General features: G+C 35.8%; 2 protein-coding genes and 1 non-coding gene across 3 annotated transcripts; all 3 read left to right on the top strand.

Moving 5' to 3' along the window:
- The first annotated feature begins 21,721 nt into the window (after positions 1-21,721).
- On the top strand, positions 21,722-22,720 carry LOC136228666 (fasciclin-like arabinogalactan protein 6). The gene has a single exon (XM_066017110.1). It carries the CDS (start codon positions 21,799-21,801, stop codon positions 22,546-22,548), a length of 750 nt encoding a protein of 249 aa, XP_065873182.1. The 5' UTR covers positions 21,722-21,798; the 3' UTR covers positions 22,549-22,720.
- A 14,450-nt stretch (positions 22,721-37,170) lies between these two features.
- Positions 37,171-37,277, top strand: LOC136231635 (small nucleolar RNA R71). The gene has a single exon (XR_010690004.1). It is a non-coding gene; the product is annotated as a small nucleolar RNA R71 (small nucleolar RNA).
- A 22,679-nt stretch (positions 37,278-59,956) lies between these two features.
- LOC136230593 (prohibitin-1, mitochondrial) lies at positions 59,957-64,649 on the top strand. The gene is made up of 6 exons (XM_066019717.1): positions 59,957-60,083; positions 61,097-61,284; positions 62,370-62,486; positions 63,383-63,553; positions 63,826-64,038; positions 64,236-64,649. Exons 2-6 carry the CDS (start codon positions 61,108-61,110, stop codon positions 64,431-64,433), a joined length of 876 nt encoding a protein of 291 aa, XP_065875789.1. The 5' UTR covers positions 59,957-60,083; positions 61,097-61,107; the 3' UTR covers positions 64,434-64,649.
- Positions 64,650-72,089: the final 7,440 nt, after the last annotated feature.

The following is a 72,089-nucleotide window of genomic DNA, read 5'->3' as shown; positions in this document are numbered from 1 at the left end:
CAAATAGATAATTTCAATTACATTATATCTAAATAAGCCAATTAATATTTTCTACCTTAAAAAGTAAATAGATAATTTTAAGCAAGTTTAGGAGTCAATAAATCACCTTAAACAAGTTCAGGAGGCTGAAAATGAATTAAGCCAATTAATATCTTTCTAATTTAGTAACAAATAAGTTGGATTGTTGTTAAATTCAATATCGCTCAATTGCTTGATTGCTAAGTTGGAATTGCTAAATTGCTAAATATATATAAAAAAAACTAAAATACAAATTGCTCAATCCATGGAAAACATGGAACACCAAACAAAATACAGCAAAAAGTATAAATTGCTCAATCAAAAATACAAAAAGAACCAAAATCTAAAAATCAACGAAATAGAAATTACAGCAAAACATCAAAAAGAACAAAAATAGCCATATTTCATGAAATAGCTGCTAACAACAAAATATCAAAAACAACGAATTAAGTTAACAAGCAGGGAAAGTATTAATTGAGAATTCATTATAAGCAATTAAGTTAATAATAATAATAAAAAGTATTGAATAGAAAAAAAAGAAAAAGAAAAAAGGAATTCATAAGAAAATAAGCATAGCAACGAACACCAACCAGGACGAGTCGAGTGAGAGAGATCTAAAAAGAAGCAGACTTCAACATCTGGTTTCGATTCGAATTGGCTGATTCGAAAAGTGAGAGAGAAGAAGCTTACTAGGTTTGGGGAATTCGAAATCGAGGGGAAGGAGTTAGGGATTTGGTTTGGTGTGAGAGAGGGAGATCGAGAAAGGAATAGAACCTGATGTGTGCGTTGTTGGTTCAATTGGGGTAAGCTAGGGATTTAATTTTTATTTATTATTTTTTTTTGTACAAAACGATGTCGCTCCACTTAAGTGGAACGACATCGTTTTATACACACAAAAATGAAAGAAAAAATTAAAAACCCTAACATTTACCTTCTCCTTCCCTGCGTTCGTTGAAGCTCTCAGCATCCAACAATGGAGTCTTTGTAAAGGGGCAAATCTAAAATTGAAAAGATATATTACCTGAGTTTTTTTTTGCTTCTCAGATCTCAGTGGGGGCAAGTTCCCCCATTGCCCCCACTGTAGATCCGTCCCTGGTGACACAATAATTAGCATCGGTTTAAATATAAATCGAGGCTAATAAACCAGAAATTGGCATCGATTCAGGTAGAACCGACCCTAATTACTGAGGTTAATGGTGTCGGTTCATTGAAAACCGATGCCAATGACTCTTTAAAGTTGGTTAATTAAAAAACCGACTCTAAAGATTCATATATCAACTGTACCTATTGTTCTCCCCCTTTCTCTTTCTCTCCTTTACGCAACCTAATATTAGCAGCTCTCCTCCTTTCTCTAGTTTGCGTCGTTTGAGTTTGAGTTACTTTCTACTCATAAGCAGCTCGGTTTGAAGTTTCATCGGTGTTGACTGGGGTTTGTTCGTGTTTTGGTTGTGGTAGAAGCAACATAAAAGAGGTAAGTGAATGAGTTTGATTTGTTATTCTTCTGAGCTTTATTGTTATATAGGTTCGTGTTCTATCTTCTGGGTTTCCTTTATGATTTCGTTTTCTGTGTTCTTTCTTATGGGTTTTGTTTATTATATGATTTTGTTGGTGTTCATGGTCCGTCTTCTGGTTTCGTCCATGTTCGTATTCGTTCTTCTAGTTTCGTTTATCATATGGGTTTAGTGAAGCCATTATCTTAGATTTCCTCAATGTGCAGCTGACATAAGAGTAAATTAGGATCTTCTGATTTGTAAATACTTTGATGCAATTTTCTGTTTGAATTGATTTTACATCTTCTTTCTGTCGCACATTGTTCAGGAGATACTAGAGCCTTTTCCTCTGCCAGATGAGGCGCTCTGTGAAGGTCGTTGCTGGCTGGGCTCATTGTGCATCAGTAACAGGTGACTGTTTTATTCCCATTTATTTCTGCTTTCAATTTTGAGAGTAAGTTTTCTGAAGGAAAATGAAGAAAAATCAGCATTGAGTCTTTTTTTTACCTTTGTGTGTTAATGAAATTTTCCATTTATTGATTTTATGGTACTGTGGCTAAATTATTGTTGGATGTGACTTTTTTTTGTTAGGAGTAGTTACAAAATTTGGAGATATCTTTTCCAGAAATGTCGAACATTGTTGATATATAGGAAAGTAGTTACATTTTTTTTTTGCAACTGGCTGATTAATTGTTTACATTTTACTAAAGTTCAAATGGCTAACTGGACATTTTATGCAAGTTGAAGGGGCTATCGAAACACTTTGAAAGTTAATGGGACCAATAAAGCTTTTTGGCCAATCAAACATATATATACATGAGTTATCAGGTGAATAAAATTGAACCTATTTCAGAAACTTTTCGGATATATAGTTTAGTTTTCTATCAACTTAATATCAATGTTATCAGGCTCAGATCGGACCGGTCGGTTCGACCAGTCAAACCGAAATCGGCCTGACATCCGGTCCTTACCCCTCCGATATGTTGAACTCTCAACAAACCGAAAAGATTCGGGTTTGAACCGGGACCCGACAGTTCGGCCGAGAACCGGTGTAACCCCGGGTCTGTAAAAATAGACTTTAAATTAGTAGTCTCTAAAGTTCAATGGAAGTCACTAAACAAGACTATGGGCCTCAATGATGTAACCTAGCCTAAGTAAGGATAATGGTTGGCTGAAGCTTCATATTTATAGCAAGCTTTTCTGTTTCCAATCTTGTTTGTAAACGATGTGGGAATTGTACTCTCAAAGAAAAAAAATAAAAAACTCTCCTCTCTTCCGCCTCTTCTACCTTCCAAAATTTCAACCTTCATTATTTCTTTCTTTTACTTTTTTTAGTATTATTTTTTTTTTCTTTGGCTATTTTTTTTAAGTTCTTTGGCTACTTAAATCTCTTAGTTATTTTTTATTATTATTAAATCTTTTAAATTTTCACATACAAATAATAATGTAGTTCATTAAATTAAATTTATCAGCAAATATATAAGACACCGAGGAACCTCAATTTGGCCGTTGTAAACTTTATTTATCCGTTATATATTTAAACCTCAAGTTTACAAAAAATAAAAAACCAAAAGTTGTTTATAATTTGTTTTGGATGTATATAATTTATAAAAATAAACTTAAATTAATTATATATATTTTTAATATATATAAATATTATTTATTTATTTACTACGTCATCCGGTTCGACCAATCCGAGTCATCCGACCCGACCAAGTGACTGATAGGGGCATTTTGTCCCTATCTTTTAGTGTGAATTACGGTCTAATTGTGGGCTAAATAAGTGAGTTTAATTATAAAAATAATGTGTTTTTAATAAAACAACAAAATAAAAATAAATTTTATGCTTTTGATCAATTTCTTTTGTTTTCAGTTAATTTCGGAAAAATAAGCGTCAAGCTAACTCGGCTGTCGAGAATTGTATTTCGTAGGTACAAGCAAATGAGTAAAATCCACCGACACACACGGGGCGTACAGGAGCAATTTGTCAATCTAAGTTTCAGAAGCTCAGGTACGCGGGGGCGTGTTCCAAGCCACGCGAGGCGCCAAAATCATGATTCAAGCAATTAAACTTCAGAGGCTCAACCACGCAGGGCGTACTCCAACCTACGCGGGGCGTGGCTATGACAAACAGTCTGAATCTGATCCACACGTAGACAATTATCAACGGAATGGGCACACACGCGGGGCGTCTGCCTGGCCACGCGGGGCGTGGTTCAAATAACAAGACGGAATCTGATCCACATGCCAGAAATTATCAACGGAATGGGAAAATACGCGGGGCGTCTGCCTGTCCACGCTGGGCGTGTTCATGACATCAGGCCTGAATCTAATCCTCATGCAGGAAATTGTCAACGGAATGGGCATACACACGGGGCGCTTGCCTATCCACGCGGGGCGTGTCCTGGGAAAAATGCAGAAATAATGTAACTTGTGTATTTACGATTCTACCCCCAAGATTGATGTATAAGTAAGAGTGATTAGCACTCATTTCAGTATTCAATTTTCCATGTATTAGAGTCCTTCACACCTTGAGAGCTTGATAATCCTCCCATTACTCCGTCGAAGTTCCGTTCCATCCGCATTCACCAAGCTCAAGAGTTCCACCTCCAAGTCCTAAGAGACGACTTTGAGTCCGGTTAGCTAGTCTTAAGGGCTGATTCTTCTTCCCTTTCTACTTGTTAATTAGCTTGTACTCTTTCTATGTACTAGGCTTGGTTGTATCCCGTATTTTCGTATTCCATATTTATAATACATGATTTACGATTCCGTTTTCACTATACGTGTTAATGTTTATTGCTTGCTTTGATACTTATAATTGATTATTGTGTAGGTCGTTTACGAGCTCCGAAATCTATTAGGAATCACATAGGTGTTGCCTCACCGGAGTTGACAAACTGGAAACCGTAGGAATTGACGAGCCATGGAACTTACGGGCCCTAGTTTCTGATCCTAAGAATTAGAGTCGCTTTAAGGGGAAATCACGACTCTAGAACCTCACGGAGTTGTTCGGTCTATAAGTAGTCGTCTTTGCATGAGTAAATCGTTAATCGTATATATTTCGTGTTGTTTGTCTTAGGTTATAACTTATCATCACCCGTATCACTCTAAGAGGACTCGAAACACATGAGAATTGTCTCACCCGTAGTTTAGGAGTAGTTTATAGTTGTCACCCAATCAACTAAAGTATTCACCGCTTAGATAACGTGTAAAACCGAGTAGTTTAATACTTGTAGATATAAATCCTGTGGATTCGATACCCGGTCTTAACCGGATTATTACTTGATACGACGGGGTACACTTGCCCCTACGTAGTAGCATCTAGTAGAGTTAGAGCACTTAGAAAGATCACATCCATAGCCCTAGCACACACTTATCATTACATTTTACCGCTCTACCGGATACTCATCAGTGACTCGTGACCCAATTATAAATCTGGTTTGACATCCGGTCCGGTTCTGATAACATTGCTTAATATTGATCTGATATATATATATATATATATATATATATATATATATATATTTTGCAGGTAGTAGGCACTTTTCTACTTCTACGAACCTGTATTGGGGCTTCTCGAATTTTACACCTCTCATCAAACTCAACGATGCAGCCTAGGGATTTCTAGTTAATGGTGTTATCATTGTTGAGCTGCAAGTTTCTTTGATAACAATGGTAAAGGAGTTCCCTTGAAACACTGGAGTTATTAGTATATGACTTTTTGGATTCAACAATTTCAATATTTTTTGTTGTTAGATTAGATATGATATGCATTTATGGTTAAAATTAAATCGATTCTGTTATTACTTTGTTAATTAATTCTCTTGCTAACAAGTCTCTTAATTTGGTTATATGCATTACTGATTTTTCTTCTTTTACTTTGGAATTCTAATTGCCTTCCTATACCTAAGTAATACGATTGAGATAACTTAAAATAATACATAATAATTGAAGTTTTATGATTAATTAATAGTAAATATTAATTACTTCAAAGTATAATTTCTCTTCATTGTGCTTATCAAAATGTATTCTTTTTTTATACCAATTCTAAAAGAAAATATGTCTTCCTCCAATCCAACATTGACTTGTTTCTTTAGTCATTGAGCCATTTAAGTTTAAGTAACATAATCAATGACCTTGCCCATTTGTAGTATCGTGTCAAAATTTCCATATGAACATTCTTGTCAATACTCAATATGCAGAGACAGGATAAGTATATACATGGTGTTGGAAAGAGTGTGTTCCCTTCATGAAATTCCTTCATGATTTAACAGCTTCAGGAAGCATCCAAAAGGATACTGCTGGAACACTAAATGCATTGTTGGGTGAACAAGGTTAGCTCTGTTGAGGTCTTTGCATTTGTTAGCAAACAAAATTGTGCCCTCTTTCTTCTATATGAATGTCATAAAAGGTTATTATTCCTCAGTAAGCCCAATGGCCCAGGGGTCAGTTTCTCAGTTGGATAACAAAAAGGCTGGAGAGGAAATTGTGAAGAAACGAAAAGCATTAGTTGCTAGAGAAGAGTTTGAAACTTCATCATCTAGAGATGAATTTTTCACTGTCACCTTCTCTTGTAGCACTAGGTCCTTGAGTGAAAGTCACCAGTGTCGCTGCTGGTTGAGACCACACTTTAGCGCCTTCAGGTGTAGTATCCTCTATGGTTACGCTATATAGATGTGTAGGTTATATGATCGAAGTAGGTTGTATGACATACAAGGCTAAGATTTTTCATGTATCATAGTCATGTTTTTAACAGAAAGTTTCAGATATGGAACATGTCTGATGTTGGGGTTACGGAGGCGAAGGACAGCTCGGTTTGGGATCATGGATAAAAATGGTGTCTTCACCTTATCTCATTCCCTGCATTGATGCATCTGCTTCTGGGAAAGATAGGTCGCAGATGGCCCATCAAGAGCATGAATTCATCAGCTTAAACTTCTAAACTTCCTGGAAGTTATGTGAATGAAATTGCTTGTGGTGGTCGGCATAGTGCAGTAATTACAGGTAAGCATTTGATGCCTTGTAGTTTCATTATTGTATTTCAGGAAAGGTTCTCCCTATAGTATCATTGTGTTATTTGGCATAATATGACAGACATACGAGTAAATTCTTATAGCTGAAACCATTTTCCTTGCTAGTATCTCACATTCACGTACCAATCTTTATTCTCTTGTATATGATAATTTATTTGTCTTGGAATTGATGCAGCATTCATTTTTTAGTATTTACATTTACAAGTGATTTTTGTTCATGCATAGTCCCAAGAGGAAGAAGGCGTAGAAGAACGAGGCATAGGTCTCGAACAGTGAGGTGACATTTTTTTTCTTCTTTGCTTGACAAGTTCGATGCTTAGATGTGGCCTTTTGCTTCTCCGTCTAGTATTTTGAATGTCAAAGTGTGAATTTTAAATTGAATTACAGAGAAGTAAGGAATCAGACTATTTTACTTGTTGTTATTAGAGAATGAATTTATGCTGCTAGGTTTGCTTCTATGGTGGAGCAGAGTTGTGAGAGAGAAGAAGCTAGATAGGGTAGTGTTGTTTGTTGATGATTGTAATATGCATAGTATGGAGCTATTTGATGAGATCCAGAATGTGAAGTGGCTTGGTGCTGTTTATATTGGTATTCTAGCTCATTCAGGTGGTGCTGATGAAACATAATTGCCTATGGCTGAGAAGAGCACTTCAATGCATGTTCAACAGCCAGTTAATTGCAAGATTTTTTTTTCTATGCTACAACTAATTACTTGGATTCATTGTCATATGCTACAACTAATTACTTGGGTTGTATAATTAGTGATTGATCTTTTATTGCACAGGCAGCAGCTTAGTAAACAATTTAATATGTAAAATAGCAATGGTAGAATAGAATCCGAGGTTACTAAGGTAAATGAAAGTAGTTGTTAATATTTTCTTTCATTTGCATGATAGTTGAGAATCTAGTGTTATTTTCAAGCTATGAAATGAATTTGTGATACTTATTTTCCATGCATATGATTACATGATTTCTTATCTTGATTTAAGCTTTCTGAAATAAGCTTAAGTAATAATAGTAAATAGTTATTATCAGTCTATAAACAAGATGATGTGACCACGTCAATTACTAAAAGGAGGCAAACAAATTTTAGTGAGATGGATTTGTTATGGCTTAGATTATTTCTAAGGATGTATTGTTGGGATCTCAAATGTTTATACATATTAAAATGAAGAGGAAATCTATTAAAAAGATTTCATACAATGAATTCCTCTTATTAACGTAGCTTTCTTTGGGTATATGTTTCAGGTGTTGTCCTCGGTATTGGACTTTTATCTTTAATCTTTTGCGGCTATAAGTTAATATCAATTCTTGAAAAAAGAAGAAACAGATGTCGTAAATAGAGGCCTTTCGAGAGAGTGGTGGCTTCCTTGTTGCGGCAGCGTCTCTTATCTGGCAAATAAATAAAAGCTTGCTTGCAAGCGTGCAAAATTGCAGTTGGTAAGAATTTGGAGTATATAGCTTGTTTCTTTGTTCAAATCTCAGGCTAGATTGTGTTGTAACCCCTTTCTCTCCGTGTGTGAATTATGTGAGATATTTATACTTGAAAATACGGTTAATATTGAATCAAATATTATATATATATATATATAGCAGGTTAATTAATTACCCTATATTTGTGTACATTTTTATTGATTTTGTATTTAATTTCAATAATACATCAGGATCAATTTTGATTATGGTAAACGACTAAGAATAACAAATCTTGTTTACCGTTAATTACAGTAATACAAAAAAAAATAGAGCAGGTTTAACCTGCTGATGTAAATTGTTAAATATAATAAGACTAGACATTAGCCATGATTGCAAAACAACTGACTCTAATGATTAGAGCATTAGAGTCGGTTGTTACAACTGAATCTAATGCTCTTATCATTAGCCATGGTTGTTCTACAGCCGACTCTAATGATCAGAGCATTAGAGTCGGTTGTTACGAAAGACCGTGGCTAAAGACCCTTTTAGCCACGGTTTTTCATAACAATTGTGGCCAAAACATAAGGCATTAGGGTCGGTCATTCGTAAAAACCGACTTTAAGGCTCCATTGGCCACGGTTGAACAACCGTGGCTAAAGATGGCAAGCATTTGCCACGCCCCCCTTTGGCCACGGTCGTACAACCGTGGCTAATGATGGTAAACGACCGTGGTCATAGGCCATTTCTGTACTAGTGTTCTACCCCTAAAACTAAACTTTTTGTTACCGAAAACATATTTCAAGAATTACACTTTTATTTTTAGAAAAACCTACAATTTAACCATATTGCATTTGTTAAAAATATTTGATATGAGTTAAATATTCTTCCATAAAAGAAATGTACCAATCATAATTACGTGGATAATTAGAGAGACACAATTAGCAACTATAAGTATATAGTTATAATTTTAATATTAAATCTAATGATATAATCTACAATGGGAAAAAAATGATTCTCTCTTCCCTCCTTTTGGTGCGGTGAGCGCCCCTACCCTAATGAGTCATTTAAGTCTATATTTAATGATCTTATGAAAGATGGTTCATTAGAATGGAGAAAGTTGTCTGAAAATGAAGAATATCGACAACATTTCCCGATGAGAATTTTGATATATTGAGACGCTCATCTAAGCTGAAATCCACCCTCTCAGTTGTAACATAAACGTTATTCATCTAGTTCTTTCAACCACAAGGCCTAAATGACTTTCTACATGGAGAAATATATGTCATTTGACAGCATCTGGGATGATATCAGTCAAATCGAGTTAGACTTATCTAATAAAATTTAACATGTGGTCTATATTATGAGTTGGAACAACACTTATTTATTCTGCGGGGCGACCCAAATACATATAATAATATCATCGACACTGTAGAAAAGAGGCGTTACCATGGATGCAATAAAGCCTACAGTTTATTGATAAAGACACGTCAATTTCTTAGCTACTAGCGGAATTTAAATTCCAGGTACCACAAAAGGGAAGGAATCATGTAAGGAGTTTATTAATAGCTTCTTACTTGCAATTTCTATAATGTAAATGCAAATTGATATCAAAAGATGTTTAATGCAGCACATACTCATCACTTACTTAAAATCAAGTTCCACTACACCAAATTAACACATTAGTTATGGTGTTTAAGGTTCAATTTTCTCCTCCGATTAATTAATTAACCTTCTGAGTAATGTTCAATTATTGAACTAATAACTTGTGTAACTTATTTTGGATATACCAAAAAAATGGATTAATATTGCTATTGTAAATTGCTTTCACAACTTTTAGATTTTTTTCACCATTTTTTGTCTTCATTCCTAATATCTCCAATCATTTTTTTATATTAATTATCTTTTTTGGTAATTAGGAAGGTAAAGCCCAAAAACAAAGAAAAAACTAACACAAAGTGACAATTCTCTTTGTTGACCATCCAAAACGGTCCTTGTGAAGAATGTCCTGTAAGCCTACAGAAGGCACATCACACTCGTGACAATCCAAAGCACAACTTCCTGCGAAATTTGTCATCGAGTCAGCAGCCCAATTCCCTTCACGGTATGTATGCTTGATAGTAACTTCCCAATCCATGTCCTTCAGTTCCCAACATTTCAGTATGAGCAATGCTTAAGGATTATGGAAATCCCCATCTTCTTCCAAGGATTGAGTAACATCTTTAGAATCCACCTCAACTATCACCCTTCGATAACCTTTTCCCCAGACCATAGATAAACCATGAAAAACTCCCCAAAGTTCAGAAGCAAAAGCTGAGCAGATTCCTAGGTTAACCGTGAAACCGCTAATCCAGGTACCACAATGGTCCCGTAGCAGGCCTCCGGCTGAATCGTAACCCAGAGTTCCTTTGCTTGCTCCATCGGTGTTAACTTTAATCTAAGACAGTTCCGGCGGATGCCATTTGATCCATTGATCCGCACCTTGGTTGAGCCGGATATTTTTGTCCCACTGCTAAGGCCTTATTTAGCTCGAGCACTTTTGCTAAGATGAATTCTGTTTTATCTCCTCCCATATCTTCCTCTCCAAATACCCACTGTTTGGGTCATTTCCAAATCCACCATATCGCAAAGGAAAAGATACTCGACCATTCTATCCCTCTGACTCGTTGGTGTTTGTGCACATTGTCATGAATCCATGCAATCCTTCCTGATGTGAAGAAACTCATACATCATCTGAGGGGACTAGCGCAAGCCAAACGGACCTAGCTTCTACACAATCCCGCAAAACATGTAAAGTGCTTTCGATATTTCCACACTCTAAACAAGCCGCATGATCCGTTAATTGCTACACATTATTGCATCATGGCGGACCAGCCATAGGAATGCACAGATTCTTTGTAACTATTTGTTAAGCTTAATTATTGATTTTCTTTGTATTCATCTCTTTAAATACTTGTTGTAAATCTTTTTTTTTAACCAACTCCTAGCCTTTAGTCCTATATTCTCTAGGACTGTATTGTACGTTGATTACAATCAATACTAAATTACTTCTTCTCCATTTCTTTTTACTTCGTGGGGTCTTATTCTTTGGGTCACCATAAGTTTGGTGTGCCTCATGTAAGCGTCCAATATTTCTTTTTAAATATTGCGTTGGATATGTCGACATCAGGTTGATTCATTCGTAGTTCTTTTTTCTCTTTTTTTTCCTGAGTGTTTAGCCTTCCTCGTGTAAAAAATAAAAATAAACAAGATCAAAATGTACGTATTATCCTTACGATAAATTACATCCACGCCACTCAACTTTGCCCCTATCTATTTAACTTCAAAAATCTAACATAAAAGTCACTCAATTTACATTTACTAATATTATGCCCCTTAACTTTTTACCAATATAATAATATATAACTACACATTATAGAACTGGTGGAAATGATGTCTAAATAATTCTAATTCTCGAAGTTTTTGGTTTTAATGGTATTTAGATGTTCATAAGTTAGGGAAGAAAAATATTGATTGTTTAGTAAGGAAGCACTCTGAAAATGGTGATTTCAAAAATTGAGAACGCAGTTCTACGATAAATATAGTTCTAAACAACTTTAATTTTTAGACTTTTTCATTTCAAATCGTTTTATTTCATAAAGGATCATATATAAGTGGATATAAAATTGAATGACTTTTATATTAAGTTTTGAAGTTTAACAACGATAATGTTGTTTTTTTTATATAATAACAACGATAATGTTAATAAGGAAAAAGTTAATGATCTTAGATGTAACTTATCCACCCTTGCCTTTAGTGGTTGTGATCTTGGGCCCTCGTCTTTTGGGCTATTGAGCATGTTGTGTAACAATTGTTGTAGTCTGTACCTATACTTAAATTGGAGTGTAATTGTTTCAATAATATTTAATTTTTTTAAGGATAATGTGAAAATTTATCTCTAACATTTTCGGCAAAGTGCAGATTAACTCCTAATATATAAAATTATATAATTTTGTTCTTAATGTTATTCAGCAAGATCGATTTTACCCTTAACAGAAAATTTAAATATATTATTTTACTGTTATTTAACTCGTTATTTAATTATCACATCAGACATTTCAAATATTAATTATGTCTGGAATATTTATTCTATTACTAACGAAATTATAAATAATCTGCCGAAATGATAATTTTAAATCTGGCAGATATAAGTTGATCACAAAAAACTGCATAAAATATTTACTATGTTATTAAAACAAGTATAAACAATTTGTTAAAATACATATAACTATTTTATTTTATTGACAAACTTTTCTAAAATATCTTATGTGATAGTCGAATAACTGTCAAATTAGTTAGTTTAAATTTTTTCTTGTGTATGAAAAAAATTGATTTTGCTTGATAACATTAAGAGTAAACGATTTTATAGGTTAAGGATAATTTTACGGGAAATTTGTACCTTATTTTTTTTTTTAATTAACAACCTAGCTGTTGAAAAATTGTAAAAATATACTGTGATTTTACACACTAGTTTAAGGGAGACAATGCTCATTTTTTTTATCATATTATCATATAGTTTTCAAAATAAATTGTGATTTTCCATACTAATTTAAGGCAGATAAGGGTCAATGCTGGTCTTAATATTATTGGAAATGCTCAATTTTGTCTTTGTTATATATATACTAATTTTCCTTATCATGTACTTTAAAAATAGTGAAATTTGTTAAACAACCATTTCAACTAAATAATAAGGTTGATAGTAAAAATTCAATAATAGGTTTTGTTATTATTAATTTTGACATATTTTTTTTTCTCGTAAATGCTTATTGAACTTGAGGGGTGTACAACACACGATGTTTAAGGGATAAGTGTACAAATATTCTTAATATTTACAACTTAGGAGTTATTTTATCTCTAATGTCTAAAATTGTATAATTTTACCACTAAATTGACGGCTAATAGCAATTTTACTCATAACATTAGTAAGTTTGGACAATTTCAGACATTATTATAAAACATATATATTTTGTTCTGTATTCTGCATCATTTGCATATCAATTGGTGCTAAAAAAGATTTCATATCTTTTGTGATTTAATAATAGAATTAGAGATTAATATTTTTAAATCTGGATAAATATTTGAATTTTTTTCCAACTCGTACGAAATACAAAATATTTTTTCACGTTTTATATATTTATAATTTGTTACTAATTAGTGATAAAATGATGCACATGTAAAGTGTAGATGACAAGATTCGTGAATGAGAATGCAGTTTGATGAATTATTTCTCAAATTAACTTTACTTGTCAACGTTAGAGATAAATTTGCTTTTGGCTGTCAACTTTAGGATTAAAATTGCACTATTAGACGTTATGAGTATATTTTACACCTTATCCTTGTGTGTTTAAATTCATCAATAAATGGGGTTATTGTGATTCGAACCCTCGACCATTAGTTTAAGAAGTTTTGATACCATGTGAATGAAATATTTGAATTAAAAATTCAAATTAATAGTTAAGGTCGCACAATAACTGACAAAGTTCAATTAAATTTTGTACCATGAGATTAAAAATTGGACTATTTTATGATAAAAAATAAAATTGATTTTGGCCAACAAGCAAATAAAACTCTTACCCTCATTTTCTTTTTAATTTGTATATATAAAAAAAACAATTATCATTCTGTTAAAGTTAAAAATTCATTAAGAAAAATATAGAAGAACAAACCTCCACATAAATTTAGACTAAAATCAATATAAAGTCAAGAACATAGATCACAAAAATCAATAAAATCCTTAAAAAGAACACCCGAAAAAAAAAACTGTATACATACTTTTCACAAATTCGAATATAAAAAAAAAAACAATCGCAACCTAATCTTCATCATTTAATTCCTTTCAGAAGATCGGATCTAAATTCTTCATATTGCAACCACGTAAATTTAGTAATCTATATATAAGATAAGACACTTACGTTCGTGTTAAATCCAATATATATATATATATATATATATATATATATATATATATAACCAATACGAATCAGATGGAAAAGAAATCAGACGCTGTTTCTTATCCTAATCTAAAAATTCAACAAGCTAACTACAAAATAAATGATAATATATAACATTACAAAACCTCAAAAATTCAAGCAAAGTAATCTCAACAATCAAAATTGCTCTACCTGTTATGATTTTTTAATAAATTTATATTTCAAAACTATATGCTCTAATTAAATAATCCAAAAAATTGGGATTAATATTCATGGCATACCAACTTTATTGGCTTTAAGTGTGAAGTATGTCTGGTAATGCTTTCATTTCTGATTTATGATTACAAGTAATTACAAATATATATGTTAAAAAAATTTATGAAGGTGAGGTTAGGTATGGCATCTGTATATTGTGACTACCCCACTACCCTAAATAAAATTTAAAAACTATTTAAGTATATTTTGATAAATCATTACTTGTTTTAGCTATCATTTTACAAAGGATAAAAAAAACTACTTAGTTTTACATTTTTATATTTTTATAGATCGGTTGTATATTTTTGTCCCAAAACAAATCTTATGGTTTGCGTCGTTAGAGAAATCAAGGCAAAGCTCTTAATATTGTTAAAACAGTGGCGTGGTAGAGGTATTTTTGGAGAAAAAAATTTGACTCTTCTTCTCCTCCTTAGTTTTTTCCATATTTTGGAATTTCATTTCTGAAATTATTTCCAGCGGTTTGGGATCAATGACGTGGTAGATGTATTTTTGGAGAAATTTCTTTTTTTTACTCTACTTCTTTTCCTTTTTTTCCATTTTTTGGAATTCCATTTTTGGAATTCTAGTTCTGGAATTTCGGACGTTTTGGAAATTCCAACATCTGGAACTTCCAGAAGAAGAAGAAACCTTCTTTCAAAGTAAAAACAAAAATTCAAATTTCTCAAACATACCCCTGCCATGTTAGTATTTTAACTGAGTTAAGGATTTATCTTGATTCTGCTAACGTCGCAAACCACATGGTTTGTTTTGGAGCAAAAAAGATGCAATACTGATCTACAAAAACGTGAAATCACATGAATTTTTTTTAATTAACCCTTTTACAAATAACAAAATATGTTTCTTATTTTCATCTTTATAATATGATATTTTTTAGAAGTGTAATTAAGATTTTTCAGTGTTCATTTTCTCTAGTAATAAAGGGAAATTAACTCAAATGTTATAAGTTAAGTGCAGATTTAACTCTAACGCATGAAATGGTGCAAATTCAATCCTAACGTTTTCAAGTAAGATCAATTTTACCCTTGCAGTATCAAAATTTTAAAAAGATTGGTTTCACTGTAATTTAATTGTCACATTTGACCTTCCAAACAAGTTTGTCGATAAATTGAAGCAGTTTCGTATTTTTTTTTTTGTTTTTTATAACTATATTAATAACACGGTAAATATTTTAGATAGTTTGACAAAAAAATGTAATTAACTTATATATAGCAGATTTAGTTTTTAGCATTTAAACAAAAAAAAATTGTAATTTTATTAGTAATACACCGAATACGCTGGGAGTCAAAGACAGGCTCCTCACGAATGCAGATAGACACAGAAGGCATTTGACTGTATCTGGTGCCTGTAGCAGATGCAGCGGCCATGTGGAAACCTTGTGCCATGCTTTGAGGGATTGCCCGAATAGTAGAAAGGTTTGGGAAGGGGTCCTTCCTCACCACATCCTTCCTTCCTTTATGGGGTTCTCTGATATTGACTGGTTCTCTGAAGGCGTTAATGGGAATTTGTTGGCCAGTATGGAGCACGGGGCTATTCTCTTCGCTATTATTTGTCACCAAATGTGGAAATGGAGGAATGAAGAGTTATTTGCTGAGAAGACTGTCTTTATTCCTGACCTCCGGTTTTACTTCTCGAAAAAACTCTCTGTTATTACAAAGAGTTTTGAAGGAGAGCCCCTGGTTCACCCCTCCCCGGTTAAAGAGGTCCAGTTAGTTGGTTGGAGGAAGCCTAGGGAAGGGGTTGTCAAGTTGAATACGGATGGCTCCTGCCTTAGTAATGGCAGAATTGCTGCTGGTGGAGTTCTTCGGGATGCTGGTGGCGCCTGGCTGGCTGGGTTTACCCATAACTTAGGTACGGGCTCCTCCTTTACTGCGGAGCTCTGGGGGATCTTGTCTGGCATTAAACTCGCCATTCGCATGGGTGTTAAAAGACTTTCGGTGGAGTCTGACAATTTGGAGGCTATCAACAAGATTTCGGATAGACAGGCTGTTTGTCTTAAGAGTCAGAATCTCATTAAAGCCATCTTGAGGCTTCGTCCTGCCTTCGATTCTCTTACCTTCTCCCATATTTATAGGGAGCAAAACCGCGTGGCGGATCGCTTGGTAGCTGCTGGGCATGGGGAGATGTTAGGTGTTTCTACCCTTTCCGTTCCTCCTTCTTTTCTGTTACCTTCTCTTCTTGAGGATAGGATTGGGGTCAGTCTTCATAGACTGATCCCGGGTTAGGTTTTTGTTTGTTTGTTTTTTTTCTTCCCTTCTTACCAAAAAAAAAGTAATACACCGAATATCCTAAACATAATTAATATTTGGAAGGTCTGAAGTGATAGTTAAATACCAGTCAAACTATTTTTTCTAATTTTCAATGAAATATGGCTAAAATTAATTTTGCTCGGAAACGTTAGGGTTAAATTTATACCATTTCATACCACTTCCCTTAAAATGGTAGGGTTAAATTTGGTCTTTATCCATTTTCTTTATATATATATGAAGAGTAACACCCATGCCCACTTAACTTTATTCATTTTTACGATATGACCACTAAATTTCAAAACGTAATATAAAAATTACTGAACTCTACACTTTCTAACGTTATGGCCACAAAATTTTAACTAATACCTCAAAATGACCGTTAACAGCTTCAAAATGCCCGTTAAAATTAAAATTGTTTAGAACGATATTAAAATGACATTATGTTCAAAAATTAAAATTATTTAAAACAACATTTTTCATGAAACCATATTTTCTTATTTTCCGAAATCACCATTTCTTAAGCTTTCTGTCTCTAAAAATTCATTTTATCTCTTCTAACCAAACAACACTTAAATGACCTTAAAATAAAAATTCTGAAGAATTAATGTTTATTAGAATACAGGGGCGAAGCTAGTGGAGTCGCGGAGGGTTAACAGACCCTCCAACCTGCCAGAAAACCTTAGAGAGGGGTTGTCCGACTTGCTCCGCCACTCTATCTGCCATAGCTGGGAGCCCCCCAGCCATGCCGGACTAAAGTTGCGATGATGAAGATGCCTCCATACTCTGTTTATTTTTTCTCAATTCAACCTAATAAAAAAAAAAAAACACATCGTTTTGATTAGGTTGAATTTAAATAAAAAATAAGTAGGCCTGGCCATAAGGCCTTAATATTATTAAAGTCCAGTTCCTAATTAACTAATTGCCCGGCCGAGATTTACCTTTAATTTCTTTTTTCTTTTGAATAGATTTATTACATCCCTACCTTTTAGGTTAAACTCAATTAGATACCCTATCTTTCAAAATCAACAATCAACTCCTAATTATTTGGCTTTTTTCTAAATTAGTGCAAATTTGAGCATTGTTTTTATTTATTTTCTTTACTTTTTAACTCATTTTTAGACTAAAAAAACCTTGATTGTTGAATTAAATTTTAATCTATGAAAAATATAAGAAATTTAAAACTAGATTTTTTTTTTTTTAAAAATAGCTTTGAAATTATAAAAAAACATTAAAAATGTCTTGAGGTTAGATAATTTTAATTTTTTTTAGCTTTCAACACACAAAAATGATGAAATTTTAATGTGTTTGATGAAAAAAAATCTCGGTCCAACTAAAATCAGCCCCTCCAAACTTGAAGTCGTCGACAATCATTTTGAGACGTGTTAAAGTTTAGTGTTCATACTGTGAAAATTAAAAAAGTTCAGTGGTCATTATTGTAATTTACACTATATATGGGTAGGGACGTAAATGGGGCGGAAATTTTCCGTCTCCGTTGGTGATCCGTCCCGACGGGGATGTGGATAGTTTTATCCCTCGTGGTGGGGATGGGGAAACGTATCCCTACCCCATGGGGATCCCCATCCCCGCCCAGTTAATCCTTGATGGAGGATGTCCGACTATTCCCCGTGATAATTGATTTTTTTTTATGATTTAAGTACATTTTAATTAGGTGATTGATTGTTTTCAATTTTTAGATTTTGGTGGTTTAAAAATTTTGAAAATGATTCTTGATGTTTCGTATTATTAGTCACTTATTTTTAAAAGTTTTAAACATTACTATTTTTTAAAAACATAAACGGTAATTCCCTATGGTGAACGGAGAATGGAGAAATTTTTTTTAGAACTTCCATAAACAGAAAATGAGGATCCCCTGGGATGAGGATGGGAACAAATCTGTCCCCGTGTAACTCGTGAGGACAGAGATAGGATTTCCCGACTAATCAAGGAACGGAGATGGAAAATGCATTTCTCACCCGTCCTGTCTTGCCCCGTTTACATCCTATATATGGGTAGGAGTATATGTATACATACAAGTCCCACATGTTTTGTGTCCACGGCAGGCTGTCTTATATAAGTTATATACGGCAGGTATAAGTGTGTATGTATGTATATAAAAATTGAATAAAGACAAAGGGAGGTTGAATAATGGGATATGTATGATCAGGTGAAACCTGACCCACAGTACTCATTTCATTTTTAAACAATACACCCTCTACTTCAGCTTTTAGGCTGGATTTCATGTCTAATTTAATTTATAATGAAATTGTACGTTTTTGGATAAAAATGAGTTGTGCTTTTTAACAATAACATTATTCTTCTTTTATTCCCACCAAAAATAAAAAAGAATTGTTTTCTCATTGATGACAACCATCTCTAATGCTTCACTCAACAATTGAATCTATTACATGGTAAAAAGGTTTTTCGGATCGAGTAGATTGAAGGTTGAAATCCTAACAACCTCGTTTATTAAAAAAAATTCAACATATAAAAAAAATTAGACATGTAATGTATACCCTTCAAATTTAGGGTACATTCGCGTGCATAAGTATTTCAAATATTATAATAAAAATTATTATTGAACCTCAATTATCATGTTAAGTTTAAATTACAGATTCAAGCTAATCCAAGCTAAAAGATATTAATGAATCAATTGATCTAAGAATTTAAACTAATACGTAAATCACAATAATAACAAGTATTATTAGTATTTCTCACACATTCTTTCATGTAAATGTCTTTGAAATGTGTACAATACGCGCCCACTCTATCATGTGTTTGAAATTCAATAATAAATTGAATTGTTCTATCAGGATTCGAACTCTCGACTTCTTGATTTAATAGAAGTGGGAATTGGTGTCAAGTAGTGAAGCTGCTAATATTGTTGGTTGTCGTTGAGTTTTTCGTACCAACTTCAATCCTTATGGTACTATTGATCGTTATAAAGAACGTTCGATTGTTAAGGGGTTTTACCAACACCTCGGTCTCAAGTTTGAACGAACCTTTAGTCTAGTTATCAAACCTACTACTGTTCGTATTATTTTATCTATTGTTATCTCTAATGGTTAGAATGTACGTTAGTTGGACCTATCAAATGCTTTTTTGCACGACACTCTTGATGAGGTTATATATATGCAATAACCTTCGGGATTTGTTCATCCACTTGCCAACGCATGTTTATCAACTCAAGAGGAGCTTATATGACCTCGAAGAAACACCGTGTAAGTGGCATCTTGGCCTTACTATTGCTCTATGTGACCTTGGTTAGGTGTGCTCCAAGGTATATTCATCTCTTTATTGTTTTAATATCAATAGGATTTAGTTGTTTTGTCTCTTGTACGTCGATAGTGTACTTATTACGGGTTGCAGTGAATATGCGATTAAGCGACTTGTTCTTCAGATTCACACTCGACTTATTATCGGAAACTTGTGCAATTGAGTTATTTCCTTGGTTTAGAAGCTTCTTGGACTTCACAAAGTCTTCATTTAAGTTAGCATAAATATATTATGATAATTGTGTTTAAATGGCAGGTGTCAATGGAATTTCCACCTCGTCTTGCACCTCAGCAAAATTGTGCTTTGAGAGTGGCGAACCGTTTAGTGACCCTAACTTGTATTGGAGTATAGTCGGGAGTGTTCAATATGACATGATCACACATTTGAATATCATTTTTTCAATTAATAAAATAAGCCAATTTATACATTATGGTTGAATATTAAGCTCTTACTTCAGTTGTGGCTTCTCATGTTGCTAAAAAAAAAATTGGTTTTAGTTCATCTAAAGCATCATTTTTATGGTGTGACAACATAGGAGCAACTTATCTTACAATAAACTTAGCCTTCCCCTTTCCCCTCTCTCCTTTCCCCAGGTATGGATTCCTGGCTCTGTCATACTTCTAACAAACTTTACATTTTTACCACCAAATTTTGCTAACAATAAGTGTAGCGCGCTCACACACCCACACACACACAATTGTTGCAAATGGTACAAAGTGGGGTTAAGACTGCTTTTCCCATCTCCGTCCCCATCTAGATGGACATTTCATATTCTTGTTTTCGTTTATTATGAAATGGAGAAAAAAAAATTTGTCTGCATTCTCATAGGGACTTAAATCCTCATGGAGATTCTCATTCCTAATTACTTAAATTCTAATAGGATTTCTGAGTGAAACTTAAATTTTTTTTCATACAATATAGTTAGACAAATATAATCTATAAAATACTAGTATACTTAATATATATATAAAAAAAAAAAAAAATCAATCTAAAAGGCTATTTAGTGTAGTATCTAAAAATCTATCTAAATATTATTATTTAAAAAAACTATTGAGATTATGGTAGGAATATGGATCCTCATGGGATAGGGATAAAGGTTCCTATTGCTACTCCATCATCGCCTCTTGAGAATTTTTTCCAATTTGGAGAAATTCTACTGTATTCCGGATGCAATGTACTTGATCAATTAAAAGATGCCACTTATACATGTTTATTCCTTAATATCATTCATCTCTCATGAATTGATATTCATTCATCTTTTAATTAATCAGATTTACATCCTGTGTACAGTAAAAGTTATCCAATTGACACCCTTAGTTTTCATATAGGGAATTTGTAAAAAAAAAAAAATTAGGCAAAAAACATCATTAGGTCCCTAATTTTTTATTTTTTGGTTTATTAATCTTTTATTTCGATACATTAAGCCCCTGATCATTTATTTTTGGTCTTATTAACTCTTGATCTTTTATTTGAATATATTAAGCCCCTGGTCATTTATTTTTAGTCTCATTAAACCCTTGATGACTAAATTAGTAAGTTGTGAACATTTAATTGTGTTAAAAATTTGTATTTGAAATTATTAAAAAAAAAATTTTAACAGTGTGAATTAAGGTTTGTATATTTTTCATATAGACGCATTACATATCCAAAACTGCTTTTAAACAATTAAAAAATATAAATTTCGAATGCAGATACAATAAATAACAGCTTATTAACCAAATTTTATGTTCAATTTTATTTTTTTTGGACATTAAAAACTTAATGAGATCAAAAATAAATAATTAGGGATAATATATCTAACTAAAAAATCAAATGTTTAATAAATAAAAAAAATCAGAGTCTAATAATGCTTTTTGCAAAAAAAAAAAAAAAATATATATATATATATTATTCTACCATGCATGTTACTAATCTAAAAACAGAAATTGGAATAATCAATAATTTAAAGCCAGCTTTGTCACTTAGAACTTATAGTGACATAGCCAGCTCATTCCAACAAAGTCTACCCTCCACATTTCAACTCATCATCTCTCCATATATATCGATTATCTTATCCTCCATCTCTTCACAAAAAACCACCACCATGTCCACCACCACCACTCTTCTCCCTCTCACCGCCCTCCTCCTCCTCTTCCTCCACCACACCACAGCCCAAACCCCCACCCCCACCGCCCCCGCGCCAGCCCCTCCCGGACCAATCAACCTCACCGGAATCCTCGACAAAAACGGCCAATTCACCACATTCATCCGCCTCCTAACATCAACACAAGTCGCCACTCAAATCAACAACCAACTCAACAGCTCCACCGAGGGCATGACCGTCTTCGCTCCGACCGATAACGCCTTCAACAACCTTAAAGCCGGAACCCTAAACGGCCTGAGCATCCAACAACAAGTTCAAGTTGTTCTCTACCATGTCTTGCCTAAGTTCTACACTTTGAGTAATCTTTTGTTGGTGAGTAATCCGGTTAGGACACAGGCTACTGGTCAAGACGGCGGCGTTTTTGGCCTGAATTTTACTGGGCAAGGGAATCAAGTTAATGTGTCTAGTGGTGTTGTTGAAACTCAGATTAATAATGCTTTGAGACAAGATTTTCCTTTGGCTGTTTATCAATTGGATAAGGTTTTGTTGCCGGAGGAATTGTTTGGTGTTAAAGCTCCGTCGGCTGCTCCTGCGCCGCCGGCGAAAAGTTCACCTGGTGGGACGAAAAATACCACTGTGGTGGCGGCTTCTCAGCCGTCGACACCCGATGGGTCGGCTGGTACAAGGGTTAAGAATGTGGGTTTTGGGTTTGTAATCGGAGGTTTGATTTGTATGGGTTTGATCTTTTGAGACCGAAATAGATTTTTTTTGCAATTTTTTCTTTTTGAAATTAATTATTTTTACTATGTATATTTATTTTTGTTATTATTGTACTTTCTGAGTTAATTTTTTTTATAATAATATTTATAATTTATCATTGAATAATAATCCTTAATAATATAAGAATAATAGAGTTCTAGAATTTAGAGAGGTAATACTTTAATCCCGTGACTTTATTTTTATTTTCTATTTATGAAGTTCAGTAACATTCACTTAGACCCTGAAAGATCAAGTGAATTTAGTTATTCACCATTAGATTTAGACTCATTAAAATCCTACGATGGAGATTCAAAGCATCCTAAGGGGTAGATTTCATGAGCCTAGATCTAACAGTGAATGATCAAATTCATTTGGTACTTCAGGATCCAGTTGAACACTACTGTTATAAAGTTTTAGGATTATTTTGGAAATACCGAAATGATAAGAATTATCGTGCTTATAATTCATTAGTGCAACAAAATAAAAGAAAAAAAATGGATTCATCTTTTTCTTCCCTTTCCAAATCAAAGTCGAGCTACTATGAGGAAGAAGAAAAAAATTTATCTTTCTTTTTCCACCTCCCACTGGATTAGGTTTTGTGTTTTTTTATTATTTTTTTAATGAGTGTTCATATATTTTCCGGATCTTTCTATTTGTCTAAATTGTATCTATTCCCAATTATTATTTTATTTATACCTTTTTCGGATTTAGCAAGAGCGGAAACGGTCTATTTTATACATGGATCAATAGATCTATGTGGTTGCAACAAAAGAAATGACTCTAATCTGAATATTGGAAAAGGCTTGAATGATGAAGATCGGTTTGCAGTTGCTCTTCTACGGATTTGGATTTCCAAGAAATATATGTTTCATTGTTTTTCGTGTTTTTTCCACCTTTTATGGTTTTTTCTTGCTCTTTGTAGTCGTCTTTTTCCCTTTATGGATTTTATAAAGTTTTATTTCTTGTAATTTTTTTATTATATTTAGACTTTTTTTTTCATCTAATGAATGTCGAAGCATTTTCATTAAAAAAAAAAAAAAAAATCATTAGTCCATATATAGTCGTTAAATTCTTATTATACAAATAATTATTCTTCGAGAAAATAATGCAATCTGTCCCTACTTCCCACATTCATCTATGCATAATTAATTGCGTTAGCTAATTTGATATAAGTAGTTTCGCCATTTTAATATAAGTATTATATATTAGTATAATTGTAGTAATTAAGATAATGAAGATAAAGAGTTGTTGAAAATTTAAGTTGTGCGTTGAAGGGGTATATCAGTAATTAAATCTAAAAAACATATATATATATATATATATATATATATATATATATAGGTTTAATACACACATGGCCCCTAAACTTTATTAAAAATACTTTTAGCCCTTTGAACTAATAGAAGCTCCGATATAACCTTTTAACTCAATAAAAGTGATACATTTAACCCTTATCCACAAAACAACAAATCATATAATAAACGTGAGTTACATGCTCCTACTAAATTTTCCACGTCACGTTTGTCATTGGACAACAAACATTAAGACATTGTCTCACATATAATGATTTATAACACACTATTACTAAAAATATTTGTTTCGGACCTAATATATTTGTGACTATATCAAGAGGCTCATCTTAATTTTTTAATTTGATACATTGAATTCTTGATAAATTATAATTTACAAATTAAACTCTTAATTAATATAATTGTAAATATCAACATGACATTATATTTTTCATAATTTGATAGAAAATTTATAGATGTTTGATGTTGTTAGTGGCAGATCTAGGACAACACACATGGGGGACTGGTTTTATCTTGACTATAAAGTTTTTTTTATCGTCGAGCATGTTAAAACTTCATCATTTTGGTACGTTGGAGGATAAATAATTAAAATTATCCAGCGACATCTTTAAATTTTTACAAGTCAAATGCTAATATTTTAAAAAATTATATTTTTTTACAATTCAATCTATGTAATTCCAATATATGTTGAATTGATATCGCGAACAATTGGTCGCAAATAGCAAAGAGAATAAGGCTGATTTAGGAGGTGTTTTGAAGTAAACTGGAATTGAAAGACTCTAGTTTAGTAATATATGTCTAAATGAGTTTAAAAATATAATTGAGCCTCTTTATTGGACCAGTGTTGTAAATTTTTCAAATTATTATTATTATTATTATATTGTCATATATGTATAAGTATAATATTATTTGCTAGAGATCTGAAATAGAAGTTCAAAATTTGAAATTACATGTTAAAATTTTCAATCAGTTAAAGATTAAATTAATGTGTAAATGAATAATATAGTAAATATCAAAGATGCCATTTTTGCATTCCAAACCAGATCTAGGAAGACTTTTTCTTTTTTTTTTCATTATTATTATTTTTCTGGACGGTTAGAGGGGAAGAATTCATCAAAAGTAAAATCTTATAAAATTAAAAACATAAAATAGATATTTGGTCAACCAACCCTTTAAATAAAAAATAAAAAATAATAATCATAATCACTGGAATTAAATTAATAGAATAAAGGCCAAACATACTTTCATTTGGTTATATAAAGGAAAAATCAAACCATTAAAGAAATTTTAGGGTACATACTCCCAATTAATGAATTTACGTACGATAAATGTATATATAATTTTTTTTTTTCCACCAATCATATCTATATGGTAGAATTTTAAATAATTTTAATTAGTCGGAAATATTATTCCCAAAGTACTGTAAAATTTCTTAACTTTATCAATATTTTTGTTTTATTCAAATTTTTTAATTCGATTAAAACCAAAATCGATATGATGTGTCAATTATGGAACACTTTCCTTTTTTTATTATTCTCAAAGGAGAAGTTTCTTCTTTTTACCAAACATATGCGGATCCAATCACGATCTTATAATAAGAACAAGAGATCTTTCTCGATCAATCTCTTTGCCCCCTCATTCTTCGAGAATCAGAAAGATTTTTTTCAAGTTTGAATTTGTTCATTTTGAATCTGGGCTCTTCTACTTCATTTTTATTTTCTTGTTTTTTTATTATTTTTTTTTCTTTTTCCCTCTCTTTTCTTTTTTTATTTCTTTTTTTATTCCCTTCCGTCATTCCCCATAGGTTTGATCCGGTAGAATCTGACCCATTTTCCGAAGGGTACGAAATAAATCAGATTGATTTTTCGATCAAAAGTACTATGTGAAATCTTCGGTTTTTTCCTCTTTCGCTATCCCTATCCCATAGGTACATCGTTTGAATCAATAGAGAACCTTTTCTTCTATATCTGTATGAATCGATATTATTACATTCCAATTCCTTCCCGACACCTCCCAAGGAAAATCCCGAATTGGATCCAAAATTGACGGGTTAGTATGAGCTTATCCATGCGGTTATGCACTTTTCGAATAGGAATCCATTTTCTGAAAGATCCTGGCGAAAATATGATATTGACATGAGTTAACATATAAATTTTCGGATTAAGTTAAATTTACCTACTAACTCAAAAATTGATATAAATATTTATCATTATATATAAAAAATATAAATAAAATGTGTGTGGTTTCATCGATTTGCAAATAGAAGAATAGTTTTATTAAGTTAATAAAAAGAAAGAATTTAGCTAATCGTGTTAGTTTTTAATGACGTGATACTTTGACTTCGATGGCGTGATATGTTGATTTTTTTACTTTGTTGGCGTGACACAATAAACTTTTGACTTTATTGACATGACTTGACATGTTTACTAGATGATATGTCTGAAGGAAAATAGACAAGTCTAGGCATAGCGGAATAATAAAATTTTATCTATTTTTATCTATTTCCCTTTTCCAAGTTCTGTTAATTGTTATTTCATATAAAGAGGGATAGAAAGTAATACCTTTATCGAAGAACTATCTACCGTTGCAAACGAAGTGCCCACAACTTGTTATTATCAACTCGTGAACCACGAACGTTTGATTCAACACAAAAACAAAACTAATCAGTAATCAACCTTTAATAAATAGCAATCGCAATGATTGCCTCTAACAGAAATCGATACGAGATCAAAGAGGGAGTAAGAAATAAAGTAAATTCGCTGAGACGACGACGGAACAATTCCTCCTCTTCATGTTTCTATGTTGGCCGAAATACTGAGGTTAGGGGGTCTATTTATAGACTTTCGAAACCCTAATCCCAGTTGTGTTAGGAATTTAATTAATTGGAATCTTATTCTGAATAGGATTCCTAATTAGATAATTAAATAAAGGGTAAATTTCAAATAAAACCCCCGTGGTTTTACTAATTTTCAGATAAAGGACTGTGATTTACTTTTTATCAAAACGAGGATTGAGGTTTTCAATTTTAGCAAAATAAGGATTTTTTCGATTGATACTATTAAAATCACCATTGATGACTTCAAAAATAACATGTTTTAAGAACTACTAATATTCTAAGCAACTTTAATTTTTCAACTTTTTTATTTTGAGATCATTTAGATGATGTTTGGTAAAGAGAGAGAAAGTTAATGTTTAGAGAGAGAAAGTTCCAAAAAAAATGATTTTCGAGAATCGAAAATGTAGTTCCATAGAAAATATGACATTGAACAACTTTAATTCTTGAAAATTTTCATTTTCAGGTCGTTAAAGATGGTTTTAATAGCATTAATTCAAGTGCGAAACCTCAATCCTCGTTTTGAAAAAAAGTAAATCACATTCCTTTATCTGAAAATTAGTGAAACCACAAGGGTTTTATTTGAAATTTACCCTTTAAATAAACTCTTTAATATTATCTAAACAATAACTAATTATATTTAGATAATTATTATTAATCAAATTAATAATTAATTAATGTTAGGGATAATTAATTAGAGTTTTAATTGCATAAAACATCCAATTAATATTATCAGATAATTCTTTAGTTTAATTCATAATCATAATCTAATTATAATTATTAAACTAAATTAATATCCCTAACTTATATGTAAATTTCGGCCCATGTGTCTGTGTCCCGCTAATTACGTTTTCGTCATCCGATTCCAAGTCCCATATGCGACTCATTAGGTTCTTTATTACCACTAGCCGTATATATCCTTTGAAATTATTCATCACGATTAATTCCAACATATATATAACGGAATACTGTCGCGAGCTGTTACTAGCAGAACCTATGATATTCCCCCAGAGCAATTAAGAAGTCAGGTTGATAACTGACGTTAACCTTTCTGTATTAGGTACAGTATAATACGATCCTTCATCAACTATATCATGTCGGTCAATTCCTTATAACCATGGAATGTGTCAAGGTTACATATAACGAAGAGTCTGGTTTTACTTGTACAGGTTGAATTCACTCTGAAAAGATAAGTTAAGTGAAATGTTCATTTCTACTCTTAACTGTATAACCTTGCAAGGATTTCAGTCAATTCACCACAAGCGGCCATTTGGATATATCTCCCACTTACCGGGAGTGACGAATGCTCGATCTGACATTAACTATTCTGCAATTACTTTGTGTGATACCCAACCCTGCTCTCACACACCCTAGGCTCTCACATATTGGATCGTGCTCGCACAGAATCAAAGTATCAGACTCCATAACCCAGAATCACTAATTAACGAATGTTTGAGTCTGAGGATTAGTTATACCTACTAATACCAATGAGATGAACAGTTGACACATTAGATAAATCAATCCATTCTGTTATCTCAAGTCGGGTCCCAATCCTAATGAACTCCTTCACCGAATCCATGTAACTGTCTAGATATCTGAATATCTAAAGCTTGTGAGATCAGATTTCTGTCTCGACAGAAAACACTGTTACATGCAAGTCTCAACAGCAATATGCCAACCCCTATAACATATCACTTGACTTGGGTTTACTTTAAGTCTATTGGTTTATTATAAAGTATAGTCTCACTTCATGCTTGTATGAACACTTTATAACTACTTAAATAAACTTAGGGTTACTTTCTTTATGAAAGATTCTTGCCTTTATATATAGTTTCATTTTAATGCTATATATCTGATTAATCAAATGATCAAATAAACAATTTATTCATTAATATTAATATCCTAAAACAATTATCTTTAGGACACTAAACTCCAACATTCTCCCACTTGGACTAAAGCCAATTGTTCCTGAAACTAATACCAGAAGAACTAAGATGTCCATCGTGAGCTCTTTGTGGTAATGGCTTGGTCAACGGATCTGCAACGTTGTCCTCAGTGGGCACCTTTTCTATTCTCACATCTCCCCTGGTTATGATCTCCCTAATGAGATGATATCGCTTAAGATAATGTTTGGATGCATTATGAGACCGTGGTTCCTTTGCTTGTGCAATGGCTCCATTGTTATCACAGTACAGAGTAATGGGATTCACAATGTCAGGTACCACTCCTAGTTCTGTTATGAACTTCCTAATCCAAACAGCCTCATTTGCCGCTTCTGCAGCTACGATGTACTCAGATTCAGTTGACGAGAAAGCAACACTTCCTTACTTGGAACTCTTCCAACTAACTAAACCTCCATTCAGGATAAACTGGTATCCTGATTAGGATCTATAATCATTTTCATCAGTCAGATGACTAGCATCTGAATATCCTTCAATTTTCAATTCTCCTTGTCCATATACGAGGAACATGTCTTTAATTCTTCTAAGATACTTAAGAATGTTCTTGACAGCAATCCAGTGATCAAATCCCGGATTCCCTTGATATCGGCTCGTCATACTCAATGCGAACGCCACATCAGGTCTAGTGCAAAGTATAGCATACATGATCAAACCAACCGTGCTGGAGTAAGGAATTACAGTCATGCGATTCTTGTCACTGTCCATTTTAGGACATTGACCATTTGATAACTTGACACCATGGACCATTGGTAAGTTACCTCTTTTCGATTCATGCATGTCAAAACGCTTTAGGACTTTGTCAATATATATAGACTGGGATAGTCCGAGCAGTCTCTTTGATCTATCCCGATAGATCTTAATCCCTGAGATGTAGGCTGCTTCTCCCAAGTCTTTCATAGAGAAATTACTCGATAACCAAACTTTTACTGTTTGCAACATTGCCACATCATTTCCCATAAGTAGTATATCATCAACATATATGATGCTGCTAAAGTGTATAGCGATAAACAGGAGAAGTGAATCCTATCTCAACAAGTAGTACAGTGCTTAAGCACGAGATCGAACCACAAGGACTAGTTGTCACAATTAATTATTCAGCTAACAAAGACTAGCAGTTGTTCAGGATGTTGTGTAAATGTTTGAGAATTAATGAACAAACTGTTTTAAAACTTAACATAAAAGAAACTTACTGTGAGAGGAAATAGTATAATTGATGAAGCAATCCGGGATGAGGGTTCCCCTTGATTGGCTCCCTTGTATGGCTTACGGGATTCAGGTTTATATCCTAATGATAATTGACGGTAATCACAGAATTTACCACTTCAAGTCTGTCAATCTTAAGTGGTCCTTTCGCTCAACCTTGGTTATTGCAAATCCTAGGTCATGCAAAAGGTAAGGTTCAATAGTGATCAAGGCTAGAGCCGTAGCCCAGCCACAAATCCGCACTCCTAGTGGTCTCTAGTGAGGTCAGATCATTCCGGTTCCGGATAAGCGATTCCTTGGTCAGGGATCACCTATCCACCATCCTAAACTTGTCAACTTCGAAGAGCTTGTTGTTCTTAATTTCAGGTTAGTTGATTATCATCGATTCTCATTCTAACATCCACTCCTAAGTCTGACAAATTTGAGGCATTAAGCTCGAATAATCTGATCAATCGGGAATAACTCCCATAAACCCAAATCTCTACCATTCTAGGTCACACAATCAATTCCATCCCCATCCCAGATTGGATGGGGGTTAGTTCATGGTCAAACTAAACAACTTGCAGAAACATAAATCATCAATATGAAGCAAATTGACTTAAGAAGCGAAAAGTAAAAGACAGAGTTATGAGTTTAGAAATCTAAAACCCGATTTGTCTGATTCCGATTACAAATATCGAGAGAACTCTCCTTCCCAATCTTCAAATCAACAACTACGATCTTTAAAACTCTCCATTCCTCTCAAAGCAAGAAAGAAGAAGAAGAAAAATTTAACAATGCCGCTAGAGAAAAATAAAAAGAAGAAGTAACCCTCACAAAGGAGGCATCATGTTCTATTTGTAGCAGCAGGTGCTTCGGGGGTATTTTGGGCATTATTTTGGCCAAAATTCGCGCCCTAGAGGTGAGAAGGTGCTGGGAAAATGATCCTAGCGTCTCATCTCGTCGAGACCTGACGTGTCTCGGCGAGACAAGTTGGTGTCTCGACGAGACACTGGTCATCTCGTCGAGACACCACGCGATGGCCTCTTCTGGAAACCGCCGGGCCGCCTCGTCTCATCGAGACTAACAGTGTCTCGGCGAGTCGCGGGCCTGTCTCGTCGAGACAGGCACTGACTCGACGAGACAGGTGCTGGAAAGTCCACGAACCCCTCTTGGACGCATCTGTTTCGGTCCTTGCTTCCAGCAGTTGATCTGGTGGCCCTTGAAATGTCCTGAAATGCTCAAAAACGTCCTAAAAAGCACCTGAAAATACAGAGAATGCCGTAAGTAACGGAAATCATTACTTCTAGCTAAAAGATAACAGATTGGTATGTGGTTAAGCAGAAATAAGGCAAAAACGACCCCAAATGATCCTAAAATCCTCATATACATGGGAGCTATCAACCCCCCCACACTTGAGTCTTGCTTGGCCTCAAGCAAGAAGGAGTCAAAGGCAGCGAAATTTCAACGATCAGCTCTCATACATAAACAAGGTTCTACTGTGCATTAATAATCCATACGGTTTCAGACTACTCTAGTTGCAATGTAAGAACAGAGTGAACCTCATATAAATTCCCCGAAAACGATCAATTAGTTTTATCGACTAACACTTTGCGAAGGTGAAAGGCGAGGACTAAGGTTGCTAGCTCACAGGTGGCCGCTCTTACACTCAAGTGTTTGGGTGTCATAAGAATTTAGTGAGCTCTCTACAGTGGTATTGCACAAAATGGTCAAGTTGGAATGGCATCATCCATCCGGTTAAAATTACGCATCACAAGTAAATAAGATCCGAGGTCTTTACAGGGTTGTACAGTAGGTTAAGGTTTGGGGGTAGTAAGGAGGTAATTTAGGCAAAGAGTTAACTCAGCTCAAATATTGGCACTGTTTCCGCCATGTGCTGGTTAGAAGCTCAAGGTTGTTTTATGTTAGTTCTGGAAGCAATTGGAGTATGCCTTTGGTTCTTTCCTCTACATCTTCTTTGGTTCATTTTTTTTTTTTTTTTTTTGGAACCAGGAGTCAATATGAATAGGCTACTGCTTCACTTTTAGGATTACAACCTTTAGTGATAGTCGGGTGATGGCTAATGGAAATTGAAGGATATGTGCATAATGATTCAAGTTAAGTCACTTACTCGGGAAAAGAAAGGTATTTAAGAAGGCTAAGGGATTGTAACGAGGTGATCAAAGGAAATGGGACACTGAAGCTCAAAGGGGCTTATCTAATGGAGTTTGTTAAGGGATTTTGGTCTGAGCAAAGACTGGGCTATATTCACAAATGGCTAATCCTAGGTGCCTCATCATTTCAAGTTCACTTATAACACAACATTCAATCAGTATTGGATGCAATTCCCATGAGCATAATGACAATAATTGTAATCCCACACCTAAGAGGTCGATAGATCCTACAAATGAGTCTAACATGACGACCTTCGGCTCTAGCTCACAATTTCATGGTTATTGACAACAATCCTAGCCTCGCCTAACGCCACGTTCCATGTCAATCTTAGCTAAATACCCTCTTAGGGGACTCATATGTTGTTCACAAGTTTTATACATGCAACGATTTCACTGAACTTTTAGACTTTCAAGCACACTTTCACTTGTAATGTTAGGAATACTAGACGCCTCAAAAATCAACCGCCTGAGATTCCCCCCCTTTAGACAAACACAAAGCATAAATGTACAAAAATAAAGCAGAGCAAAAACAAACACAAAGCATGCAAATGATAAATGTACAAAATACCTATCCTATTTTGTCTCCCCCCCCCCCACACTAAATTATGCATAAATGTTCCAAAATATGCATATGAGAAAGCAAGGTAAAAGCAAGGAGAGATATAGGATAGTAGAAACTCCCTTAGTGGGCGTCCATGTAACGCAGTGTCTCCACTGCGCCCAAGTCATCTTCGTAGATTTTAAGCCGCTGCCCATTGACCTTAAACGGGGGACTGTTCCCGTTTGTGATTTCCACTGCTCCTGAGGCGAATAACTGGGTGACCTCGAATGGCCCATACCACCTTGATTTCAACTTACCCGGAAATAATCGTTGTCTAGTGTTGTACAGCAACACCTTATCCCCTACCTCAAAGTGACGTTTGATTATTCTCTTGTCGTGCCATCTTTTTGTTTTCTCCTTGTAGATCCGGGAACTCTCATAGGCACCAAGCCTAAACTCTTCCAAAGCATCCAACTGTAGTAAACGGTTTTGTCCTGCAACTCTTGCATCAAAATTTAGAAAACGTGTAGCCCAGTAGGCTCTATGTTCGAGTTCGACAGGGAGATGACATGCTTTACCATACACTAGCCTAAATGGGGACATCCCAATTGGTGTTTTAAATGCGGTTCTGTATGCCCATAGTGCATCATCCAATTTGAGAGACCAATTATTTCTAGAGGAATTCACAGTTTTTTCAAGGATGGCTTTGATTTCTCTATTAGAAACTTCTACTTGCCCACTGGTCTGAGGGTGATACGGGGTTGCCACTTTATGAGTGACCCCGTATTTATGCAAGACCTGTCTAAAAGCCTGGTTGCAAAAATGTGATCCGCCATCACTAATAATGGTGCGGGGGGTGCCGAACCGTGTAAAAATGTTCTTTTGCAAGAACCGGATGACAGCCCGCGCATCATTATTAGGTAAGGCTATAGCCTCCACCCATTTAGAGACGTAGTCTACGGCTACAAGGATGTACTCGTTATTGAATCACTTTGGGAAAGGACCCATAAAGTCTATTCCCCAAACATCAAAAATTTCACAAACTAAAATGGGTTTCATAGGCATGGCATGTCGTTGTGAAATGTTCCCAGTACGTTGACATTTATCACAATTTTTAACAAAATCAAAAGCGTCACGAAAAATGGTGGGCCAATATAGCCCACTCTGAAGTACCTTAGCTACAGTCCTATCTGCCCCGTGGTGTCCACCTACCTCTTTGGAGTGGCAGAATGCAAGGACAGAGGCAGTCTCCGCTTCTGGTATGCATCGGCGAATAATATTGTCACCACAGACTTTGAACAAATAGGGGTCATCCCAAAAATATTGTTTCACATCATGCAGGAATTTTTTCCGCTGTTGGTAGGAAAACTCGGGTGGGACCACCTTTCCTACCAGGAAGTTAGCAAAATCAGCGAACCAAGGTACGTGTTGTATTGCCAGCAGGTGTTCATCGGGGAACTTTTCCTGGATGTCTGCAGTCGTTTCCTCATTCTCTTCCTCATTTTCCACTCGGGAGAGATGATCAGCAACCACGTTCTCCACTCCCTTCTTATCTCGTATCTCCAAGTCAAACTCCTGCAGCAACAAGATCCACCTAAGGAGCCTCGGTTTCGCATCCTGCTTAGAAAACAAATACCTCAATGCGGCATGATCAGTGTAAACAATGACTTTGGACAGCACTAAATATGAACGAAATTTCTCGAGGGCAAAAATCACAGCTAATAATTCCCTCACCGTGGTTGTATAATTTACTTGGGCATCATTAAGGGTTTTACTAGCATAAGAAATTGGTTGGCAAATTTTGTCCACTCTCTGCCCTAAGCATGCCCCTACGGCTGTGTCGCTGGCATCACACATTAATTCGAAGGGTAAGTCCCAATTGGGGCTAACCATAATGGGAGCTTTGGTTAATTTACTCTTCAATGTATTGAAAGACTCTAGGCATTCGGGTGTGAAAACGAAATTGGCATCCTTCATTAGTAATTGGGTCATAGGCTTGGAAATTTTCGAAAAATCTTTTATGAAACGTCTGTAAAAACCAGCGTGGCCTAAAAAACTCCTTACTGCTTTGACGTTGGAGGGAGGGGGCAGTTTTTCAATGACCTCAATTTTAGCAGGGTCTACCTCAATACCTTTTCGCGACACCTTATGGCCTAAAACAATACATTCGGTGACCATAAACTGACATTTTTCCCAGTTTAGAACTAGATCAGTCTCTTCACATCTTTGCAGCATTAAATCTAGGTTATGCAAACAGCTATCAAAGGTTGTTCCAAAAATAGAAAAATCATCCATAAAAACCTCCATGAAATTTTCTATCATGTCAGAAAATATAGCTGTCATGCACCTCTGAAACGTAGCAGGTGCATTGCATAGCCCAAAGGGCATCCGTCTATATGCAAAAGTCCCAAAAGGGCATGTGAAAGTGGTCTTTTCCTGATCATCAGGATCCACCGAGATTTGCATGTAGCCCGAATACCCATCCACACAACAGAAAAAGAAATTACCTGCCATGCGTTCAAGCATTTGATCGATGAACGGAAGGGGGAAATGGTCCTTTCGGGTAGCATCGTTCAATTTCCTGAAATCAACGCACATTCGCCACCCTGTCGTTTTCCGCACCGGGATCAACTCATTTTTTTCGTTCAGCGTCACTGTTGTGCCTCCCTTCTTTGGCACCATATGCACGGGACTCACCCACTGGCTGTCGGAGATTGGAAAGATCATCCCTGCATCAAGCAGCTTAATCACCTCAGCCTTAACCACCTCCTTCATTTTTGGGTTAAGCCTCCTCTGCGGTTGAGCAGTCGGCTTCACTCTATCTTCCATATAGATCCGATGTTCGCAAAGTGACGGGCTGATCCCTTTTATGTCATACATTTACCACCCAAAGGCCTCCTTATACTTCCTCAGCACCTCCACCAAACGATCTTCCTCATGACCTGTCAGTTTTGCAGAAATAATTACGGGTAAGTGTACAGGTGGTGCTAAGAATACATATTTCAAATGTGCAGGCAAAGGTTTTAGATCGAGTGTTGGTGGTTCTTCGATTGAAGTTTTAGGCCTTGTTTTGGTTTCCCTCTCTAAGAGTTCATCGTGTCTGGCCCAATTACATTCTTCTTTACTGCTATCCCCAACCTCTTCATCTGACAGTTCTTCCTTCTCTAGTTCGATGCTCAGATTCTTTACCTCGTTCTCCTGAAAAGTGCTCTCAACCAAAGTGTCAGTAAGGCTCAAGAAATTACAACATTCGTCATCGATGGGAAATTTCATAGATTTCAGAATGTTGAATTCCACTTCTTCGTTCTGTAAACGAAGAATTAATTTTCCTCCTTCGATGTCAATCAGAGTCCGTCCTGTCGCGAGAAAAGGTCTCCCTAATAAGATCGGCACCTGATCGTCCTCCTCTATGTCCATTATCACGAAGTTAGCTGGAAAAATGAACTGGTCTACCTTCACCAAAAGGTCTTCTACCACTCCCACTGGTCGTCTTATCGATCTGTCCGCCAGCTGTATGGTGACTGATGTTGGTTTTGGATCTCCCATTCCCAATTTCCTGTAAACAGATAAAGGCATTAAGTTAATGCTTGCCCCTAGATCACACAAAGCACGTTTAAAATGCACTTTTCCTATTGTACAAGGTATGCTGAAACTACCAGGGTCCTTAGATTTTTTGGGGAGTGGGTTTGTGAGCATCGCAGAGCATTCCTGGCTCAGCATTACGGTTTCATGATCTCCTATTCTTTTCTTTTTAGAGATTAATTCTTTCAAAAACTTTCCATACACAGGCATATTCTCAATAAGTTCTAGGAACGGGAGATTAATCTCTATTTTCTTAAACACATCAAGCATCTTTGAATAATCCTTATCTAATTTAGCTCTTCTAGCAGTAGGGTAAGGTAATGTTACCTGTGTCGGTTGTTCAGAAGTGTCAGTTATCGGAACCTGATCAGAAATACTTACTTGGGACGGAGATGGGTCCGATGAGACATTACCAGTGACTGGGTCTAACCCTTCGTCATGTGGAGGTACGAACGTTGGTCCTTTGACCTGTGTTCCACTCCTGAGCGTGATTGCCCGTGCTTCCTCTTCTGCCATCTTACTCACTTGCTTCTGAAGTCTTTGATAGAATGCTTCATTGTTTGCCAATCTTCTCTCTACTGTGCTCACACTTTCTCTTAGGGCGTCCATGTCTCTCTCTAGGTTGAATGTAGAACTAGACCTCCTCTGCTCGTCCTGCCTTGAATAGATGATCTGTTCGAGCACCACTGGACATGCCACACTATTGTGCCCTCCGCTGCAAACCTCACAGCTCGCTACTGCCCCTGGTGAGCTCAAAAGACTTCCCAGCAGAGCTACCTTTTCCGCGAGTGCTGTTATCTGAGGGTTGGATTTTTGCCACACCCCACTGCACTCCTCTGATGTAGTGGCCCTGCTCTGAGGCGGCTTTGCATCTTGCCAACATGCACTCCGTTCGGCCAATTCTTTCACCAGATTATAAGCCTGTAGTGCGGTTTTGTTGAACAGATTCCCTCCTGCCGCTGTATCTAGAAAAGCGCGGTTGACAGGAGATATTCCCGAGTAGAACATATCAACAAGCTGGTACCGCTGGTAATCATGGTGGGGGCACCTTCTCAACAATCTCTGGAATCTCTCCCAAGCTAGATGCAGGTTCTCACTCTCGGACTGCTTAAACGATGCAATTTCGCTTCTGAACTGGGCAGTCTTTGATGGGGGGAAATACTTTGCTAGGAAAGCTGATACTGTATTATCCCAGCCGGTGAGAGAGTCTGGCTCCACTGAATGTAACCATTCTGCAGCTTCTTCTTTTAAAGAAAATCTGAATAACTTCTGGTAGATTTGCTCAGATGTCACTCCCTCGCACTTGAAAGTGCTGCAATATTCTACGAATTTGTCAAGGTGTGAATTGGGATCTTCGTAGTAATCCCCCTTGAACTGCCCCGAGCTCTGGATCATCTGGATCATCGCCGGTCTGATTTCGAATGATGCTGCTGTTATTGACGGCTCTAGGATACCGGAGGTGCTTGTTGACCGTCTCGCCTTAAGCAGCTCCATCACGGACATATCTTCGGCCATTGTTTTCTCAACTCAGCACCTGCAAGAACAGTTTCAGCTTATGAAATCAGATAAGAGTACGACTGATTATCAGTCCTCGGTTGGAAAAATCCCAAACAATTGTTTAAGCTTCGAGATGAATGAAGTAATTGTAAACAAAATTAGTCCCCGGCAACGACGCCAAAAACTTGATGCTGCTAAAGTGTATAGCGATAAACAGGAGAAGTGAATCCTATCTCAACAAGTAGTACAGTGCTTAAGCACGAGATCTAACCACAAGGACTAGTTGTCACAATTAATTATTCAGCTAACAAAGACTAGCAGTTGTTCAGGATGTTGTGTAAATGTCTGAGAATTAATGAACAAACTGTTTTAAAACTTAACATAAAAGAAACTTACTGTGAGAGGAAATAGTATAATTGATGAAGCAATCCGGGATGAGGGTTCCCCTTGATTGGCTCCCTAGTATGGCTTACGGGATTCAGGTTTATATCCTAATGATAATTGACGGTAATCACAGAATTTACCACTTCAAGTCTGTCAATCTTAAGTGGTCCTTTCGCTCAACCTTAGTTATTGCAAATCCTAGGTCATGCAAAAGGTAAGGTTCAATAGTGATCAAGGCTAGAGCCGTAGCCCAGCCACAAATCCGCACTCCTAGTGGTCTCTAGTGAGGTCAGCTCATTCCGGTTCCGGATAAGCGATTCCTTGGTCAGGGATCACCTATCCACCATCCTAAACTTGTCAACTTCGAAGAGCTTGTTGTTCTGATCAATCGGGAATAACTCCCATAAACCCAAATCTCTACCATTCTAGGTCACACAATCAATTCCATCCCCATCCCAGATTGGATGGGGGTTAGTTCATGGTCAAACTAAACAACTTGCAGAAACATAAATCATCAATATGAAGCAAATTGACTTAAGAAGCGAAAAGTAAAAGACAGAGTTATGAGTTTAGAAATCTAAAACCCGATTTGTCTGATTCTGATTACAAATATCGAGAGAACTCTCCTTCCCAATCTTCAAATCAACAACTACGATCTTTAAAACTCTCCATTCCTCTCAAAGCAAGAAAGAAGAAGAAGAAAAATTTAACAATGCCGCTAGAGAAAAATAAAAAGAAGAAGTAACCCTCACAAAGGAGGCATCATGTTCTATTTGTAGCAGCAGGTGCTTCGGGGGTATTTTGGGCATTATTTTGGCCAAAACTCGCGCCCTAGAGGTGAGAAGGTGCTGGGAAAATGATCCTGGCGTCTCGTCTCGTCGAGACCTGACGTGTCTCGGCGAGACAAGTTGGTGTCTCGACGAGACACTGGTCATCTCGTCGAGGCACCACATGATGGCCTCTTTTGGAAACCGTCGGGCCGCCTCGTCTCGTCGAGACTAACAGTGTCTCGGCGAGTCGCGGGCCTGTCTCATCGAGACAGGCACTGACTCGACGAGACAGGTGCTGGAAAGTCCACGAACCCCTCTTGGACGCATCTGTTTCGGTCCTTGCTTCCAGCAGTTGATCTGGTGGCCCTTGAAATGTCCTGAAATGCTCAAAAACACCCTAAAAAGCACCTGAAAATACAGAGAATGCCGTAAGTAACGGAAATTATTACTTCTAGCTAAAAGATAACAGATTGGTATGTGGTTAAGCAGAAATAAGGCAAAAACGACCCCAAATGATCCTAAAATCCTCATATACATGGGAGCTATCAATATAGTACTAAGAAAAACGACTAAGCTCCCACTTGTCTTCTTGTAAACACAAGCCTCTTCTGAGTTTTGTTCGAAACCAAATTGTTTTATGGTTTCATCAAAATGTTTGTTCTAGCTTCTAGATGCTTGCTTGAGTCTATAAATGGACCTTTGAAGTTTGCAAACCTTTGTTGCATTCTTCGACGTGAAACCTTAAGGTTGCATCATGTATACATCCTCAAGTAGGTTTCCATTTAGGAAAGCTGTTTTCACATCCATTTGCCAAATCTCATAATCAAAATGAGCGGCAATTACAAGCAATATTCTGATGGATTTGAACATGGCTACTGGAGAGAAAGTCTCATCATAGTCAACACCTTGCCTTTGACGATATCCTTTCGCTACTAACCTAGCTTTGTAGGTACTAACCTTTCCATCTATGTTTGTCTTCTTCTTGAAGATCCACCTGCACCCAATGGGTTTTATCCCTTCGGGTGGATCAACCAAAGTCCACACTTGGTTAGTATACATGGAGTACATTTCAGAATTCATGGCTTCAAGCCATGCTTTAGATTCTGGACTAGTAAGAGCTTCTTCGTAGGTTTCGGGTTCATCGTCTAACACGGGAACCAGTTCATCATCTCCCACTAGAAAACCATATCTAACTGGGAGTTCACGAATTCTTTGAGACCTACGAGTTGGATATGACACTTGTGTTTTATCTAGTGAAACGGGTTCGGGTTCAACTTCTTTCGCGTTTTCAACATGTGATTCCTCTTGAACTTCCTCAAGTTCAATCACTCTTCCATTCTGTGTTTTTTCCAGAAACTCTTTCTCTAGAAACACCGCGTGTTTGGATACTATTACCTTTTGGTCATCTGGATGATAAAAGTAATATCTCATAGTTTCCTTTGGGTATCCAATGAAGAAACACTTGTCAGATTTGGGATCTAATTTATCTTACACAATACGTTTGACGTATGCTGAACATCCCCATATTCTCATGAAAGAGAAGATGGGTTTTCTACCAGCGAACAGTTCGAATGGTGTGGAACTGGCGGATTTGGTTGGAACTCGGTTTAAGGTAAATAGGGCAGTTTCTAAGGCATAGCCCCAGAATGATTTAGGAAGAGAAGTGGTGCTCATCATGGATCGTACCATATCTAGTAAGGTGCGATTTCTCCTTTCTGATACACCATTGTGTTGTGGTGTATAAGGAGGTGTCCATTGTGAGCATATTCCACATTCATTTAGATAACTCATAAATTCTTCAGAAAGATATTCTCCACCTCGATCAGATCGAAGTATCTTGATAGTCTTTCCTGTTTGATTCTCAACTTCATTCTTAAAGCATTTGAATTTCTCAAAAGCTTCTAACTTGTGCTTCATCAAATAGATATAACCATATCTGGTATGATCATCTATGAAGCTAATGAAGTATCTGAATCCTCCTCTTGCTTGGACTGACATAGGACCACATACATCTGAATGTATTAATCCTAGAGTGTCTGATACACGCTGACCTTTATTGCTAAAGGGTGTCTTTGTCATTTTTCCTTTTAAACATGACTCACATGTTCCCATTGATTCAAAATCAATTGAGTCTATAAGCCCATCTTGATGTAGCTTAAGCATGCGTCTCTGGTTTATATGGCCTAAACGACAATGCCATAAGTAAGTTGAATTATCTAATCTAAGTCTTTTGGTATCAATTGTGAAAGCAGAAACTTTATCATTCAAAATATAAATCCCATTTAATGATATTCCTGAAAAATAGAAAATATTATTTCTATAAAATTCACAACCATTGTTCTTAATTGAAACATGAAAGCCATCATCAACTAGACAGCTAATAGAAATAATGTTACGAGACATCTCCGGAACATACAAACAGTTCCTTAATTCTATTACAAGCCCAGAGGGCAAACTCAAAACATAATCTCCAATTGCGAGGGCGGCAACTCTTGCTCCATTTCCTACTCGCAAGTTTATGTCTCCTTTCTTTAATTCCCTAGTCTGCTTTAGTTCTTGCATATTCATACAAATATGAGATCCACACCCGGTATCTAATACCCAAGATTCAGACTGCGAAATTGAGTTAATTTCAATATAGAACATACCAGAAGTTGAAGCACCGTCCTTTCCCTTCTTGAGAGAAGCTAGGTACTCCTTGCAATTTCTCCTCCAATGCCCATCTTTACCACAGAAGTGGCATTCCCCTTTGGCCTTCTTGACTTGCTTTCCTTTGGCCTGGGCTGACTTGCCTCCCTTGTTCTTCTTGGGATATTTAGGATTGGGAAAATTCCCTTTCCTCTTCTTTGACCCCTCAATCACAAGAGCAATTACCACCTTATCTTTCTTCAGGTTGGGCTCAACAGTCTTGAGCATATTGGCAAGCTCTTCAAGAGAGGTATGTAAGTCATTCATTTGGTAGTTCATGGTGAACTGTGAATAACTTTCTGGGAGGGATTGAAGAAGCAAGTCTACACTTAGTTCATGATCCATCGCAAAGCCAATACTTGAAAGTTTGGTGATATAGCCAATCATCTTGACACAATGTGTCATAACAGATGTGCCCTCTTGCATCCTACAGTGAAACAACAGTTTTGATATCTCAAAACGTTCGCACCGAGTCTGTTTTCCAAACAACTCCTTTAAGTGCATGACAATAGAATAGGCATCCATCTCCTCATGTTGCCTTTGCAGATCTGGTGTCATTGATGCAAGTATGATGCACCCGGCATGTTCATCATCGGATTTATGCTTCTGATAGGCATCAATCTCTTCAATGGGTGCATCATCGGCCGGAAGAACGGGTATCGATGTATCCAATACATACCCTATCTTTTCGAACTTCAAAACAATTTTGAGGTTACGAAACCAGTCGGCGAAGTTTGAATCATTCAACTTGTTATCGGTAAGGATATTTCTTAGATCGGTTTTTGACATGATTGTTTTAGAGTACGGTTTGATAAAATTAACCTGAGAGTGAGAAAAGTGACGGATGTTATTCATTTGTTTAATTCACTTACAATTTAAATACGTTGGACTTTTATGTTTTTAAATTGCTCCCACTATTTTACCAAATTAATAACCCTCTATATTAATTCGAAGGATATTCACAATTCCTTTAGTGAGCTAGAATCCTAACTCCTGAAATTTCACCTTGAGTTTACTCAACAAGCTAGTTTCATTCATTAGGTAGATTCATGTAATCAACCACATCAAAACATGTGATTTTTAGGTTGTTGGGTTACTAACCACATTAGTAACTGATATGTGTCGTCTATCAATCCCAACCATATTGCCCATTAGGTTAGAACAACATGAGTTTACTCATCCAATTATTCTATCCTAATTTAAGCATTACCCCATATTCGTGAAAAACAATTTTTTGATAATTCAAGTGTTACCATAAGACCCCGAGCTTGAGTTTACTCAACAACCCAAAGGCCCCCAGTACTGCCGGCTGAATTATAATATTAGGGAGGGGCAACCGATTTTAATAACTTGCTTATTTACTTAACTTTTGATTAGTGAGGGATTTTATTTAAGTCTCATAATCTAACCTAGTCTTGATTTGCTTTAGCGCATATCAAACATTCATACATTCAACATTGACAATTATGGACATATCTCTAAGTTTATTCCGTTGAGCCAGAAACGGAATAAAGGGTCACCCTAGGGAAATACTAACTATTACATATTTCTCTTTGGGTCCTCCGTCTTCTCCTTGGCGCCTTTAATTACAACAATATTCAATTTCTAAGAAACTTCAATTTACTTGAAGGGATTTGGATGAGAAGAGAAATACAATAGAGAGTAAGAGAAGGCAGGACATACATGTCCTATTTAAATACCAAAAGACTAAATAACTATTATAGAGGGTCTAATATGTCCATAACGCCAAACATGCAAAGACTCAATTAAATTTAATTTAATTGGTTGATTACATAAACTATTTATGTAATATTTGAGTTAATCAAATTAACAACTTAAATTAATTTACATCCAATTTTAATTATGCATACCCTAATTAATTCGTACCATTCATTTAATGATTTGAATTACTTATATCAAACATTTATGTAAAACAAACTTTTAAATAAATTGGTTTTGATAATCAAAACAAATTATTATATTCTGAAACATATACATATATATATTTAAAAACCCGGACCTGTTTTAAAACAATTTTTTTTTTAAAAACCCCGTATCAGTGATTGGGTCGGGCCGATTTAATCGTCCCGACCCAAACGTTAAGGCTGTTGCCCTAGGGCAACAGCCGGCACCGCGGCGCTGCCGCCTTAACGGCAGCAGCGTCGCATTGCCGCTGGCAGCAACCAGCAACAGTGGCGCGGGGTGGCTGTCTCGCGGCAACGACCCCGATGCTACTGTTTTTTTTTTTAAATTATATATATACATATAATTGTTTCAAAACGATTTCAAAACAATTTTCAGAATATCAGTTTTTATCTTTGAGATTTAATAAAACAAAACGTTTTAATTATCCAACCATAAAACCTTTAATGTTTTGTTTAAACGATTATCAACCGAAACAATTAGGAAATATGCATAATCAGTTTTAATTATCAAGTAATCGAAACTTATTTATCTTTAGATTAATTAAACTAACCGATTAATTAATTAACCTAACAATAAATCTATTCAATCTGATTGCAAAGCCCTTTTATTTACATATATGAAATAACAGATTAACATAGGCTCTGATACCAATGAAGGAAAATAGACAAGCCTGGGCATAGCGGAATAATAAAATTTTATCTATTTTATCTATTTTCCTTTTCCAAGATCTGTTAATTGTTATTTCATATAAAGAGGGATAGAAAGTAATACTTTTATCGAAGAAATATCTACCGTTGCAAACGAAGTGCCCACAACTTGTTATTATCAACTCGTGAACCACGAACGTTTGATTCAACACAAAAACAAAACTAATCAGTAATCAACCTTTAATAAATAGCAATCGCAATGATTGCCTCTAACAGAAATCGATACGAGATCAAAGAGGGAGTAAGAAATAAAGTAAATTAGCCGAGACGACGACGGAACAATTCCTCCTCTTCTTGTTTCTATGTTGGCCGAAATACTGAGGTTAGGGGGTCTATTTATAGACTTTCGAAACCCTAATCCCAGTTATGTTAGGAATTTAATTAATTGGAATCTTATTCTGAATAGGATTCCTAATTAGATAATTAAATAAACTCTTTAATATTAGGGTAAATTCCAAAAAAAAACCCATGTGGGTTGATGTTCTTCCAAAAAAAACCTTGTGGTTTGTTAATACAAAAAAAAAGGATTGTGGTTTGCGCCGTTACCCGAAAAACGAAAAATGACTTAACGGTGTTAAAATGCTGATGTGGCACAGGGGTAAAGTTGGAAATTCGAATTTTTTTATTTTTTTTATTTTTTTATCCATCTCTCTCTCCTCTTCTTCTTCTTCCTTCCTCCTTCTTCTTCCTCCTTCTCCTCCTCCTTCTTATTCTTCCTTCTTCTTCTCCTTCTTCCTTCTTCTCTCCTCTTCCTTCTTCTTCTTCTTCTCTCCTCTTCTTTCTTCTTCCTTCTTCTTCTTCTTCTTCTTCCTCCTTCTTCTTCCTCCTTCTTCTACCTTTTTTTTCTTTTTTTTTAAGTTTCGGAAATTTCCAGAAATCTAGAAAATTCCAGATTTCTTCGGAAATCTGGAAAATTCCAGATTTCCTGAAATCTGGACCAGATTTTCGGAAATCTGGAAATTTTCCAGATTTCCGAAGAAATCTGGAAAATTTCCAAAATCTAGATTTCCAGATTTTGAAAATTTCCAGATTTCTTCGGAAATCAGAAATTAAAAAAAAAGAATAGAAGAAAAAAAAAGAAGAAGAAGGAGGAAGAAGAAGAAGGAAGAAGATAAGAGAAGAGAAGAGAGGAAGAAGAAGAAGAAGAAGAAGAAGAAGGAGGAGGAGGAGGAGAGAAAGAGGAAAAAAAATAAAAATATAAAAAAAAATCGAATTTCCAACTTTACCCCTGTGCCACGTTAGCATTTTAACACCGTTAAGCCATTTTCCGTTTTTCGGGTAACGGCGCAAACCACAGTTTTTTTGTATTAACAAACCACAAGGGTTTTTTTGGAAGAACATCAAACCACAGGGGTTTTTTTTGGAATTTACCCTTAATATTATCTAAACAATAACTAATTATATTTAGATAATTATTATTAATCAAATTAATAATTAATTAATGTTAGGGATAATTAATTAGAGTTTTAATTGCATAAAACATCCAATTAATATTATCAGATAATTCTTTAGTTTAATTCATAATCATAATCTAATTATAATTATTAAACTAAATTAATATCCCTAACTTATATGTAAATTTCGGCCCATGTGTCTGTGTCCCGCTAATTACGTTTCGTCCTCCGATTCCAAGTCCCATATGCGACCCATTAGGTTCTTTATTGCCACTAGCCGTATATATCCTTTGAAATTATTCATCACGATTAATTCCAACATATATATAACGGAATACCGTCGCGAGCTGTTACTAGCAGAACCTATGATATTCCCCCAGAGCAATTAAGAAGTCAGGTTGATAACTGATGTTAACCTTTCTGTATTAGGTACAATATAATACGATCCTTCATCAACTATATCCTGTCGGTCAATTCCTTATAACCATGGAATGTGTCAAGGTTTTACTTGTACATGTTGAATTCACTCTGAAAAGATAAGTTAAGTGAAATGTTCATTTCTACTCTTAACTGTATTGTTGGTCCCTTATAACGTTACAAGTATAGTTCCAAGGGGGAGGGTTAGAAACTATTCAAAAAAATTTGTTAGGGCAGACTTCTTTTTCGTGAGAAAAAGGTTTTAACAGCGGCGCTGAGTGAATAGCAAGATACTGGCTTAGTCAACTGGTGACTAGGTCAGTTTCTTTACTTGAGTCAGGAGATAGCACTTAGAGTCTATTCCTGAGCTCAGATATTCAATGCGCACAACTCAGCTTGACCTCTTTACTTGGTCAGTTTTTGTTTAAGCAAGCAATAAATATATAAAGGAGTTTAAGGTTAGAAATATGTTACTCAACAGATTTATCCAGGTTCGGCCTCCAAGCCTACGTCCTGTCCCCGGAACACGTTCCGAGATTTCGAATTCTCTACTGAGCTCTTTAACGGTAGAGCATCAAACCTTTTACAATCTTAGAAACTGAGTATAACAAGAGTACCTTCCTCTATACCTCTACTCAATCCTAATCTCTCGCTGAGTACTATAACCGAGTACTCAGCCTCTCCTTTCTAATTATAGAAATGATAAGTGTTTGTCCTAAACAATGATTGCTAAGACACCTTAGATGATTGAATAATCACTCTAGACTTTTACACAAAAGATATGAAATTTGGTGTAAGATTGCTTTGCTTTTTCTTACAGAACTTTGAGTAGAATTTTAGTCAGCGTAATGGCTTGATCAAGTTCTGTGTTGAATGAAGCAACTGAAGGGCTCTATTTATAGAGACATCTGAGGCATCGGTCATTTCGAATTTCGAAATAACCATTGGAGGGAAACGGCTTCCTGTCGTTGTCACCCAGTCTTGCTCAGAGCTCTCGGCCAATCAGATTTGAGTATCTTCTATCCTCGGTCAGCTTTTGGTCAGCTCGGCAGAATGTCTCTCCATTTATGGTAAGGTCAACTAGACAGCATTCTGTGTCTTCTGAACTTTACCCAAAGTGGAAACACTTTGTCTGGAAGTTGTTCTTGCTCAGCTGTTGTCTTGTACTCTTTGTCGAATCAACTCAGCAGCTTCGTCCCGAAGTTGTTCCACGAAGGTCTTCTAGATCCTTCTTCTGCTGAGCTGCGTTTTGTACATAACGACATCGTTTTGACATACGCGGGCCGAGTTGCCTTAAACTGTTTGACTTGGGCTTTTGACTTCTGTATTGGACTTTGGGCCTTTTAATCTTTGTGTCTTATAAACAATTTAACTCAACATTGAACAAACACATTAGTAGAATAAATCAAAGCATTTAAACTTAGTGTGTTTAGAATATTTTTTTAATTACACTTAAACAATTTTGTCAAATCAAAATTATGTGGAAAGGTGTTTCAACAAACTCCCCCATTGTGATGTTGGCAAAACTATTCAGCGAAGAACTCAGTATTGAGCTCCCCCATGATAGTTGACCTAATATAATTTAGCAAACTCCCCCGTCAGGGTTGAGCTACTGACTTAGTTTTACTCTAAACATTTAAAGGTTTAATCGAGTAAGTCTAAGGTCAGTTTTCAGATATAGGTCAGCTCATGAAACATATTCTATTTTACTCAGTGTTTAAGCAGAAGTTTTAACATTCAGAGAGCGCTGAGTAATTTGTTGTTCAATGAGTCTTATAAGACAATGTTTTATAAACATACAAGTCAATGTCAAACATATTATCAGCATTGGGTACAATCAATAAGTTTTATAAGCATTAAACATAGTTGATGTAATTGAAGATACATAATAACTTAATACTCAGCATCGTATATAATAACTCATAACTCAGGTTTTGGAGAAAAAGATGCAAGTATTGATATTAATAGAGGTAGTCAGCGTATACAATAAAAGACAAAAGAAAAACATAGAGACTACACACATAGCATATATTGAGCTAGCCTACATCTATTTCTTTTTCTTTTGCTTAGACTGACTAAGCTCATGCTGTGTTTTAGCTTGTTCTTTCTCCCCCGTTTTGTCAGCATCGGGAGGAGGAAGCCTAAAGGCGTCGGTTAAGACGGATCTGGTCAGTTCCGTGGACAGCACCTTAAGTCTATCGGCGCTTTCATTGACGCCGTCAAAGATAGCAACTCCATCATCTGAGACCTCTATGGGTATATTGATTTCAGCAGCGCTGATCATGCTTACTATGAAAGCTTGAGTTTTACCTATCCAGGTAATTGCATCTGACAGACCAACAACGACTTGATGAAATGTCTTCAGTAAGGCTGAGTCGTAGTATTGACGCTGAATGTTGCTGTGACGTACATGGTTGAAGGTTTGTTCGGTGACAGACAATAGCTCATTTTGCTTCATGGCGTCAGTGTCCATCTCTTGTTTGTTCAAGTTCAACAATCGAACAGCCTCTCCAATTTGCTCCACTGAGCATTGAGAATAGGAGACCATTTGCTCGTTGGTCTTGATTTGCTCAGTGTGAAGCTGAGCAAAGAGCATTTTGACTTCATCAGAAGTTGCATATCACGTGTTCGCAGCTGACAAGGTCTGAACTTGACCTCGAAGAGTGTTGAGGTGTTGAACTATTGTCAGCTGGAGCTCAGCCAGCTTTGTGATGGAATCCTGCTTAGGTTGCTGTGCTTGAATGGAGACTATGACACTCAGCAAATCCTTGAATCCCTTAACTTCATTGAGAAGCTAAGTTACATGGGAGAGCTGAGTTGTCTCAACAGTAGAAGACCCAGCAGCAGGTGGAGTGGTTTGATAAAGGTCTTTAATTAATGTTTGCACCGAGTCGATGATTCTTTTGCCAGACTCGGTGGCATGCAAGTAGCTGAGAGAGCCTTCATTAACTTGCCTAGTTTCCTCAGTATGACCGGTTGGAAGAGGAGTCAGAGGAATAACATGGTCAGTGACTGGAAGTGTGTTTTCAATCTGCACTTGAGTCTCGGGTAGAGCTGATTGATCGGCAGAAGTGTTGATTGGAGAAGAAGTAATCCGAATGCTGTCTGTGCTGACTGGAGCAGGAATGTCCTGAGTCAGCACAATGCTTGTAGTAACAGCATTGACGGGAATTCGCTCCATTTGTCTTGTAGAGTTAGCGGAAGCATTTAAGTCGGCGTGTTCCTTTGGTGAAGAAACAGAGGCTTGCTTTTCAAGAGAAGCCGATGGAGTAGAAGATGTTTGTTTTCTGAAAAATTTCAGCTTGAGTGTAGAAGGATCCTTGGTCGGCTTCCGGATAACAAGGTCAGGGACAGTTGGTTTTTGAACAGGAAGGTCAATGACAGACTTATGACTTGCCTTAACTAATCTTCTTCTGCGAGGAGGAGTGTCAACTTGGATAGACTCTCCTGAGTGAGAGGGAGAAGTTTCTTCTTGATCAGCAGTAAGCTGGTCAGCTTGTTCTTGTTCTTTATCTGTACCCAGCTCAGTATTAGTTGGGTCAGCAGCTTCTTCTTCACTAGCTGTCTCCTCAGCGTCATCCTGACCGTTTGTTTCTTCTTCTGCTTCCTGATCATCCTGATCATCGTTATCTAGTTCTTCTTCCACCTGAGTGATGAAGTGATCATCCAGTTCCACATCATCTTCTTGATGCTCAGCTTCAGTTCCTTGACACTGAGTGTAGTGAGAATCACCAGGAACGATGATGTCAGTGGGGATAGCATCAATAGGGGTCAGCGTAGAAGACTTCTGCTTCTTTTGAGGTTGCTCATCAACATCTATTCTTTCCTCTATTTCAGGCTCATCTTGCCTGCTTCTCTTCTCAGCTGACTTAGGTCTCTCCTGACCTTTTTCAGCAGCTGACTTAGGCTTCTTGGCCTGAGGCTCAGCTTTCTTTGAAGGAGTCCCAATAGCTTTTCTCTTTCGGGCAGCTGGAGCCTTTGTCCTTTTGCCCTTCTTTGGGACAGTTGTCTCCTCATTAGCCTCATCAGTATTTTTGCCTTTCTTAATTGGCTGATTGAACTTTAAAGCCCTCAGTGAAGCAGCGGTTATCTCAGATCCTCTAACTTTAGTTTCCTCAGATAGATCAATTTGATGATCTAAGAGGATTCTGGTGATGAGCGAGCCCAGCCTGAGAGTTCCAGTGCTCCTTAAGAAACCAGCAATCAAGAATACTTGCATGTTGATCGGCTTGTATGTCAGCATATGCCATATGAAGCATTGCTCAAAATTCGTTGCTGAGGTGGTGCAGTTGATCTTGGGATAAATGAAGTAGGTCAGCAGATAGTGGGCCATCTTTTGGTGCTGACCCATTGAGGTGCTGGAGATTTCTCCAGAGTGGCCAGCGAGCTTGCAGAAGGTGTATTGTACCCAGTTCCTTCGTGATCCCCAGACCTCCTCAGTTTCGTTCCCTCATTCTTTAACTTCAGCAAGTTAGCAAGATAGGTAGGGTTTATAAAAATGGTCTTTTCCTTTACCACAGTTACCAGATAGTCCTGGTTATCATTGGCAACTCGGAGGTTGTGGTAGAACTCCCTTACTAGGTCAGGGTAGGTGTGATCTCTAATGGAGAACAGCTCGGTCCAGCCATTCTTCGATATCCATTCGCAGAAGGGTTGCTTAGTTTTTACGAAGGCTTCTGAGACCCATCTAGAGAAGTCTATCTTCCATTCTCTAACGTCTGCGAAAACTTTGGTGTAGGTTCTGACCTTGGTCGGCTTTCCCTTAGATGAGGTGACTTGGCCAGCTTTGCCTTTGCTCGGCGTAGTGACCTTTGTAGTTTCAGGCGAAGTAGCTTGCCTGGAAGGTTCATCGGAACTGGTCTTGGGGTGACCGGCACCGGAGATGTTAACGGAAACCTTAGTCATAGTTTCAGAAAAAGATTGGGAAGCTTTGAGAGTTTTCAGAGAGAGAATGCTTTGCCAGAGAATTCGGTAAATGTAAAGAGATAACAATGGGGATTTACCTATTATTTATAGCGGTGAACAGTGGATCTTATCGAATCCATGTGTCAGTTTTTCCTTGGGATTGTCAACCGACAAAGATCCTGGCTTTTATGACACATTCGGCGCATACATCATCCTAGGTGGCTATTTGCGTGCTTTTGCATTTAATGCAACAGATCTAACACTCAGCGTTTAGAATACTAAGCGTTTTATATTCTGAGTGGTCAGTAGTATATAAAAAGATGGTTTCTCAGTTTGAGATTACTACTCGGTGTGCACATTTACTCAGTATTGATATATATTTTGCGTTAAGTACTCAGCATAACAATCACTCAGCATGCATTTGCATAAATCATTCAGCGTAGTAATATACTCAGCATAAATTTACATTTAGAACATGAATTTACTGAAGAGGATTAAACATACCAATGGATTCTCTCAGTATGCTGAACTGCTCACGAGCCAGTGGCTTCGTGAAGATATCCGTAAGCTGCTCATCCGTTGGGACATAGGTCAGCTTTATCTCACCCTTGAGTACATGGTCTCTAATGAAGTGATGTCTTATGCTGACATGCTTCATCCTGCTGTGTTGAATTGGGTTCTTTGATAGATCAATTGCACTTTTGTTGTCACATTTGACCTCAATTGTCTTTGTTTGAACACCATAGTCTTCAAGTTGTTGCTTAATCCATAGGACTTGAGCAACACAGTGACCAGCAGCAATGTACTCAGCTTCAGTGGTAGACAAGGCTACTGACGCCTGCTTCTTGCTGAACCAGGATACAAGACAGCTTCCTAAGAAATGACATCCTCCAGAGGTGCTTTTCCGTTCTAGCTTGTCTCGACCATAGTCAGCGTCAGTGTATCCAACGAGTGTAAAGCCATGAGTGTTGGGATACCATAAACCTGCGTTCACTGAGCTTTGCAAATATCTAAGAATTCTTTTTACAGCTATGTAATGAGATTCCTTAGGGTTAGATTGATATCTAGCACAGTAGTATACTGAGAACTGAATGTCCGGTCTACTTGCTGTTAAGTAAAGTAGAGAGCCTATCATACCTCGATACAATTTGTTGTCTACCGACTTACCATTCTCATCAGCGCAGAGGACAGTGTCAGTGCCCATAAGAGTGGATATTGGCTTGCAATTTTCAAGATCATATTTCTTCAATATCTCCTTGGAATATTTAGCTTGACTGATGAAGATGCCATTTTTCCCTTGTTTGATTTGAAGTCCAAGGAAGAAGTTGAGTTCTCCCATCATCGACATTTCAAACTCAGTCTGCATTTGCTTGCTAAATTCCTTGCATATTGACTCATTAGTAGCACCGAAAATAATATCATCAACGTATATTTGAGCCAGCAGGGTATCTTTACCCTTTCTCTTAATGAATAAGGTTGTATCAGCTTTGCCCCTGACATAGTTTCTAGTCAGCAGGAAACTGGTCAGCCTCTCATACCAAGCACGTGGTGCTTGCTTGAGGCCGTACATAGCCTTTTTGAGTTTATAAACGTGGTTTGGGAATTTAGGATCCTCAAACCCTGGAGGTTGATTAACATAAACTTCCTCGTTTATAACTCCATAAGGAATGCACTCTTAACATCCATTTGAAACAGTTTAAAGTTCATATAGCTTGCATAAGCGTATAAAATCCTAATAGCCTCTAGCCTTGCCACTGGGGCAAAGGTCTCACCGTAGTCAATACCTTCTTGCTGACTGTAGCCCTGAGCTACAAGCCTTGCTTTGTTCCTGACTACGTTTCCTTGCTCATCCATCTTGTTGCGGAAGACCCATCTTGTTCCAATGGTCTTCTGACTCCTTGGATGTGGCACTAGCTCCCATACATCGTTTCTTCTGAATTGGTCAAGTTCCTCTTGCATTGCGCTCATCCAGAATTCATCTTCCTCAGCATCAGCGAAGTTCTTAGGTTCTTGAACTGAGACGAAGGCTACATTGCTGAGTTACCTCCTGAGTTGGTTTCTTGTCATCAGGGTATTCTCAGCGGCATCAAGAATAGCACTCTCTGAGTGTCCTCTTGGTATCCTTATCTCTTTTGGTAGATTTATGTCTTGTGTTGTCTGTGTTTCAACAATCTCTGCAGGTGAAGATTGGCTAGTGAAAACAATGTTTGGTTCACTTTTACCTTTGGTCAGCCCTTGAGGAAATGACTCAGCTGCTGTATCTTGATCAGCGGGTGCTGAGTGTGGATCATCCTCGGTCAGCGGCAGATTTCTTCCTGCAGGGTTAGTTTCGTCGAACTCAACATGTACTGATTCTTCTAAAACTTGAGTTCGTTTATTGAAAACTCTGTATGTTTTGCTGTTTGTTGAGTAGCCTAAAAAGATAGCTTCATCAGCTTTTGAGTCAAATTTAGCTAGGCTATCTTTGGTGTTTAAAATAAAACATTTACAGCCAAAGGCACGAAAGTATCCAATGTTGGGCTTTCGTCCTTTCCAAAGCTCGTATGGGGGTTTTCTTTAGTATAGGTCTAACAAGAGCCCTATTAAGAATATAGCACACTGTGTTAACAGCTTCTCCCCAAAAGTACTTTGGAAGCCTATGCTCACTCAACATTGTCCTGGCTATTTCAACCAAGATTCTGTTCTTCCTTTCAACAACCCCATTTTGTTGAGGCGTCCTAGGAGCAGAAAAATTATGGTCAATGCCGCTGGCTTCACAGAATTCAATAAACTGTTGGTTTTTGAATTCTCCACCATTATCACTTCAGATGTGAGCCAGTTTTAGGTCTTTATCATTTTCAAGTTTTCTAACCAAATTTGAAAATGTCTCAAAGGTCTCATCCTTGCTACTCAGCAAGATGACCCAAGTGTACCGAGAGAAGTCATCTACAATGACCAAGGAAAATCTTCTTCCACCCAGACTCAGCGGCTGGACTGGACCGAAGAGATCCAAGTGTAGTAATTCTAACGGACGCTTAGTTGAGACAATATTTTTGCTATGAAAAGATTGTTTGGTTTGTTTTCCAGCTTGGCAAGCGTGGCATAATTGATCTTTTTCAAATCTAAGTTTAGGCAGTCCCTCAACCAATTGCTTTCTTGCTAATTTGGCCAGGAGGTCCATGCTTACATGACCAAGTCTCCTGTGCCATAGCCAGAAATTTTCTTCCTTTGAAACTAAGCATACAGTTTTTGAAAACTTTTTCTCTAAGTCTAGCATAAAGACATTATCAATCCGAGGGGCAGTTAAAATTAACTCATTTGTTTTTCCCTCATATATTTTACATCCAGTAGCATCAAATATAACTTTTCTCCCATTGTCACATAGCTGAGCTACGCTGAGTAAGTTATATTTGAGTCCACTGACTAGGGAGACTGACTCAATAGTAGGATTACCTCCGATGGTTACTGACCCTACTATCTTACCCTTTTTGTTGTTTCCAAAACTTACGCTTCCTCCTCGTTTACGCTCAAACGTGATGAACTGAGTTTCATCACCAGTCATGTGCCTCGAGCATGCACTGTCAATATACCACATCTTTGACTTCTCAGCACACCTCAGGCTTACCTGCATTGTAACTAGTTACTTTTAGGTACCCAATTCTTTTTGGGTCCTTGCTTGTTAGGTTCAACAGGTAAAGCATCATATTTTATTTTATGGGGGCATACTTGGATGGTATGGCCATTCTTTCCACAGAAGTCACAGCTGACTTTTCGTTTAGGATTTTTCACTGACTGGTCAGCACCCCAGTGCTGAGCATGTCAGCACACCTTTGTGGTGTGTCCTTTCTTCCCATAGAAGTCACACTGGACATTCCGCTGGGGATTCCATCTCTGCTGACCAGTACTTCGGTACTGAGCATCCAGAGGAATATTTCTTTTGTTTTGAACCTTTAGTTGGTTCTGGATATTTATGACGTCCTTTCTTAGTTTCTTTGAATCTGATTGGACTTCAGAGACAGACTTATGTATGATCTCCATGTTATCATGCAAAGTTGAGTTGTCCTGAAGAAGGAATCTGAGGTCACTTAGCTTGACCTCTTCAACCTCGTCACAACGCCTGCTGAGTGCTCTGATTTTCTTATTACACTTTTTGACAAGTGTATAGAGGTCACTCAGGGCATTACCCATTTCATTTCTGAGCTGGGGAAGTGATATTACCTCATTTGATTGCTCCTCATCGTCAGATGCAATGGAGGGGTCAGTATACTCAGAAATGCATGGCTCAGCAAGTTCGTCAGCCATAAAACAGATCTTTGCTAACTCAGTGGCATCAGCTTCTAATGATGAAGACTCATCACTGTCGCTCCATGTTGCCACCATTGCCTTTTTGCCGTTCTTCTTTTCTTTCCTCAGCGTGGGGCAGCTTGACTTAATATGGCCAGTTTGATGAAATTCAAAGCATGTAATAGGCTTTGAGTTGTCCTTCTTGTATTTGCTGTCGCTGGACTCAGCTTTATACTTATCAAACTTTCTGTAAGGCTTCTTAGAATATTTGTCATTCTTTCTGAACAGCCTTTTCATCTTCCTTGTGAACATAGCCATCTCTTCATCATCTGTTGAGCTCCCATTAGTGGAGTCAAATTTCATGACAAGAGATTTTTGCTTTTTGTCTTCAGACTTTTCCTTCACCTCGAAGTTTTTCATTGATATCTCATGGGTCAGCAGCGAGCCGATGAGCTCATCATATTTGTAGGTGGTTAAGTCCTGAGCTTCCTCAATAGCGGTCTTCTTTGCTTGCTAGTCTTTGGGAAGGCTCCTGAGAATCTTCTTGACTTGTTCTTCCTCAGTGAAGATCTTCCCAAGTCTCTTGAGCTCATTGATGATGTTTGTAAACCTTGCATTCATGTCAGATATTCCCTCATCATCGTTCATTTTGAACAGCTCGTACAGTCTCATCTACTGGTTCACCTTGGACTCCTTTACTTTATTGGTTCCTTCGTAGGTGACCTCCAGCTTCTTCCAGATCTCTTGCGCCGACTCACAACCTGAGATTTTATTATATTCTGCAGCATCGAGCGCACAGTGAAGCATGTTTATAGCCGAAGCATGATTTTGTAGCTTCTTGAGATCATCCTCTGTCCATTTGGCCTCAGCTTTAACAACTGTTTGGCCAGCCACAACTTCGACAGGTACAAATGGACCTTGGACTATGGATAGCCAGGCACTCATATTTGTAGCATGAATGAAATTTTTCATCCAATTCTTCCAGAAGGTATAGTTAGACCCGAAGAATAGGGGAGGCCGAGTAATGGACAGTCCTTCAGGTAAGGTCTGAGTTGTCTGGTTTCCTGGGAGAAACCGAGTGCTGTTTTCAGCCATAGTGGGGATCAGCTCAAGGTAGTTAAACCTTTAACAGTGAGCTTTTAGGCTCTGATACCACTTGTTGGTCCCTTATAACGTTACAAGTATAGTTCCAAGGGGGGGTTAGGAACTATTCAAAAAATTTTGTTAGGGCAGACTTCTTTTTCGTGAGAAAAAGGTTTTAACAGCGGCGCTGAGTGAATAGCAAGATACTGGCTTAGTCAACTAGTGACTAGGTCAGTTTCTTTACTTGAGTCAGGAGATAGCACTTAGAGTCTATTCCTGAGCTCAGATATTCAATGCACACAACTCAGCTTGACCTCTTTACTTGGTCAGTTTTTGTTTAAGCAAGCAATAAATATATAAAGGAGTTTAAGGTTAGAAATATGTTACTCAGCAGATTTATCCAGGTTCGGCCTCCAAGCCTACGTCCTGTCCCCGGAACACGCTTCGAGATATCAAATTCTCTACTGAGCTCTTTAACGGTAGAGCATCAAACCTTTTACAATCTTAGAAACTGAGTATAACAAGAGTACATTCCTCTATACCTCTACTCAATCCTAATCTCTCGCTGAGTACTATAACCGAGTACTCAGCCTCTCCTTTCTAATTCTAGAAATGATAAGTGTTTGTCCTAAACAACGATTGCTAAGACACCTTAGATGATTGAATAATCACTCTAGACTTTTACACAAAAGATATGAAATTTGGTGTAAGATTCCTTTGTTTTTTCTTGCAGAACTTTGAGTAGAATTTTGGTCAGCGTAATGGCTTGATCAAGTTCTGTGTTGAATGAAGCAACTGAAGGGCTCTATTTATAGAGACGTCTGAGGCATCGGTCATTTCGAATTTCGAAATAACCGTTGGAGGGAAACGGCTTCCTATCGTTGTCACCCAGTCTTGCTCAGAGCTCTCGGCCAATCAGATTTGAGTATCTTCTGTCCTCGGTCAGCTTTTGGTCAGCTCGGCAGAATGTCTCTCCATTTATGGTAAGGTCAACTAGACAGCATTCTGTGTCTTCTGAACTTTACCCAAAGTGGAAACACTTTGTCTGGAAGTTGTTCTTGCTCAGCTGTTGTCTTGTACTCTTTGTCGAATCAACTCAGCAGCTTCGTCCCGAAGTTGTTCCACGAAGGTCTTCTAGATCCTTCTTCTGCTGAGCTGCGTTTTGTACATAACGACAGCGTTTTGACATACGCGGGCCGAGTTGCCTTAAACTGTTTGACTTGGGCTTTTGACTTCCGTATTGGACTTTGGGCCTTTTAATCTTTGTGTCTTATAAACAATTTAACTCATCATTGAACAAACACATTAGTAGAATAAATCAAAGCATTTAAACTTAGTGTGTTTAGAATATTTTTTTAATTACACTTAAACAATTTTGTCAAATCAAAATTATGTGGAAAGGTGTTTCAACATGTATCACCTTGCAAGGATTTCAGTCAATTCACCACAAGCGGCCATTTGGATATATCTCCCACTTACCGGGAGTGACGAATGCTCAATCTGACATTAACTATTCTGCAATTACTTTGTGTGATACCCAACCCTGCTCTCACACACCCTAGGCTCTCACATATTGGATCGTGCTCGCATAGAATCAAAGTATCAGACTCCATAATCCATAATCACTAATTAACGAATGTTTGAGTCTGAGGATTAGTTATACCTACTAATACCAATGAGATGAACAGTTGACACATTAGATAAATCAATCCATTCTGTTATCTCAAGTCGGGTCCCAATCCTAATGAACTCCTTCACCGGATCCATGTAACTGTCTAGATATCCGAATATCTAAAGCTTGTGAGATCAGCTTTCTGTCTCGACAGAAAACACTGTTACATGCAAGTCTCAACAGCAATATGCCAATCCCTATAACATATCATTTGACTTTGGTTAAGTCTATTGGTCTATTATAAAGTACAGTCTCACTTCATGCTTGTATGAACACTTTATAACTACTTAAATAAACTTAGAGTTACTTTCTTTATGAAGGATTCTTGCCTTTATATATAGTTTCATTTTAATGCTATATATCTGATTAATCAAATGATCAAATAAACAATTTATTCATTAATATTAATATCCTAAAACAATTGTCTTTAGGACACTAAACTCCAACAATGTCATGTTGATTAAATGACGTATCAAACTGTATTAATTAAAATTCCTTATTTTGTGAAATTTGTAAAGAACAATGCCTATTTTACAAAAAAAAAAAAAAAAAAAAACAAAACACACATTTTTTTATTTGCAAATCGATGAAAGTGCAAGAGTTTTATTTGTAATTTTTCCTATTATATATTATTATGTGTTTACATGTCACTTTACTGGGAATAATATAATATAATTCTCATCACAAACATGATTCGTATTCTCATATTATTAATAAAGCTAGTAAAATTTTAAATGATCTAAACACATTGTACGGATACAATATAAGTGAATTATGAGTTTGCTAAATATGTTTTTAGTCAAAATTTTGGGTGATTAAAGTTAAACGGCTAACCCAAAAATAACATAAATATTTGAAAATAATATTATACCTCCTATATTATTTTTTAAATATAATCATTAAAAAAAAAAAAGACTAAAATTACATATTATATGTAAATAAGGTATGAAAACCACACTAATTAGATTGATGTGAAAACTTTTGAGAGAGCTACTATTGATTTATTTGATAATAGGGTAAAGTTCAAATAAAACCCCTGTGGTTTCACTAATTTTCAGATAAAGGACTGTGATTTACTTTTTGTCAAAACAAGGATTGAGGTTTCAAACTTGGATTAATGCTATTAAAACCATCTTTAACGACCTGAAAATGAAAATTTTCAAGAATTAAAGTTGTTCAATGTCATATTTTCTATGGAACTGCATTTTCGATTTTCGAAAATCATCTTTTTTGGAACTTTCTCTCTCTAAACATTAACTTTCTCTCTCTTTACCAAATATCACCTAAACAATCTCAAAATAAAAAAGTTGAAGAATTAAAGTTGCTTAAAATATTAGTAGTTCTTAAAATATGTCATTTTTGAAGTCGTCCAAAGTGATTTTAATAGTATCAATCGAAAAAGTCCTTATTTTGTTAAAATTAAAAACCTCAATCCTCGTTTTGACAAAAAGTAAACCACAGTCCTTTATCTGAAAATTAGTGAAACCACAGGGGTTTTATTTGAACTTTACCCTTGATAATAACTAGATAATACGAGAGATTTAGCAAGATAGTACGGTAACTGAGGTGATCTTTTCGATGTCTAAAATAAGACAGAAAGATGGTCAATGCATGGTTGTTGACGGACGACCTCACTCTGATACCAAAATTAGCAAAATATTAAACGTAGTACTAAGCAATTGAGGGTAATTATAGGGACTGGAGTATGTACTTTGATTATAGGATTAAAGACATATTTATAAGATATCGTTATCCTTAGATTCTTCGGAATGCAGTTTGTATATAATTTAGGTAAGTTGTATTATAGTTGACTTGGATTTCTTTGATCCAGAAAGATTCGATAGGCACGTTCAATTCGGATTCAGATGTTTTCTTATTGGTTCGCATGTCTAAAGGAAGATGATGTTTCTATTTAGATTAATCTAACGATATCATTCGGGATATCCTCATTAGCATAGGATGAGGACACGTGTACACTTATACTATTTTGCATGATATCACTAGATAATTGACACGATAAGAACACGTGTAATATTGAATTTTGAATTATTTATTTTCTTAAGACTTGGGCCGATTTGTTAGTAAAGCCCTAAAAAAGCCCAAAGCTCATTAACCATGACTACAGATTTTCTAGACCCTTTTTCTTATTTCTTGTTCAAGTTCGAAGCTATAAAGTATAAACCCTAAACCCCTTTCTCTCTTTCATTTCCCTTCTTCTCCAAGTAGAAGACTGCACGGTGAGCGCATTTCTTACCTTTCTCTCTTGCTTTACTTTTGATTTTCATGAAAAATGTATGTGCGTCCTTTACTTTCTTCTGTTTGTTTCTTAATATCGAGTTTTTTCTTGGGAACGGAAAGAATTGGAACATTTTGCGAGGCAGATGTCACTGGCAGCTAGCTTTATTGAGCTGTATTTTTTCATTTTTAACGGATGCAAGAACAATTTTATGTGTTTTCTGTTTTATTAGAAACCATAAGGTTTTGATCCTTTTCTTTTTAAGTTGTTTCTTTTTCTGTACGATTTATCTGGTTGAATTATTCTTGAGGTTTCAGAATATTACATTTGGTTTTATGTTCTTGTTGTGGTGTCTTTTCGCCTAGAAGATATTGAATTTGCGTATTTTTGTTAGCTTGTGGTTTCCTAGCGTCTTTTTAGGTAGTGCTAAATTCATGGTCGATGTGAAATTATTGCGAATTTGTTCAAGGATATTCTGATCTGAAGTAGAGATCCGACATGGAAATTTTATTGCTCGGACTCAGAACTGTTTATTTGAAAGATTTCAACAGTCCTGTAAACAGCTTAGGGAAAAAAAGGGCTATGAAGAGCTTCTGAGCAAGGCTGAGAAGTGAAAATAGATTCTATTGCTTGAGAAAGTATGAAGACGGAGTTATTTGAAAATATCTTATATAAATTACAGATTTCCTATTAGTTCCTATGGTTGGCTATTATACTTGTCATATTAATTTCTTCTCATCAGAGTTCTGCAAAATGTTAGCTGAAAATTGGAATGAAATATTTGAACTAGCATTAACATCATCATCATGTATACTTTTGTTGGGATTGTACTTGTGCCAGTTAATTTAGCATTTCCGTCATACTTGCCTGCATCGTGTTTCTCATGTTTCCTTCCACATCCTTGTTTGTATGCTAAATGCTTGAATAGGAAGCTGCTGTCCTTTCAATTTGATGTGTTAGTTATATCTTAGTGCTTCAATTTTTACCCCTATTTATGTCAAATGTTGTACTCAGATTGTAGGAAAATGAATTTCAACAATGTGAAAGTTCCGAAGATGCCAGGTGGAGGTGCAGCCTCTGCTTTAATTAAGCTTGGTGTTATTGGTGGACTTGGTATGTACGGAGTTGCTAACAGTCTCTACAATGTTGAGGGAGGACATCGAGCGATTGTGTTCAATCGCCTTGTTGGTGTTAAAGACAAGGTTGTTACATTTTTTAATGTCAAAATATAAGAATATATTTCCAGGTGTTTATATTCATGGATTGCCAAATCTGAGTATCTTACTTTCTTTTCATGAAGGTTTTTGCAATCAATTCTTTACAATGATCCCCATACGTGTGTTAAAGTAATCAATCATCATTTTTTAAGCATGATTATCTTCTTTTTGACTTCCAACTAATTTTGACCTCTATTTATGCTGTAACCTCTATTTTGATTTTAATGTGTGTATGCTTTCTGTTACTTCATCAAAGATCAGGAAATGCAAATGAATAAATTTTTAATGTCAACCGCAGCCAGATGTGCTTTATTGACATTAAGCCTCATGGTGTGTAGATGTGGTTTGCATGCATGAAAACTAGTAATTGTCCTGAAATTCCCGCACTGAACTGAGCTTCACAATCAATAGATAGATCTCACTAGACCAAGAAACAGTCATAAGGAGATGCTTGTTATCATTATCAAGTTAATTTTTTGGTGAATTACTATTTGCACTTAGATTTCTTTGTATTGTCGCTGATGTTAAATTCTACCAACTTCCTTTGAAAATCTTCAAAATTATGGACATTGAAAATTTAGATTTTTGTTATGAATACTTAAACAAGCCATTTGTAATTTAATCAGTTGTTTGTCAGACATACATCAAAGTGTTCAGGAACGATTATCAACTTATTAGCAAGTTTTCTGGGACTGGGCCACCATTTTTCTTGTTGAATAGACCAAATATTATCTTAATCAACGTACTGTAAAAGCTACTGGCTAGATGTCAGACAATTTTTTTAATTATTATTGCTGGTGATTTTAATCATTTATCGTTACAATTTTTGTTCTTTTGAGGCACTTCAGTTTACTATTCGTCAAATGTGTTCTGGGAGGAGGTATTGGTTACTATGGATAAGAGTTTGGATGCTCATTCCACTGTAACGATGTGGTTATTCACACTGGCTAATAATTTTCCGTTTCTCCATTGTATTCCTGCTATAATTTATACATTTAAGGTTTTTCTGGTTTTCCTTTTCCATTTCTGCTTTTAGTTTCTACTATTAAAGTTACTTCTTGATTATGCAGGTTTACCCTGAGGGGACACATCTCATAGTCCCATGGTTTGAACGCCCAGTCATTTATGATGTCCGTGCACGTCCCCATCTGGTAGAGAGTACTTCAGGGAGTCGTGATCTCCAAATGGTATATTTATAATACCTTCCCTCCAACCGTTGTTTCAGCAAATTATTTGAATTCTTGTTGTTGAGTTGCTTTTTCTACCCTGATGTCCTTAGAAACTTGACTGGTCCGCAAAACTTTACCTAAACCATTTTCACTTGATTTGTCTTTTTTTTTTCTTTTTTAACATTCATAGCCCTTGGCTGGTGTATTGATTATTTTCTACTATTTGAGAATCATAGTTGCTCTATTTAGATACCTAATCTCAATGCCTATATTATTTTATCGTTTTAGTTCCCTATGTAGATATTTTGGTTATCCTTTCTTGTGTGGATCTAATCTTATATTTACTTTCAAAGCTTGGTTCCTTGTTTGCTTGTGATTACCAATGAAATTTATAACTTTTTCTGCTTTATTTTGAGTTATCCTTTTTTCCCTCCTTTTGCCTCCACATTAGTGCACATCTTAACAAATTCACTTATTTTTTGAGTTCTCCATACTTGGGTTTTCTTAATGCTATGTAGCATGGGCACGGACACTGCCATGTTATTTCTTAAAAACATAGGAAACTGAAATGTTTGGGGAAACGTGTAAATATTAAAAATAAAGGGGAAGTATATTATTTATAAATATTAAAGGTATAATAATAATAAAAATTGGTTTCTGGGAGTTTCCGTTTCTGAAACGGACGCCAAACATGGAAACACTAGTTTCCGTGCAACATAGCTTAAATGTGAATTCAGTGTTCACTAGTGTACTTTATGCTGAGGGCCTAAATATTGTTGTTAATTAGTTGATTTGTCGATAATGTATGCATTTTCTATTAATTGAATTTGTTCTTTCCATTTTCTATCCTTGTATATGTTTAAATGCTCATAATATAAATGTTTTCAAGCTTTGGGTCTTAAATTGCTGTGCAGGTTAAGATTGGTCTTCGAGTGCTTACTCGCCCAATTGCAAACCAGTTGCCTATAATTTACCGAACACTTGGTGAGAACTATAATGAAAGAGTCCTACCTTCTATCATCCATGAAACTTTGAAAGCTGTGGTTGCTCAGTACAATGCCAGTCAGCTTATCACTCAGAGAGAGGTAAAAAATCCCAGTGCTTCATATTTCTGGTTGAATTAACATCTTTTAACCCTCGCCTGGAAGCTTGCAACATTCAAACGTTTTATAGCTTTTCATGAGTTAAATTATTTAAAATAATAGTTCATGTTCATGTCGGTTGTTTTTTCATATATATGTTTTCCAGATTTTCCTTTATTTTCTAGATTTAGGGAAGAAATAATTTATCATCATCGTATTTGTTACTAGTCGCCGGCTATGGTTATTGAGGCAATTATGCTTTCTGACCTTTTCAGGCTGTTAGTAGAGAAATACGGAAGATTTTGACAGAAAGGGCGGCCTACTTTAACCTTGCACTGGATGATGTCTCCATTACAACCCTGACTTTTGGGAAAGAATTCACTGCTGCCATTGAAGCCAAACAGGTGGCTGCACAAGAAGCTGAGAGAGCTAAATTCATTGTGGAAAAAGCTGAACAAGACAAGAGAAGTGCTATTATCCGCGCAGAGGTGAGAAAAGAAATGTTTAATCAATCTCTCATTTCTTTCATTTATTCATTTCATAAAACCAAAAGAAAAAAAAGAAGAGCAAAGAGAGACATAAGCTCAGGAACATTAATCTTAATTTCATTTGCTATACATTTCATGCTTGTTTGCATGGAATTCAGACCTGAATGAATTATTTCGGACATTCTTATGGTTGACAGGGAGAAGCAACAAGTGCTCAACTTATCGGTCAAGCCATTGCGAACAATCCTGCATTTATTACTCTTAGGAAGATTGAAGCTTCAAGAGAAATTGCTCACACAATCTCACAATCAGCTAACAAGGTGTTCCTTAAATCAGACGATTTGCTACTGAACCTTCAAGGTATGGAGCTTGATGCCGCCCCTGCTAAGAAATAGGCCATATATGTGACCTTGCCACCACCTCAACCTCTTTTGGTTTGGTTTCAGATAGTTGTTAATTGGGATTATATGGTGAAAAATTAATTGAAGTAAATGAGGATTTTCTTTTTTCTTTAATGAACGTTTTAAATAGGATTAAATAAACGTGAAAGAAGACATTCTATCCTTTTGGACTTGGGATTTTTAGCTGAAATGCAAAACCAATTGAATGGATGTTTTCTTTTTCTTTTATGTTTACCAGATAATGCACTAAGCTATACAACTCAGTGCGAGTCACACTGAGGTAGCCAAAGGTTGTTGTATCTATGATTGGTTGCACCGGTTTTTTTTTTTTTTACTTGGTGCGAAACTTTGTCCCAAGTTTTTGCGCTTTTAGTGTGAGTCTATTATCTACCAATCTATCAATTAAGGCTGGTTTGAGCGTAATGGCCTTTAGTTGTTTTTTAGCTGTTTAAGCTTCCTTTCGTGTTTGATTACTAGTGTAAGCAAGTGTTAAAATTTGTCCCAAGTTTTAGCATGTGATTCTTGTGATTATATAACGGGTAATGTTTACTTTGATGGTGACTATCAAATGGATTGAGCTGAGCTGGGTTTAGATCTATAAATATTATGTCCAAGTCCTGTCTAACCCAGCCCGGCCAAGTATTATTTCAGGCGGGCTCAGGTTACAAATCAAATTCCAAGTAAAACCTAGTAAACCCCACCTCCAAAAATCAAATTACATTATGGAAGAAAAATAATAAATTTTTTTTATCTGTTGGTAAAAATGCAAATAAATTATAACAAAAGAAAAGAAATGAATACTGATGCTGGTGACTGCTGTTTTAAGTATTTTTTATCATTATATGATTTTAATTTTAACTTTATTTTTACTTATGTGACATTTCTAAATATTCACTCAATCATAGCTATGGTGTAACTTACCATTTTTTCTTCTAATTCTAAATAATATTATATTAATAAATGTCCAACTAAACTTACCTAAACAATCAAGGGAAAATTATAAAATTAGGGTAAATAGAAGATCTATTTATATATTTAATCCATTTACTCAACCTACTACATATCTAGACTGATTTTGTGTGACTTTTCCAAAATATCCTTAACCTTTCATCTTCTCCCTTCCCATTTCTTTTCCTTGGCGCACGGTTTATCTTCCTCAGAAGATTTTCAGACTTTTGATCTTCCTCTCTTTCCTTATATTGCGAAATCTGCATTATTTATTTTCATCACCATGTCTTTCTCTTCTTCCTCTCTTCATCTCTTGATTCTTCATTTTCCTATTCGTAGAAAACGAAGTCATGGTTCTTCATCTTTCTGTTTCTGTTCGTCTCTTGGTTTCTTTCTTTTTGTGCGGATCGAAGAAATCATTATTCTACGTTATTTTTATTGTTTTTCCCAGTTTATCATATGGTTATTAGCGATTTTAATGGTGAAAGGCGGGAAAAATGTAAGTATCTACTGTTTTCTCTTCGTTTTTTTTCCAGAAAATCACTTCGCGTAAACGAATTACGCGAAGTCTGCGAAGAGAAAAGTTCATGCTTTCGCGAAGTAAAATCATCATCTTCCTTGCACATTTTTATTCGCATGTTTCGCGAAATCCTCTTTTCGCGAAGCCAAATCTTTCATTTTTTCTGCCTAACACGATTAAATTTTTCTGAAGGTGGTTGAATATATAACATCCCTTTCAGGAAGGTGGTGTACTGGGGTGTAGAGGTAGAGGAGATGACTTTCCTTCTGATACAAGGAGAAATTTCCATCAAGATTTATCACATTGACTTTGAAATGATTTGTTAGAAGTTTATTGTGGCAATCTTGTTGTAGAGGAGTTGAGGTGGAACTTTGTCCATCCCAAAAGGTCTGAACTTCCATTTCTCATCCCAAAAAGTCTGAACTTCCAAGATTGGGAGAAATTTTCATCAAGATTGGTCACATTGACCTTGAAATTATTTGTTAGGAGTTTATTGTGGCAATCTTGTTGTAAATTTTGATAATGTTATGATTTTAATGTTGTTATTGTGACAATTTTTTTTTTTATAAATTTTAATAATGTTAGAATCCTTTGTTGTTATGCTTTTTTTGTTATATGCATACCACTTCGCAATATGCGAAGTCTGCGATAAAAATGTTTAAAAACACGTCTTTTATCTTCGCAGACTTTGCATATTGCGAAATCTGCGAATTAAAATCATCTACTGAACCAAACATTATCTTCGCAGACTTCACATATTACGAAATCCGCGAAGTCAGACGAGAGTGAGAAAGACAAAAAACTATAAAATTTCTAAGTGTTATATATATATATATATATATATATATATATATATATATATATATATATTAAATATATTTTGAGAAAGTCACATAAACATAGTCTTGATTTGTAGTAGGTTGAATAAATGGGTTAAATATGTAAATGGATGTTCCGTTTGAGCCAATTTTGTAATTTTCCCAACAATCAATCCCTAAAATCGAAGAAATTTCAAAATTAATTATTTATTATGGATTAACTTACCAACAATACTTAACCTGTAAATATGTTTATCTGACTTTTATGTAAAAACTTCTTTGTTTATATAAATCTCAAGCCCAATCAAGAATTATGCAGGCTTATGTGGGCTTGGAAGGGCTTAATAATATATTATTTTAAGGGAAAATTACACAGAAATTCATTTTTTAACAACTATTTACAACTATGTCAAGTCATAATTTTGGATTATGTCAAACTAGTAAAATCAGTACTTTTAATATATTTTAAGGATTAGAATTTATAAATTAGAAGTCTAGAATATATTTTCTAGGGTTTATTATTTATGAATTAGAGTCTAGAATTTTTAAACTATAGTGTAAAATCATAATATATAGAAAATAATGACATATTAAGGATTAAATTTGATGATATGACTTAATTATAATTTTGTACTTAATTATGATATTCCTGTATTTGACCTTATTTTAACATGTCCAGTCATAGTTATTCTAACATTAGGAAAGGTATGAGTAATAAAACCTTGCATGTAATTCAAGGTAGCAATATGGGACCTATAATTTCTCAATTGATTTTTGTTGATGATTTTCTTCTCTTTTTTTAGAGCAACAACTACCGAGGGATCTTCTTCAAGTTTATGAAAACACATCGGTCCAATGTATTAACCATGGTAAAACCGATATCACTTTCAGTGATTGGGTAAGTGTTGATTGTAGAGATAGATGTTTTGAAATTTCGAAGGTTTGTGAAGTAGCTTTTTTTTTTTTAAAATATTTTGGCCTTCCAGTGGTTGTGTACTAAAAAGGCTGTTTTCGATTATCTTAAGAAAAGACTGACCAAATAAATATGCGGGTGGAAAGAGAAGTGTCTTTCTCGGGGGAGGGGGCGTGAAAGGAGATTTTGATTAAAATAGTATCCCAGACAGTCCATAGTACTATTATGAGTTGTTTTTGGTTACCAAATTCTTTTTGTGATGAACTGCAACAACTAATGGCTCAGTTTTGGTAGAATCAAGATTCCAACTCTAAGCGTACTCACTGGATTAGTTGGGAGAAGATGTGTTTGTCAAACGAGGAGGGTGGTTTGAGGTTTCGAAATATCTTTGCCTTTAATCTTGTTCTTCTTGCATAACTTGTGTGGTGGATGCTAGAGAATCTCAATTCTCTATGTTTTTTGGTTTTCAAGCATAAACACTTTCTTGAATAGAATATTTTGGAGGCTATGAGCGAGTTTTTTTGCTAGTCATGTTTGGAGGAGTCTTTTTAAAACAAGGCAAGTCATTATTAATGGAAGTTATTGAAGAGTTGGTGATGGGCTGGTCAATTGATCTGATGCAGGCTCGTTCGATTCTCAATATTGTCTGTAATTTGCCTTTACTTTTATTAAATGCACCTCCTTCCCAATGGGTCTCGTGTATGATCGATTTTGATAATTTTTACTGGAAACATGATCTTATTAATTTTTATTTTACTCTTGACGTGGCAGAAGCTATTTTGAGGTTGCCTTTGAGTAGGCGGACATCAACTGATTCATTATTTTGGGTTCACTGTAAGTCGGATGCTTACTTGGTTAAATCTAGCTATAATACGGTGGTTATTAATTCTTTGCGATTATCGTCCAACTTGGCATCAACTTTTGTTTTTGGGGTTGATTTTTGGAAGGCTATGTGGTCAATAAATGCACATGCGAAATTATTACACACGGTTTTGTGTGTCTGCTAAAAATATTTACCATGCTTTGGTGAAAAGGGTGCCGGGTTGCAAGATAGATGTTGTCTCTGTGGTAGGGAGTAGGGCTGGGCACAGTTCGGTCCAAGTCGGGGATTCATGAATCTCCAGTATTGGATTGAAATTCGGAGATCAATAAAAGAAAATCTCCAGGATTGGATTGAAAGAATAAATCTCCAGAATTGAATTGCCCCAAATTTTCAGTCCGGTCCAGTTCGGGGATTCGGAGATTCAGTTCCGGTCCAATCCAATATAATTTTTCGGTGATTCGGATAAATATCTAATAGTTTATGTCCTAAAAATAAATTAAAAATTTAATTTACAAGATAATATAATATAAAATTTTATTATCTTACATAACTTGAAATAAATGATATTTTTTTAGGAAGTAAACAACATTCATTAAAAGTTACAGTAGACAACAAGGATAAAAAAAACCCCACAAAATCAAAGTATTAAAAGTTACGGTAGACAACAAGGCTAAAAAAGCCCACAAAATCAAAGTTACAAAATAACAAATCTATAAAAACAAACAAACAAACCTTTAATTCAAAAAAGACAACAGTTCATTAGCAAAATCTCTTTAATCATCATCCCAATTTGTAATTGAATCTTCTTAACACAACAAGTTCCTTGTTTTCCAAAGCAAAGGCAGTAAAAGCCAAACATCAACCTAAACATATAAAATATACCACATTAGTGAATCAACAAATGTTAAATTAATTAGCTTTCACTTCAATAAAATTAATCAACACACTAGCAAAAAGTAAAAGGAAAAAAATATGCTTACCAAAGTGCATTTGATTCGGTTAAAAAAACCTTAGATATCCAATTGAAATATGGATAAAAGAGATGATGCAATTTCAGGATCAGAACTGATTTCTACAAATTAAATAACATTTATATAGTTAGTATTCATAAACATTTAATTAAAATAAAACTATGAAATATAATTGCTAAGTAAATATTACCTTCCTCAATAGCTTCAAGATCTTCAACTTCTTCTTCATGCTTGAAAGCTTGAGTTGAAGTTTTCAACCAATCTTGACAACAAATCAAAACCGCAGTTGTAGCAGGAGTTAAAGAACTCCTAAATTGATCCAAAGTTCTACCACTTGTGTTAAACGTAGATTCAGAAGCCACGTTTGAGCATTGAATTGCAAAAACATCTTTTACAACTTTGGATAAAGCAGGATATCGCACAACATTAATCTTCTATCACAATAGAAGGTCAAACTCAATTACATATTTTTCAGGTGCCTCATTGACATATCTTTCCCATTCTCCCTCAATTGACATATCTTTATCAATATTCAAAAAATAATCATCAATCTCATCATCAATGTCATTATCCGCTTCATCCAAACTAGAAGAATGTGCTCCAAGATTCACATTTTCTTGCACATTTTGCACTATATACTCATCTAACAATGCAATACTAATCTTTGTGACTTGTGCCACCAACTCATTAGCATCGTTCTCACCTGTTAACTTATGTGATGCGCTGATGTCTAAAATTAAACCATGGTCCCTCCTGTTAATCATATTTTATGGATGATGGGCTGCTCTTTTTATTTAATTGTTTTGGGCCTAATATTACCATTTTTACTAAATTTAAATTATCATTTTTATTGTGTGTAAATCATATTTTATGTAAATATAATTTGTATTCTTTACGAGCTTTTATACGAGCTTGTTTATGAATTTGTTCATGAACCTCTAATCGAGTTTGCTCACGAGCTTTCGAGCCGAGCTTTGGTCTGCTCAAGCTCTGCTCGTTTACAAACCGAGCTTGAAAATCGTGCTCACGAACGGCTCGTTTACAAATCGAGTCGAGTTTTTATCGAGCCGAACGCCGAGCTGCTCATGAGCGGCTATGCTCGCTTACAGCCCTAAGACTAGATTGTATTCGGTCCTCCTTGTCGTGATTAATTAACAACAAAAACATAGCTTTCATATGAAGAGACTGATTGACACATAAAAAGTCCCACATTCTTACTAATCTGTTTGCTAATTGAGCTTTGAACACTTCAATTATATATATTAAGCAGAGTAAGAGAAGCACGAGATTCTATTTTGTAAAATGTTTAAAAAATTTAATATTTAAAACTTTTAATATTTGTTACTTAATTAAATGGTTAACAAGAAGTAGAATTGGTTCAGATGGTTAATGCGATTAACAAGAAGTAGAATTGGTCCAGATGGTTAATTCATAAAGTGTGTTCGGTTTCAAAAGCTTAATGGAAACAAGCGAATCTTTCTGTTAAGGTGTCTAAAGAGAGTGGTTCTGATTGCCTGTTATGGTTTGAGGAGATTTAAGATTTTGTCTTTCACTGATCTTGTTCTGATTGCCTGTTATGGTTCGAGGGATGCTTGTTAATGATATTCGAAAAGAAGTTAAGACGTTTGCTAATTTGAAATTTATTCATAAGAGCCATCAAACGAATTATATTGTCCATAATTTGGCAGTTTAGACAATTTCTTTTTCTCAATTAGAATTTCTTATTGTAGGTTTTTTTTTACTTGTATTTTTTAAGCCTATTATGTTCTCCTATTAATGCAAACTGACTTGTTTATATAAAAAAATTAGGGTAATTAATTTATTAGTCCCTATATTTTGACAAAACACACTGTTTAGTTCCTATATTTTCAAAAACACATGGTAAGGTCCCTAACCTTTTTCTCAGTGAACTGTTTAGTCCTTCCGTCTGTTTGTTAGATTTTTTACCGTTTATAACTTCGGAAATGACTAAATTACCCTTTACTATTTACCTTCAAACTTCAGAAGAGGAAATCCAATTTAGAAGGAAGATATTTGTATGGAGAACAAGAAAAAGAACAGACCCAATGCTTACGAATTTGAATGATTAAGAAGAAAATCAAGAAGAAGAACATTCAAAGTTAATTTCAGATGCATTAGAGTTTAAAGGAAAGGAAAATAAAGGAAAAGAAGAACTCAAATCCAAATTGACTAACGGAATTTTCATGAGAGTCTAACGGCAGGGACTAAACAGTTCACCGAGAAAAACGTTAGGGACTAAACAGTTCACCGAGAAAAACGTTAGGGACTTTACCGTGTGTTTTTGAAAATACAGGGACTAAACAATGTGTTTTGTCTAAATATAGGGACTAATAAATTAATTACCCAAAAAATTATAATTTTATATATTAGAGGGGTTAAATGTCTTGTTGGTCAATGAATTTACATGGTTATCTTAAAGTGACCACTCAACTTTAATTTGTCTCCATAAAATTACTCAACTTTGAGTTTTGTCTCAATTATGGTACTTCAGCGATTTAAGTGGTTAAAAGGCATCTGAATGATGGCATAGGTAGCACATCAGTATTAGTCAACTCAGAAGTCTGATCGAAATGAGATATCACATCCACATATGTGCCACTTGACTGCCATGTGTTTGTTATTTTTATGAAAAATAA

The sequence above is a fragment of the Euphorbia lathyris genome, chromosome 5 (assembly GCF_963576675.1).
Source record: "Euphorbia lathyris chromosome 5, ddEupLath1.1, whole genome shotgun sequence".
Taxonomy (NCBI): Eukaryota; Viridiplantae; Streptophyta; class Magnoliopsida; order Malpighiales; family Euphorbiaceae; genus Euphorbia; species Euphorbia lathyris.
Note: the sequence above shows the minus strand (reverse complement) of the source record. Positions and strands in the feature narration are given on the sequence as shown.

What these genes read in the sequence shown, in the direction of transcription:
- LOC136228666 (XM_066017110.1), top strand. Translation starts at nt 21,799, where the DNA reads ATGTCCACCACCACCACTCTTCTCCCTCTCACCGCCCTCCTCCTCCTC.
- LOC136230593 (XM_066019717.1), top strand. Translation starts at nt 61,108, where the DNA reads ATGAATTTCAACAATGTGAAAGTTCCGAAGATGCCAGGTGGAGGTGCA. An exon ending in TTGTTGGTGTTAAAGACAAG is followed by an intron (nt 61,285 to 62,369) that starts GTTGTTACATTT and finishes TTGATTATGCAG; the next exon opens with GTTTACCCTGAGGGGACACA. An exon ending in AGCTTATCACTCAGAGAGAG is followed by an intron (nt 63,554 to 63,825) that starts GTAAAAAATCCC and finishes TGACCTTTTCAG; the next exon opens with GCTGTTAGTAGAGAAATACG.